We start from the raw sequence: 72,089 nt of genomic DNA, 5'->3' as shown, positions 1-72,089 counted from the left end.
AATTGCAAATCAAGTAACAATAAAATGGAGAAACCATTCTTCACTTATCTTTTCCATGTCTTAAACTAATCCATGATCCTACCATGAACCTCATGGTATCCATTTTACTTCATTCTTGGAAACATGACAAGGAGATCAACTCTAGAAATATATAATCCTCTCTACTACATACTAATATACATCAAACCTAAAGAAGTGAGAGTTCTATGTTACTTATTAGAGGATCAATGATAAACCATGAACTAAACCTTGAATATACATCCATGTATTCAAATCATCATCTCAGAGAAACCCTAGGATATTAGTGAAGACATTTCCTAGAGAGAGAACCCATTTATGTTAACCATAGATATTGGTGACCACATCATTATCTTTGGAGAATAACCTTAGGTTAGCATTGAAGTCCTTTCCAAATGAGAGAGTCCATTCATATCAATCCTAGCTTTACCTAATTAAGAATAAAGGACAACCTGTGAACTAAAAGTATTAGGAGATTAACCATTACATCTTGGAGTGGTGAGACAACCTAGTATCACATGGACATAATAACATATCCATGAATTGATAAAGTAAGGAGGAGATTAATTCAACCAAGATAGCCAAGTGGAGTTTAGAATAGATACCTATTGAGATATGGTGAGTACACCATAAACTCTAGGATAAACCATTCCTTTATAAGAAAGCCCCAAGCTATGGTGTTACACTTAAGTAGTTAAGAAAACAATTGAATATGAGGGAGATAACTATCCATACACTTGATGATTATATCATCATTGATTAAGTAGAACCTTAACATAATATCTCAGACATTCTCCTGGGATATAAACTTTAGAGGCAACCATAGTAGTCCCATTCAAGAAGGTAAATTAGAAGTATTATACCCTAGTTGATCAAGACAATGCTTGATCATGGAAGTGAGAAACCTATTTAATGAGAGATCCTTAGGAAGCCAAACCTTGATCATTATTAAATAAGTGATGATCATAAACCCTAAAAAACTTGAGGTATTGAGAATAAACCCTAATAGGATAAGTAGATCTCATTCACCACATGAAATCATAGGGAGGTAACTAGTAAGTAACCCTAGGCTTATATTCCAACTTTAACTTGTGATTCAATTGGTGATCATAAGTAGAATTCTACCATATCTACATTCCACATATTCTTCATTTAAGAAACATAAGAAAACCTTAGAGTAAAACTCTATACTTTATATGGTGAGAAACCATATATCCATATGACCAAAGTTAACTATAAAAAGAGCTATAACAACTTTAGTTACTTTAATGATAAATTGATGATATCAATAGAAGTTAATTGGTACAAGATAAAACCAATTCTCAAATCCTTAGTAATTAGGGAAGCACAGGAAATATTAAGCAAGTCACCACCTTATCATAGTTAGGGGAGATTAAACCCTAGCACATGCAATATGGTGTCATCCCATCTCTATAACCTAGAATTAAATCTCAACCCTAGTTTGGGTATCACTTGGGTGATCACCAATAAAACCTGAACCACAATCAAGATTCAACCCATGTGTCATCAGGTAAAAAGTAATTGAGCCTTAGTTTTACACATCAAATAAATCTTCTGCTTCAATTCTTTAAAATAAGAAAAACCTTGTGCTACACTATATGGTTAAAACCATATGTGTAGTGATCAACTATGTAACTTGGTAACCAAGAACAACCATGTGGAAACAATACCTACCCTAGATCCTTTCAATGATAATTATAGTGTTAATTTACAAGGGGGGTTGTAATGGAAATCATAAAACCTTAATAGCATTAATGCTCACATAAAATCATATGTGAACAACTAACCTCTCAAATAGAAACCAACTCCTAATAACTAACTCTGAAATACTTTGAGTTGAGATTATCAACACTATTAAACTCCAAATAGATTTGATTCATACAGAAAAAAGAAATTAAAATGAGAACACCAACTCATGTTTACTTACTATATTAAATAAGCCCACATATGTGAATTATTAAGCAAACATAAAATGCTTTCTTCAATTGGGTGAATGGTGTAATAACCATTGCACTATTCCTTGTATTATTCAATTAAGAAATACCTGCAACATAGGAAAGCAATTGAAATTGAATTATAAAACAGAAAATGAAAACAGAAAAAGAGAAAAAGAAGAAGGGCCTCACCTGGACCTTACCTGGCCGAGCAGCCCACTAGAAGCCCAGCAGCATCGGCCCAAACACCAGCCCAACAACAGCCCATACCCCTTCGTTGAAATATCAACGAGAGGGGGATCGTCCTCATCCTCTCCTTCGGCATGGAGGACAGCACGACAACGTGCTCTGCTTCTCCTCGCGCTGGCGTCCTCTCCTTCCTCGGCAGCATGGCGTGGCGACCTCCACAGCGCCGTATAAAAGCCCCGCACAGAACCAGCCTCGAGTTCTTCTTCTTCCCTGCTTAATTTCTCTCCCTTGCCGAAACCCTAACCTCCGGCCAACTCCAACCGCCGGCGATGGAGACCTCCCCAGGTCAAGCCGTGACCACCACTGTGACCACCGTCGTCGACTCGTTACTCCTGCACAAGGAATCGAATCGAGAAGCCCCCAGTCGCCGGTGGGAGCTCGTTCCCTTTCGCCGGTCACCGCCAGCAAACCGACGATCACCGTCGATTGAGACCACCTCCGGTCACGCCGTCAAGCTCAACACAACCACGGTGAGCTCACGCACCTCCTGGACTCCCTATTGCGTTAATTCATCGCCCGTAGCTTGCCTCTCGCCGTGTGACCGTGTCCGCCGCCACTCGGCCTCGCCGTCGACGCTTGCTCCGGCGACCAATTCGGGGCGGCGTTGGCACCTGCAGGTTCGCCTCAACGCGCTAAGTCTTGTGGTGTAGGTTGTTTGCCCGGGGAAGCACCGTACCGCCGGCGATCCTCGCCACTGGCCGCCGGCCAGAACCTCCCCTGGCCACCGTGGCGATTTTGACCACGGTCAAAGCCATGTGGCAGCCAACGTGGTCTAGGCCCACCTGCCAGTGACCCTGTGTAGCATGGGCGAGTGCGTTTAGCAGTTTCGTTTCATTTCAAATTTCAATAATACCTGCAACTCAAAATAAATCTAGAAAATTCATTATAATTCAGAAAAATATAAATAAGATATCAAAATTCTTAGAAAAGAAAACTCTATCCAATAAAATTATAATATGAAATTTTTAATTTTAATAAAAATTCAATTATTAATACTTGTTAATTAAGCCTTTAGTTTTAATTCCAAATTTAATTAAAATTCAATAATTAAGAAAAACTTCTAGAATTAATAAAAACCAGTAAGCAAATTAGGAAAATTTTAAAACTAATTTTCCTTTGCTTATAATTTCTTAAATCCTTAATAGGAGGATTTAAACCCTAAATTAATAATTAACTTAATTATTAATTCATTAAAAATAATAAAATGCCAAATTAAACATTAATTTTATTTCAAAGTTATTAATAACTTCAAGTTTAACAATGAAGTTATTAAGCCAAGAATTATAGGGTAAATAGGAAGACCTAGTTCCATTATAAATAAAGTGATAACCTCATCATTTATGGGTAATCCTAAAACCCTAATCCAAATTGGAACCCTAGTCCCATTATTACATGTGAACCCTAAATTACTTCTAACCTAAACCCTAGGTTAGAGCATGTGATCATGGTACATTCTTCAAAGCATAGAACCCTAGTAGCAAATAAATACCTGTCTTGGTCACATAAAATATAGAAGACCTACCACTAATATATGGGTATCCCATGTATTCATCATCATCAGACCTAAACAATCCAGTAGGGTCAACCAAGTGTAAACCCTAGATCCTATTACCAAAGCTATCATCCTTATTCATTCTTATTTAGCATCACACCATTGTGATGAACCCTAATAGCAACTATACCTACAATTTTACATTACAGAACCCTGTTCCACTAAACCCTACTAATGTTGGATACTTATACACCATCCTACTTAGGAGTCAATTATTCATTACTTAACAAAACCAATAGTAAAACCCAAACTACCTCAACCCTAATTGCTATACTTCTTATTATTTAAGAAGTATGTTCTTCAAAAGTTATTCCTTTGAAGTAAATAAAGAACCATCATCAACCCTGCTTATAAGGACCTATAAACCCTAGCCAACTATCACCAACAAGGTATGCCACCTTGATAGCAACTATTGATAATTAAGATGTTTAGACTTAATTCAACAATATAAGCCTAGTAACCGAGGTATCCACCTAGGTTGTGATCCATCAAATACTTACTCCAGAAACTAACTGAAACCATAGTCAACCATAGAACCCTCTCAACCTAATTATCATACTTGTTCTTTATTTAAGAACATGTTCTTCAAAAGTTATTCTTTTTAATTATATAATAAGTAATCATCAACCATGTATTATAGGACTTAAAATTGACAACTGCTCTTTACTTATTATACAGCTACTATTCCTGGTTGTGTATGATTATTACTATTCATTTTGCCACTTGCTTATAATTCTAAAACAACACAAACCTGAATAAGAACCTTGTTTGTGAATCACTCTAAAAGTGCAACACACCCTGAACTAATCATTACAACTCACTGATCCTAAATCATCGGGGTTAGGTCACGCTTAGAGCGATTGCATCTCATTCTTATGCATTATTGCATCCTTGCCAATCTTTTAAACATCGTCCTTACCGGACGATGATGCTATTTCAGAATTTGGAGTTATTGCGTATCGAAGACCTTGCCTGCATAATCTTGCAGTCAAGAAAGGCAAGTTCATCACTTGCTCATGTCATTTGAAGTATTTTTATCAAATTACTTGCAAAGTATTATGGTTATCACTATTGCATAAAAATCAAAACCACTACTTTCATAACTAAGAATATGACTATGTGGTGGGCAATGGAACCATGGATTGTGTTGATATGGTGGAGGTTCCATTGCAAGGGTTTATATCCATCTAGGATTAAACAACAAATGTCGCCAGTGATTCTTGTGCCGTAATACCCGTGTTAACCATAAGATCTGGAGTGGGACGGAGTAGTCAAAAGTGTTTCCACCTCTCGTACATCAACGAATGCGCTTACCGTAGACACTTGACCCAGGTTGGGCAAGCGGTGGGGTGGGGATCCCATTCTAATTCCCCACGGTAAGTGGTCTATGATGGGTTGCAGCTACCGGCGAAGGAGTTTGGTTAACGAGTCCCAAACTGTTGTCGTGGTCGGGGTCCATCCTTAAGTGGTATAAGAGGACCGATGAGGACCCAGGGTCGGGGTATGCAACAAACGGTGGGTGTGCGAGGTAGCGGAGGAACATGATTGGCTAGACCTTATACCGGGCCTCACACCATAGGAAGTGTGGACGGGGAAATTGCCCGGTTGGCACCAAGGTTAAGATCTCTTATGGGTAAAGCAACACACCTCTGCAGAGTGTAAAGAACCGTGACCTGTCACTCCCTGTTCCGGGATATGGAACTGCGAACGCGGCCGGAAAGGAGCTCCATGAAGTTCTAGTAAACCGGTGAAGGCTGACGGACATAGTTCTTCTGAATAAAAGCAACCTTTTGAAGAAATGATTATGAAAACCTGCATTGGTATTAGACTTTCTGGTCTAATGCCGTAGCTAGTGCATTAAACACCTCTTTCCTATAATGAACTTGTTGAGTACGCTCGTACTCATCCCACTCTTAAATCCCCTGCTTAGATATGGAGGCATCGAAGGAGGATCTACAGTGCAACTCGAAGAACGAGGAATCAACAACTACTTCAAGATACAGGACCCTGTCAGAGGAGTCAGATACCACATCCATCAAGGAGAAACCCTAGTTTAACCATAGAAGGGAACTAGCTTCCTAAACCTAGCTCCTAATTAGCTAGAATCTATTCTTAGCCTCTGTAGCTAGTTAAATACTCTACAAATAGAGTTCGTGATAAGATTAGACTACGAGTCGTTCTTCTGGAGTTTATTTGCAGTTTTACCTCATTGTAAAGTAGGAGGCTGTGATGATCTTATGTACGTAGTCGATGTTGTAATTCTATAGACATACCTTGGACCCGCATATGTTTCTGTTGTACCACTCTGAGCGATATAATACTAGTGGAACGGTGTTTCATTGGTGTTATATCAGACTTGCATACTACACCATGCAGTGGTATGCCGGGTCACCACAGTTGGTATCAGAGCAAATGCTTTGACCCTAGGATTAAAACCCTTTAAAGGAGACCTATAGGATTGGTAGTGTCTATAGGAAGTTGTCCTAGGTAAACCAAATACTTCTTATGACTTGAGATGGATATTCACTTGAGAATAATCCTGACACACTTGAGTCAACATTTCCTACCTAACTTATCAAGATAAAATAAAATTAGTCAGCTGATCCCAAGTAGATAGTATATCAATAAGTCCTTAAAACAATAGATGAGTAGATCACAGTTGGTATACAATACATGGTAGTCCAAAGAGAGGATACAACCATAAGGAAGATATCCTATTGGAAGAGGTGTACCAACACATGTTTTCGTTAAGTAGGAGTTATCCAGAACTGTAATAGGAGTAATATTAAGTGACAAAGATAATTAAGATATTCTAATAGAAAATGTAGACCAAGTTAAGTAATAGGGTAAGTAAAATTTATCTAAACTTGTGAAACAGTGGATAGTAAGTGATAACTATGAGTTATATGATGTAGTATAGACCATGATGAGTCAATCATGGGAAGTAAGGAAGAGTGATAGGAAAAATTATATGTCTACCTACATGGTAGAGTTGCTAATCATATATGATTCACCTGAGAATCATTATGTGATGGAATAGATCATCATAAATACTTAGAAGGAGAACAATAAGAAGTCAGGTCTTCAACAACAAAGCAAGATTTGTGTTCTAAAACCATGGGAACTGTGTCAAGTACATCAGAACCCTAGTTACATGGTAAGAACACATGGAAGTATAGGAACTACATTCCAATAGTATGTGTTTAGAGTAACCATATTAGAACTAGTGGTATCATACAAAATAGTTCTCAACAACACTTACATATGGTATAATACTTTGTTAGTACTTCCAAACAAATTTAGGTGAACCTTAACCATCCCAAACCACTTTGTTTCAAGATTATCTCATTGCAAATGTGCAATTAAGGTAAATGTTGATACAAATAGTAGAACCCCATATATTCGTACTAAGTATCACGATATAAACCTATATTATGTGGTGTTATATACTACACATCAGAGCCTGATGTTTAGAGATGTCTTACTCAACTATTATATTCAGGCTTATGATGGTGTGTATTATATGCACAAAGCTGAATCTTCTTGGATCTTATTGGATTTTCATTGTTTGACTAGATCCATACATGAAGTTTGACTTTGATATGCAAATGCATGTTGCAATATCAAGTTTTTACTTGATGCTATAGATCTAGAGGGTAATAGTATTCGTGTGAGGAAGCAACGAATTTTGGAAGATTCGGAAGACAAGATGAAGGTTCATCAGAGAAAGGAAGTAAAGTTGTGGGAAGTAACCACAATACTCAGAAGATAGTACCAATCAAAACTCATGCTTTACCTCAACATAGGAGTACTTTAGTACATGAGAAGCATGAAGGTAAGAAATATGGTGATTATGGTGAAGCTGAAGCAAATCCATAGTCAACATAGAAGAGGGAATGCATGGAAATCACTTAGAATACTATATTCATAGTGTCAGCTAGTAGTTTTCCTGCAAAATAAACCCTGAATGAAAGAAGGTGATATATGAAACCATAGCAGATATAAGAACACCATAGTTGATATTAGAAGACCACAATTGGTATAGGATCATTACTGCGAGATAAAGCAGGAGATGTCTCGTCCAGTTGATCAGAACCTATAATAGAATCCATTTTTAGATATCAAATAGCCACAGATGGTATAATAACCACAGCTGGTATCCGTTGGTATTACAAATAGTCTACGATTTAATTAGTTGTAACAAAAGTTTGTGAACAAATAAAAATCTTGTCAGCCAAATGTTAGATTTATAAACGTTTAGACAAAGGATTCACATTGGATGTCTACAATTGAGTGGACACACCACAAGGATTCTTCACAAGACCTTGGATGAATATAAACCATAAGCTACACCTAGACTATTATTCTAACCATCAATCCAATGGTTGGAATAAAAAGGAGTCAAAGAACATAAGTAAACTCTAAGCGGTAGAGTAAAGATTGAGTTGGATGTACAATGACTCAATACTTTATGTTAGATAGAAACAGAAGGTCTGAACTGAGAGGAAGTTCGATCTTATTTTCATAAGATTGTTGGACATTACTTTCAGAAGGATGTCAGACCAAAAGCCGAGGTTTATACTTCGAGGAAGTAAGAAGTGGACTGAAACTTGAGCGAGTAAGTAATATCTACTCAGAAGTACTTAAGCTCAAGTAAGTCAAAGATACAGAAGTTGGACGAAGGAAATATCAGAGACCAAATACAGCTCAAGAAGGCCAAAGACCAAAAGAGATTGACTATACCAAAACTTAAGTCCATTTGAATGATTCCTTTCATGGAACCTAAATAACCCAAAATAGTTATAGGTATCAACTATAAACCATGATTGGATGGACTAAATGAGTCTAATCCATTCTTAAGGAAATAAACCATCATTACCATTTCCATGTTAAGTACCTACCAAGTACCATTACTGAGGAAACAGATGTGTGCATTGCATTCATGCATAGAAAATCTGGGGAATTTTCGCGCTTTAAAGTAAAACAGTCACAGTAACTGAAGTTTCACTTGATCTTGGTGGAATTGAAGTGGCTCATCAAGTCAAGCGCTATAAACCTCAATGTGACTTTGCTAAAACCTTGTTTTGGGTAGAGGTAATTTGATCTAAGGGGTTAGATCAAATGGAACTAACAATCAATACATCAACACTTTACTCAATGATCAATTGCTTGATCTTATAAAAGATCATAATAAGGTAACCCTGTCATAACATATGAACATCAATTCAATTGCAAATCAAGTAACAATAAAATGGAGAAACCATTCTTCACTTATCTTTTCCATGTCTTAAACTAATCCATGATCCTACCATGAACCTCATGGTATCCATTTTACTTCATTCTTGGAAACATGACAAGGAGATCAACTCTAGAAATATATAATCCTCTCTACTACATATTAATATACATCAAACCTAAAGAAGTGAGAGTTCTATGTTACTTATTAGAGGATCAATGATAAACCATGAACTAAACCTTGAATATACATCCATGTATTCAAATCATCATCTCAGAGAAACCCTAGGATATTAGTGAAGACATTTCCTAGAGAGAGAACCCATTTATGTTAACCATAGATATTGGTGACCACATCATTATCTTTGGAGAATAACCTTAGGTTAGCATTGAAGTCCTTTCCAAATGAGAGAGTCCATTCATATCAATCCTAGCTTTACCTAATTAAGAATAAAGGACAACCTGTGAACTAAAAGTATTAGGAGATTAACCATTACATCTTGGAGTGGTGAGACAACCTAGTATCACATGGACATAATAACATATCCATGAATTGATAAAGTAAGGAGGAGATTAATTCAACCAAGATAGCCAAGTGGAGTTTAGAATAGATACCTATTGAGATATGGTGAGTACACCATAAACTCTAGGATAAACCATTCCTTTATAAGAAAGCCCCAAGCTATGGTGTTACACTTAAGTAGTTAAGAAAACAATTGAATATGAGGGAGATAACTATCCATACACTTGATGATTATATCATCATTGATTAAGTAGAACCTTAACATAATATCTCAGACATTCTCCTGGGATATAAACTTTAGAGGCAACCATAGTAGTCCCATTCAAGAAGGTAAATTAGAAGTATTATACCCTAGTTGATCAAGACAATGCTTGATCATGGAAGTGAGAAACCTATTTAATGAGAGATCCTTAGGAAGCCAAACCTTGATCATTATTAAATAAGTGATGATCATAAACCCTAAAAAACTTGAGGTATTGAGAATAAACCCTAATAGGATAAGTAGATCTCATTCACCACATGAAATCATAGGGAGGTAACTAGTAAGTAACCCTAGGCTTATATTCCAACTTTAACTTGTGATTCAATTGGTGATCATAAGTAGAATTCTACCATATCTACATTCCACATATTCTTCATTTAAGAAACATAAGAAAACCTTAGAGTAAAACTCTATACTTTATATGGTGAGAAACCATATATCCATATGACCAAAGTTAACTATAAAAAGAGCTATAACAACTTTAGTTACTTTAATGATAAATTGATGATATCAATAGAAGTTAATTGGTACAAGATAAAACCAATTCTCAAATCCTTAGTAATTAGGGAAGCACAGGAAATATTAAGCAAGTCACCACCTTATCATAGTTAGGGGAGATTAAACCCTAGCACATGCAATATGGTGTCATCCCATCTCTATAACCTAGAATTAAATCTCAACCCTAGTTTGGGTATCACTTGGGTGATCACCAATAAAACCTGAACCACAATCAAGATTCAACCCATGTGTCATCAGGTAAAAAGTAATTGAGCCTTAGTTTTACACATCAAATAAATCTTCTGCTTCAATTCTTTAAAATAAGAAAAACCTTGTGCTACACTATATGGTTAAAACCATATGTGTAGTGATCAACTATGTAACTTGGTAACCAAGAACAACCATGTGGAAACAATACCTACCCTAGATCCTTTCAATGATAATTATAGTGTTAATTTACAAGGGGGGTTGTAATGGAAATCATAAAACCTTAATAGCATTAATGCTCACATAAAATCATATGTGAACAACTAACCTCTCAAATAGAAACCAACTCCTAATAACTAACTCTGAAATACTTTGAGTTGAGATTATCAACTCTATTAAACTCCAAATAGATTTGATTCATACAGAAAAAGAAATTAAAATGAGAACACCAACTCATGTTTACTTACTATATTAAATAAGCCCACATATGTGAATTATTAAGCAAACATAAAATGCTTTCTTCAATTGGGTGAATGGTGTAATAACCATTGCACTATTCCTTGTATTATTCAATTAAGAAATACCTGCAACATAGGAAAGCAATTGAAATTGAATTATAAAACAGAAAATGAAAACAGAAAAAGAGAAAAAGAAGAAGGGCCTCACCTGGACCTTACCTGGCCGAGCAGCCCACTAGAAGCCCAAAGAGCATCGGCCCAAACACCAGCCCAACAACAGCCCATACCCCTTCGTTGAAATATCAATGAGAGGGGGATCGTCCTCATCCTCTCCTTCGGCATGGAGGACGGCACGACAACGTGCTCGCTTCTCCTCGCGCGGCGTCCTCTCCTTCCTCGGCGGCATGGCGTGGCGACCTCCACGAGCGCCGTATAAAAGCCCCGCCTGAGAACCAGCCTCGAGTTCTTCTTCTTCCCTGCTTAATTTCTCTCCCTTGCCGAAACCCTAACCTCCGGCCAACTCCAACCGCCGGCGATGGAGACCTCCCTGTGTCAAGCCGTGACCACCACCGTGACCACCGTCGTCGACTCGTTACTCCCGCACAAGGAATCGAATCGAGAAGCCCCCAGTCGCCGGTGGGAGCTCGTTCCCTTTCGCCGGTCACCGCCAGCAAACCGACGATCACCGTCGATTGAGACCACCTCCGGTCACGCCGTCAAGCTCAACACAACCACGGTGAGCTCACGCACCTCCTGGACTCCCTATTGCGTTAATTCATCGCCCGTAGCTTGCCTCTCGCCGTGTGACCGTGTCCGCCGCCACTCGGCCTCGCCGTCGACGCTTGCTCCGGCGACCAATTCGGGCGGCGTTGGCACTGCAGTTCGCCTCAACGCGCTAAGTCTTGTGGTGTAGGTTGTTTGCCCGGGGAAGCACCGTACCGCCGGCGATCTCGCCATCGGCCGCCGGCCGAACCTCCCCGGCCACCGTGGCGATTTTGACCACGGTCAAAGCCATGTGGCAGCCAACGTGGTCTAGGCCCACCTGCGGTGACCCCGTGTAGCGATGAGACTGAGTGCGTTTAGCAGTTTCGTTTCATTTCAAATTTCAATAATACCTGCAACTCAAAATAAATCTAGAAAATTCATTATAATTCAGAAAAATATAAATAAGATATCAAAATTCTTAGAAAAGAAAACTCTATCCAATAAAATTATAATATGAAATTTTTAATTTTAATAAAAATTCAATTATTAATACTTGTTAATTAAGCCTTTAGTTTTAATTCCAAATTTAATTAAAATTCAATAATTAAGAAAAACTTCTAGAATTAATAAAAACCAGTAAGCAAATTAGGAAAATTTTAAAACTAATTTTCCTTTGCTTATAATTTCTTAAATCCTTAATAGGAGGATTTAAACCCTAAATTAATAATTAACTTAATTATTAATTCATTAAAAATAATAAAATGCCAAATTAAACATTAATTTTATTTCAAAGTTATTAATAACTTCAAGTTTAACAATGAAGTTATTAAGCCAAGAATTATAGGGTAAATAGGAAGACCTAGTTCCATTATAAATAAAGTGATAACCTCATCATTTATGGGTAATCCTAAAACCCTAATCCAAATTGGAACCCTAGTCCCATTATTACATGTGAACCCTAAATTACTTCTAACCTAAACCCTAGGTTAGAGCATGTGATCATGGTACATTCTTCAAAGCATAGAACCCTAGTAGCAAATAAATACCTGTCTTGGTCACATAAAATATAGAAGACCTACCACTAATATATGGGTATCCCATGTATTCATCATCATCAGACCTAAACAATCCAAAGAGGGTCAACCAAGTGTAAACCCTAGATCCTATTACCAAAGCTATCATCCTTATTCATTAGTATTTAGCATCACACCATTGTGATGAACCCTAATAGCAACTATACCTACAATTTTACATTACATAACCCTGTTCCACTAAACCCTACTAATGTTGGATACTTATACACCATCCTACTTAGGAGTCAATTATTCATTACTTAACAAAACCAATAGTAAAACCCAAACTACCTCAACCCTAATTGCTATACTTCTTATTATTTAAGAAGTATGTTCTTCAAAAGTTATTCCTTTGAAGTAAATAAAGAACCATCATCAACCCCCGCTTATAAGGACCTATAAACCCTAGCCAACTATCACCAACAAGGTATGCCACCTTGATAGCAACTATTTATATTTAAGATGTTTAGACTTAATTCATCAATTTAAGCCTATTTTACGAGGTTTTCACCTTGGTTGTGATCCATCAAATACTTACTCCGTAAACTAACTGAAACCATAGTCAACCATAGAACCCTCTCAACCTAATTATCATACTTGTTCTTTATTTAAGAACGTGTTCTTCAAAAGTTATTGTTTTTAATTATATAATAAGAAATCATCAACCAAGTATTATAGGACTTAAAATTGACAAGCTGCTCTTTACTTATTATACTGACTACTATTCCTGGTTGTGTATGATTATTACTATTCATTTTGCCACTTGCTTATAATTCTAAAACAACACAAACCTGAATAAGAACCTTGTTTGTGAATCACTCTAAAAGTGCAACACACCCTGAACTAATCATTACAACTCACTGATCCTAAATCATCGGGGTTAGGTCACGCTTAGAGCGATTGCATCTCATTCTTATGCATTATTGCATCCTTGCCAATCTTTTAAACATCGTCCTTACCGACGATGATGCTATTTCAGAATTTGGAGTTATTGCGTATCGAAGACCTTGCCTGCATAATCTTGCAGTCAAGAAAGGCAAGTTCATCACTTGCTCATGTCATTTGAAGTATTTTTATCAAATTACTTGCAAAGTATTATGGTTATCACTATTGCATAAAAATCAAAACCACTACTTTCATAACTAAGAATATGACTATGTGGTGGGCAATGGAACCATGGATTGTGTTGATATGGTGGAGGTTCCATTGCAAGGGTTTATATCCATCTAGGATTAAACAACAAATGTCGATGATTCTTGTGCCGTAATACCCGTGTTACCCATAAGATCTGGAGTGGGACGGAGTAGTCAAAAGTGTTTCCACCTCTCGTACATCAACGGATGAGCTTACCGTAGACACTTGACCCAGGTTGGGCAAGCGGTGGGGTGGGGATCCCATTCTAATTCCCCACGGTAAGTGGTCTATGATGGGTTGCAGCTACCGGCGAAGGAGTTTGGTTAACGAGTCCCAAACTGTTGTCGTGGTCGGGGTCCATCCTTAAGTGGTATAAGAGGACCGACGAGGACCCAGGGTCGGGGTATGCAACAAAGGGTGGGTGTGCGAGGTAGCGGAGGAACATGATTGGCTAGACCTTATACCGGGCCTCACACCATAGGAAGTGTGGACGGGGAAATTGCCCGGTTGGCACCAAGGTTAAGATCTCTTATGGGTAAAGCAACACACCTCTGCAGAGTGTAAAGAACCGTGACTGTCACTCCCTCGTTCGGGATATGGAAATGCGAACGCGGCCGGAAAGGAGCTCCATGAAGTTCTAGTAAACCGGTGAAGGCTGACGGACATAGTTCTTCTGAATAAAAGCAACCTTTTGAAGAAATGATTATGAAAACCTGCATTGGTATTAGACTTTCTGGTCTAATGCCGTAGCTAGTGCATTAAACACCTCTTTCCTATAATGAACTTGTTGAGTACGCTCGTACTCATCCCACTCTTAAATCCCCTGCTTAGATATGGAGGCATCGAAGGAGGATCTACAGTGCAACTCGAAGAACGAGGAATCAACAACTACTTCAAGATACAGGACCCTGTCAGAGGAGTCAGATACCACATCCATCAAGGAGAAACCCTAGTTTAACCATAGAAGGGAACTAGCTTCCTAAACCTAGCTCCTAATTAGCTAGAATCTATTCTTAGCCTCTGTAGCTAGTTAAATACTCTACAAATAGAGTTCGTGATAAGATTAGACTACGAGTCGTTCTTCTGGAGTTTATTTGCAGTTTTACCTCATTGTAAAGTAGGAGGCTGTGATGATCTTATGTAACAGAGTCGATGTTGTAATTCTATAGACATACCTTGGACCCGCATATGTTTCTGTTGTACCACTCTGAGCGATATAATACTAGTGGAACGGTGTTTCATTGGTGTTATATCAGACTTGCATACTACACCATGCAGTGGTATGCCGGGTCACCACAATCACCTCCTCCTACTGATCACATGTCGCCACCATCACCCCATGGGTACGATGTCGACCACGACATCTGTAGTCCATCTCCATCTCCAGCGCCGCCGCCTCTGCCCACTAAGACTCGGAATGCACCCAGCCGGAAGCGTTTCAAGAGTCCTGTCCGCAAGATGTCGCCCCTCCCAAAAGTACCAAAGGTTCCTCCCCCCCGTCCTTACGATCGTACTGAGGAGGAAAATGATGCCATTGCTAAGAAATACAATTATGATTTTTTTCATAAGGAGAAACCTCCAGCGCCAGAGCCATACACAGAGAAGCAAAAAGAATATGCTGTTAGTTTTCTGAACACACCATCGCAGTATGACTTACACGAGAAGAAGGATGACTATACATGCCACCTTGCGAAGGTAATTGACGAGAAGAAGGATGAAAAGGCTAAGGAGAAGGATATTGCTGGCACGAGCAAATCATCAGCTAGAAGTGCAGCCGAGAAAAAGTCAAGTTCAACAAGTGCACCCCACAAGGCCAAGCAAACGACAAAAGGCAAAAAGAGAAAGGAAGTTCCCCTCCTCGGAGATCAGCCCAAACAATCGATCCCAGCACTCAAAGTGTTTAATGTTCCCAAGGTGTACCAGGAACATGGTGGTTTCGATATGGAAGAAGCTGCAAGCCTAGCAGCTGCCTGTTCAGTTACTGTGGAGGAATTGCTGCTTGCAGCAGATGCTGCACTACCCACTGCTGATATAGCTCCTAAATTTGTCTACGGGGCGGACTTGGTCAGCAAAGAGCAGCTGCATAAAATGCCAACACATATGCGGAATTTGCATCAATGGTACCTTGATGCATGCAAGGAGAACATAAGGTACATCGTGGCGAATATACCATTTGAATATTACTACCGAACGGAGGAGATCCATATTGAGATGAATGAACTCTGGCAGTTATTCAATTTAGAAGCCCTCGACAAATCTCTCATGAGTTGCTATTGCTTGTAAGTTGTTAACTACATATAAGTTCATTTTCATTCAGTTCATGTTCGTTTTCATTGCATATACTCATTATATCTTATGTGTTCTCTTATGCAGACTGAAGATCAGTGAATGCAAAAGTAATAATATTATCAATATTGGGTTTGTTGACCCAGATAAAGTACATGTTGAAATGGTAAAGCATAACGGCTCAGAAACGGGGGGAAACCTACTAAGGTTTTTGGGGGAGCAATATTTCTGTGATTCAATATTGTTTCCTTACAACTACGAGTGAGAGTCTTAATGATCTTTTATGCACATTCAATTTTTCTTACTCGATGTTAAGTGTAATTCCTGACGTATATACATAACATGTGCAGGTTCCACTGGATTCTACTAGACATTCAAGCTGATAAGAGAATAGTTGAAGTAAGAGACCCACTGAGTAGAGGCGTGGACGGGTTCTGCGACTTGCAGAAGTTGCTCCAAGTGTAATTTCCTTCATCGCCGCGCTATATCTTTCGTGAGATATCAATTAATTATCCATCCATTCAATCATTCTTTTGCCTGGCAGGGCTTGGATAGCTTTCAAGAAACATCATAAGGGTACCTGGGCAGAGAGGCTAACATTTACTCCTGTACCGTGCCCCCAACAGCCACAAGGGAAGAATCTATGTGGATACTACGTTTGCGAGTCCATTCGCATGTTAACCACTGAGAAGCAGAACAAAAATAAATTCAACGTAAGCAATACCATTCACAACTTTATTTATTATCGTCAATATTTCGTTATCAAGATTGATATAGTCATACTCATCTCATTTTCGTATATAGGTCGAATTCATGCGGGACAGACTCCAACCAAAGGAACACCTACTAGGAATTGCGGAGGAACTGGCGGGACTTTTGGTTAGAGAAGTATTAAACAACAAAAGCTTGTTTAGTCCAAATAGATGCTCTACCTCCAAATAGATGGTCGTTAGTACCGCTTATCGATCGTGAGCTCTATGTATATATATATGTAAGGGGAATCTACGAATATGTAAAGGGAATCGACTTTTTCTTCCAATATTTGTTTGATATATATATATATATCGACGCGGATTTTCTACCAAGGGTGATAGCTATGCATAGGTTAGCAGCCGTTGGATAGTGGGGCTCCAACTCTCTCCAGGTGCAGATCAAAAAAAGAGCCTGTCATCTCATGTAACACCGTTACGGAATTTGGTGTGTGAGTTGTCGTTTGAAAAAAATAACCGTGACCGATGATTGGTTGTCGTTTTGGTATCAAAGTTTGACCGTGAATATGGTTCTCGTTTTGGTAGAAGAAAATTTGAAAAAAATACAACCGTGACCGATACTTGGTTGTCGTTTTGGTATCAAAGTTTGACCGTGAATATGGTCCTCGTTTTGGTAGAAGAAAGTTTGAAAAAAGAACAACCGTAACCGATGCTTGGTTGTCGTTTTGGTATCAAAGTTTGGTTGTCGTTTTGGTATCAAAGTTTGGTTGTCGTTTTGGTATGGTTTTGGTATGAAAGTTCGACCGTAAAATGGTTGTCATTTTGGCATAATAGGAAGTTCAAAAAATAAAAATAAAATCAGTGACCTATGTTTAGTTGTGGTTTTGGTTTCAGATTTTGGACGTGATAAAGTTGTCAATTTTTAAATGGTCGTTTTGGTATCAAAATGGACTGGAATGTGCATCCATGTACCCGTGCTGCATAGCCGTGACCAATATACAAACAAAAAAAACTAAAAGTGCAACCAAGCCATGGTATGGCTGGTTTTGTTCCCTAGGTATTCACAAAATGTGGACGGCTATAGGCCTAGGAGGTAGACGTTGCACTCAGCACTCATCTGTCTGTTGTTGACGTCATTTATTGATCATAGAGATGACAAACTGCAATGCTGGCACGTATTAATATCACAGATGCCGTGACATAATTGTGGAGCGTTGGCGGCAAAAAGCATGATGAGACGGCAGCGCGGCCGCTCATGCCGTGCAGGTAGTGTATTAGTAAAAGAAAAATAATAAAATTCCCACGAGACGGTCGGCGCCAAAAGCTTGACTAGATGGAAACGATTTCCCATGTCATGTAAGAAGTGTAAAAAGAAATGGAAAAAATCATCCACCTAGTAGCTGCCTTGTCGCATTGTTTAATTTCTCCGACCCGCGGATGATTTTACATTTTCAAACGATTGATGCACATGTGTGGTTCAGTTGAGAAAATTTCGGATCATCAAATTATTTGAGTTGTAGTATATTTTCAAACGATTGCGATGCACATGCGCTGAACATTAATATCAGATCCCATGTTCATAAAATAAAAGGTAAAAATTCATCCACAAAACATCAAGTACAACCTCAAAGCTTATGTCCATCTAAGATCACAAAAAATAGCCAGCAACAGGTGGATCCAGTCATCCAGACAAACAACATTCTTTTGGATCTCTCTAATACAACATGAACCCCAGCAGGAACATTCTTTTGAAATATCAGAAAGAAAATATAAGATGAGAAGAAAAATCTGCAACATGTGGATCTAGACCACGAGCTGGCAAAGGATATAAAGCAAATCCAGTTCAGAAAAAATAAACGCGCTCCTTCTTGCCGTCGCTGCTGCCCAGACGCTGGTGCTCATCACGTAGGCTGCCCGCTCGAGTTCCCCATGAACTCGATGTCAATCACGTCGTGGGTACTGCTCTCCCCGGACATCAGCTGAGCACATCCAACGACATTGAGCATGTACGTCTTCCCGGGCTTGACCCTCAGTGTGAACGCCCTCCTTCTTCCCGGCGCAGCCGCCGTAGAGCGGGCTGGGGAGGCCACTGCCGTTGAACATGTGTGTGTATAGGAGGCCAACTTATTTGCCTCTTAAAATTCAAAACCTCGACCGAATGGGAAACAACGGATATTTTCTCTTTGCTAGTTGAACGCTGAGTAATAGAAATCGACCATACCATGGCAAGCTTGTTGTTTTGCCACGGACCGTACCGTTGCTCCGTGGTAAATTTGGTTCGGAATGTGTATCTTTTTTTGGTTGTCATTTTGGAACAAAAATGCAGTAGATATCTTCCATGGTTAGGTGTATAGGTGCTTTCCTTCCCACGCATTGTCTTGGATGTATTTATTTTATTAGGCTTCTTTACAAATTGGTTGTTGTTTTAGTATCAAAAGAGAAGTAGAATTGATGTCGGCAGCCTATGGAATTTATGGCATGGTCTCACTAAAAAATAATTTGCAACCATGAAACGATGTGGATGGAAGTGATTTGAATATAACGGAGCAGCATGCCGTGCATGTATAATGGACTAACACCGTGTGCTCTCTTTGTGCTCCCTATAGATGATCTAATGGTTGGATTGATATGCATAGCTATGCCCCATGGTAGCCCACTATTTCCCATATATATATACATATATATATATATATATAATGAATGAACGTGTACCACCTCTAGTAGCGTACAAATATATGCAACTTTTATTTTCAAATGAAAAAAATGAAATAACAGGCGGTCGGTGGCGGGGGCGGGGGGGTTGCTGCACCCCTCAAACCCTAAAGCAGCAGCGTTGTGCGCGCGCCACGTAGAGGGCCTTTTGTCGCGGGTGGTAATACCGCCCGCGACAAAAGGGCCTGTCCCCTGCGCGCCCCGCACCTGCCACGTGGTGGACTATATGTCGCGGGTGGTAAGCGACCCGCGACAAAAGGTGGACCTTTTATCGCGTCTCTTTTGTCGCGGATGGCCACCCGCGACAAAAGGCCCTTACCACCCGGAACAAAAGCCATGTTTTCCACTAGTGCGTAAAAGGCCTCGTAATTAAAGGCTACCTCCACGACATGCCCAACCAAACGAATTGAGGACATTATTTCAGACTAGGACAAAACCCGTGCTTCGCTATGGCCTAACCATAGACCTGAATATACGGAAAATAATTTTGCATCTTAAAGTTTCACACAAAAAATCATAGACAAGAGTACCACCATAGTTCACCGAACTGAACTGAACTTGTTGACCTTGCCCGATTCTTTAGGAGGATAGATCATGGTAATTATATCTAATATTTTCTTTATCATAAAAATGTTGCTTCACACACCACGGACAAAACAAATATCACTTGTGACAATTGCACATGTTCAAAATTTTGAAATCATAAATTTATCTTAATTATGCAATAATTCATGACAAATCATATGGGACAATGTTACCTAGACTGACAGATTAGACTCGCGGATGGTTATGATCCTTGGATGGTTATGATCCAGTACTACGCAAAATCTAAAGAATTACGCCACAAAATCTTAAGAACTCCCTCGACCAATTAATCCGAACAGACCGTAGTCAACTCAGGCTAGCAGAACAAAAAGGTAATAGAAAAAAATTATGCAGCACGTTCCATTGAGCAATACAAACAAAGAACCGACAAGGCAGGAATCTCATCTCTAACTCTCTATTTAATCATTCTCTTAGGCTAGTAGGAGTTCAACTTAGAGCTTTGCCTAGCTTGGTCGCTTGTCGTATGCTATTTTGCTTGAAGTAGAGATGTCATCATCGGCTCTTACTGCACTGTTGCTCTTTAATCCTGCTTGTGAAATTCTGCACCTGTCAACTCACCGGGAAGACCCAGATCATTCAGTACAGTAACATCTTCTGGTTATCTTTAGATACTGCAGGATGGCACGCTTCAAAACTATTTACTTTTCCTTCCTATAGGATGCTGACATTGAGATTTAACTGAGGGAGGCAACACAAACGTACAGACATACTAACGAGCACAAGCCACACAATGAAGCCCAACTTCATTTAGCACATCACAGCCACGCTACGGCCCATCTTTCTTGCCTCCTCAGGCCCTCAGGCCCAGGAATGCTCAGCCACTCGTCTTCCTCCTCTATCCTCTCTGGTCGTTCCAGAGTCCAGACCTAGCTAGCGCCGCCGCACATAATGCACGTCGGCACTGCCGCTCCCGATTCCACATCTTCCTTTGACTATTTCGGCAATCCTCCTCCTGAGCTCGCGCCCTGACGGCCCTGGTACCGTTAAACCAATCAATTGTGCTATACTTATTGTTGATTCACTTCGCTGAAATTTCATGCCAGTTAGAACGTATATAAGCCGTCGGTATTCATTGTAAGAGACCGATGTGGTACTATTCAAATATGATTCAATCGGTTGACTGCAAGTTCTTCGATGATTTCTGTTCCAATGAAATTGGCTTGCGGCCCATTGATTGATGCACATACGGGCCAAGAACGACCAGCGCGGTTCGGGAGGGAGGAATAGCTCGGGATATTTTATAATATGCCATGCTTTACTTCGTTCCTCTACTATTTGCCACACTTTATTTTACCATTTACTATTTGCCACACATTAGATTTATTTCTTGATAATTTGACCTGTTTAGTCTTATACAAAACTATTCTTTTTTTAAACAAGAAAATACATAGTCAAATACATTGCTTGTACCGCTGTGGCTGAAACTTAACTGGTTGGATCGAATCAAAATGAACCAACCGGATCAAGTCCCCACTTCAGCGTGAAGCCAATGCAATTTCCCACTTGCGTTATACGCGTCCATAGGGTCTAGAACGGAGTAGCTCGATTGATTCAGCACACACAGACGAGGGAGCGGCAGGATCCGCGCCGGCCGGCCGGCCGTCCACCATGCCCATGCTCGTTCGTACATGTGGCTAGCCAAGCCACGGCGAGCTAGCCCAGGGCAGGCGCGAGCCAAGGCAGGGGATGCAGCGGAGCTCCTCGACGAGTGGTCCTGGGCTGGCGGGGACGAGCAAGATGCCGCCACGGTGGCGGTCGGCGGCGGTGACGACTGGTGGCGGAGCTCGCTGCAGCGCTGGAATGGCGGCGGGGGAGGGGGGGATGCGTTGAGGCAGAGCTCGCGGTCGCTTGCCTGGAGGCGCTTTTCTCCGATCATGCCTGGTCCTTCCGACTTCCGTGGTGGCCGGTGGGCGGCAGCGCTCGCGCCCTAGCTTCCGTGTTTCTCGTCCACTGCGTAAGGGTAATGAGAGGTGATGGATTTGATTGATCTGTTTGGATGAACGATTCTTTAACTTTCAGCCAGAGCGGTACAAGTATTGTACTCCCTCCGTTCTTTTTTAATTGACTCAGATTTAGTACAACTTTATACTAAATTTGAGTCAATTAAAAAGGAACGGAGGGAGTATTTGACTACGTATTTTAGTGTGAAAAAAATGAATAGTTCTGTGAAATACTAAACAGGGCAAATTATCAAGGAATAAATCTAATGTGTGGCAAATAATAAATGTCAAAGTAAAGTGTGGCAAATAGTAGAGGAACGAAGTAAACCGTGGCATATTATAAAATCTCCCGAATAGCTCAGGGATAGAAAAAGAACGAGCGAACCGTTACATGGCAACTGATGTATTATGTATTTTGGTGGGAGGGCAAAATCGTCCAAAAGAAAATTTGGTCGAAAATTTTAGCAGAAACCTTAGCTCCTTTATTATTAGGTATAGATATAAACGTTAAACTTTGGGATGTATGTAGTATTACTTATCTTCTCTTTCCAACTATCATTAGCAGTTTAGAAATAGTACATCAGCAACAAATCGACTTTGCCACACCTCTCATGCGGTGGCCTCATGTTTTCTCTGGATTTTAATCGGTCAATTATCTATGTTCATAAAAGGATCAGCACTCCTGCTTACACATGAGCAAAAGAAAGGTAGTGAATACTGAACTTTGACATTGTTGTTTTTCGTGAAACTTGTCCAGGGATACAGAAATTGACGCATGGACATCGTTCTTCCCTTAAATCCTTGTGTGCCTTTGTGTTTTTCTCCTTGTTCAAGTGGCGAATTGGGCATTGAAATACCTTGGGGCGTCGGGGCTTCTAACTGAGCTAGGCCTAGGTGTAGTGTTAAAAATAGCTAGCAGTCTCTTTTGTGTATGACTGCTCTCATAGTGTATCAACCGCTAATTCCAGTCTCTCCATGTGAATTCTCCACCTCTGGCAATGAAATAGGATTAGCAGCAGTTTCATATGGTGGTCGCAGATGTGTACCTTGGGCCCGGAAAAGGTTACACCAGCTGGAGTAGAAAAGTTCTTCCACATCAGTATCTGACACCCCGGTGCCCAGGTTCTCCAGATCAGTCTCCAAGCATTGCAGCTCTTGGATCCTTGGAACATGCTCAAGTAGCAAGTCTTGGCAGAATATGTTCCGCTAGCATTCCAACGCCAAATCATTTGATCTGGTTGGTTGGTGGGTGTGAATTGCTCCACCTTCCTCCAAAGCAGCAACTATTGGCCGAGCTCATGGATGCCAATGACGCCCTGGATATCACGAGCCCAGCAGTGCGCGAGTAGTATGTCGGCGATCGACGTTCCCTTCCGGCGTCTCTTGGGGATGCAGGCATATAGTTCCGGTGCGATTTGACTGATGGAGCGGCCGTCAATCCAGCGGTCCTCCCAGAACCTGCCGGTCTGCCCGTCGCCGGCAATCATGTAGGTGGAGGCGAAGAACAAGCAGCGCTCCTGCTGGGTGAATTGCAAGTCTAGGTCGCTCCAGGCTCTGTCTTGGTCGGTTCTACTGAGCCACAGCCAACGTTGCTTTTGAGCCCTATTGCTTCATAACACTGCCATGGATCTTATAAATAGTCTATGTCATAACAATGGGCGCGGCGTGCTGCCGCGCCATACCTTGCTAGTTATCTATATATGCCAGCCCCCCTACAGAAGTTGTATACGTAGTAGAGTATCGCTGCTCAAAATCATGGACTTTCCATACTCTCTTTCGGTTCCATATGAACTACTCCGCATTCTCAAATTCCCGGTTTTCTCACTCGCCACTCGGCGGAGCTCGTGCTATTGCGAGCTTTGTGGGACCTCACGCGACCAACGCCGGTATCCGCGCGCCAATCCATGTCTATCTGAAAGGCCGCCGCTCCCCGCGAGCCTCAAATCCTCTCCAGTTTGGTAATTTTCTCAACTTCCCGGGCGAGAGCGGCTATCTTCCTCCTTCCTGAGCTCAGGAGTTAATTCCGTCCTGATCATGGTGATGCATCTTTTTCTCTTAAGCGGCATATTGAAATCCACAAAATTTACGTATATAAACCGTCAAGACTTCATGTAAAGCGGCGAGGTGGGACTAATCGAGGACCAAGGACGGATTTCCTTTGGCTGGTTTTTCGTTGTATTGCTACTTTTTCCTGACAAACCAAGTACAGAACAAAGCCGGCCCACATGGAACTATGCAAGAGAGCCCAGCCTGAGCGACGCTCACCATGGGGCAAAGTCCACATCAACCGATCGAAAATTGCCCGATGCGCAGCTACAGCTCGCGCTAGTTACAAAACATTCACATAATACGGCGGAAGTACATCATCAGAACAGAAAACGGACACCTTTACCAGAAAACAAACATCAAAAGAGGAAAACACAGGTTGGGACAATATGCACGAATCAAAGGGGAAAATCAAGAAATCAAGACTCGCCCACGCCGCCGGCTGCTGCCTGGTGGTATCCTCCATCCTCTCCTCTAGCGCTGCTAGCTCGCCTGCTGGCCACGGGCATCATGCATAAGAGCATGTCTAGTAGAGCCCCTAAACCCTCAAACCTCTATAGCAGTTTTACAGGTTGGAAATAGCCATTTTTGTGCACTTTTACAGGTTGAAAAACAGGGGTAAAGAGTAGAACCCCTAAACCCCTAAAGAATGCAGTTTGAGGGTTCTAGTCTTTGGCTCAACCCCAACCTCTAAAACTGTCATATGCCATATCACAGTTTTCATCACATATCATCATTTCACATATCACAAATATCATCACATTTCACATAAAACAATAATCATTCTAGTTATTATTACAACACCAAATAGTACATTTGAGCACATAAAACAATAATCATTCAAATTGTTACAACAATGTTGGACCATACAACAATAATTGTTCGAATCAAATAGAACAAAGGTAAATAATGCGCCACGGCGCTGCCCATCCAACTGCCACTGGTGCTCGACTAGATCATCACGGAGACGACCATGAGTGGCTGCATCTTCAATCTCACGATGTGCTTGAAGAAAAGCTTCTACACGAGAAGGGTTTCTTTCCGGTTGCACACGTGTGCCAACATTGTCATAGAAACAAGGCAAGTTTAACCCCCTCTCATCTTCTAGGATCATGTTGTGTAGAATCACACAACACTTCATGATGTCCACCAAGGTTTTCTTGTCCCAAAACCGAGCCGGACCCCGAACTATGGCAAACCTTGCTTGCAAGACACCAAAAGCTCTCTCTATATCCTTGCGGGCTGCCTCTTGTGCCCTTGTGAAATGAGCCTCTTTTCTGGACAAGGGCACCCCATTTTTCTCCTTGATGTACTTCACAAGAGTTGCCCATTCGGGATAAATGCCATCGGTGAGATAGTATCCCATTGAGTAGTCATTGCCATTGACTGTGTAGTTGCAAGTTGGAGCATCTCCAGAAATTAATCTTTTAAACAAAGGAGATCTATTGAGCACATTTATATCATTGAGTGTTCCCGGCAACCCAAAGAATGCATGCCAAATCCATGTGTCCTCCGATGCCACGGCCTCAAGCACAATGATAGCATCACGGCTTTTACCGCAATACATTCCATGCCATGCCTTTGGGCAATTTTTCCATGTCCAATGCATGCAATCAAGGCTACCTAGCATCCCCGGCCATCCCCTTTTTTCATTGGTTTCCATCAATCTTTTTGTATCTTCCTCGTTTGGTGCTCGAAGGTATGTCTCACCATACAACCGGATAACTAACTTAGCAAATCTACGGACGGATTCCGTGGTTGTATCTTGCCCAATGCGAAGATACTCGTCCGTGTAGTCCGCAGGTACACCATAGGCCAGTACCCGCATTGCCGCCAATATCTTTTGGTATGCACTAAACCCCATGATACCGGCGGCGGATCTACGACGCATGAAATATGTGGAGGCTGCCTCACAGTCGGTGACAATCTTCACAAATAGACTACGGCGCATTCGGTACCTTCTGCGGAAGAGGCGAGGAGGGTATGTAGGTACCTCGGCGAAGTAGTCTTCCATCAAATGCTCGTGTCCGAGAGCGCGGTTCCGGTAGATGGTGGTTCGCCCCATCGTCGACCCTCTCCTCTGATCCATCAGCTTCGCACGGTCTTCAAACGATTGGACCTCGACGAGGAGGCTCATCATCTCGACATCATCGTCTTGCAACAACTCATCAATGTCGGAATCGTCGGATGTCGACCAATCCGACGAATCCGACATCGAGTCCGTGACAACGTCGTTGTTCATCTCCATCTGCAAAAAAATCAACCGTCAATTAGTGCTACAAAATGAAACAAAAGAAATGAAACAAAAGAAGAAGAAAAAGAACATACCTTGACCGGGGCGGCGGCGGCTAGGAGCCGATGCGGAGGAGGCCGGGGCGCGGCGGGGCAGGCGGAGGAGGCCGGGACGCGGCGGTAGGCGGAGGAGGCCGGGACGCGGCGGCAGCGGAGGAGGCCGGGACGCGGCGGCGGCGGGAGGCGGCAGGAGGGCCGAGTGGGAGGAGGTCGGGGCGGGAGGAGGGCAGCGGCAGGAGGGCCGAGCGGGAGGAGGGCCGAGCGGGAGGAGAGGCGGGGCGGGAGGAGGGCGGGGCGCGGGGGGGCAGGCGGAGGAGGGCCGAGCGGAGGAGGCCGGGACGCGGCGGAGCGGAGGAGGCCGGGACGCGGCGGAGGCGGGCGGAGGAGGCGGGCGCGGCGGAGGCGGGCGCGGCGGGCCGGGAGGCGGCGGCGGCGGCGGGATCGGGGAGGAAGAGGGAGGAAGAGGGGAACGAGCTGAATGTTCCCTCCCGCGCGTGTCCGAGACGGCGACTGGGCGGGGACGGGTTGGATTGCCCAACCCTCGTTTCTACAGGCCAAGAAGGGATTCCCAGGTCCGACCTGGGAAATTTTTTACAGTTTTACAGTTTTAGGGGCTCTAGTCTTTGCGATTTTTTCGTCAAAAACTATAAAAAAGCGGTTATTTTTACAGCTTTAGGGGTTTGGGGCTCTACTAGACATGCTCTAACAACCGCAAACTCCTCTGCCTTGCCTCTTTCCCGTGGAAGCCAGCCACACATGGGACGCTCTCATCTCATCCAAGCTCACGCCGCAGTCGCGCCTCTGTCCAGGGCTCCTTTATTATTAGGTATAGAAGAAACATGAAAATAACTTGGGTTGTTGCTAGAGGAGGAGAGTAGGCTGAACGTTACCTTCACAGGAAATGTATCCCATGGAAATTTCGCCATGAGCAGCTCAGGGACGTGGCCAAGAAATCGTCGACGCTGAGTCCTGCCCCATCCGAGCTCGTCCTCAACTTCACCTCATATTCTCTTGCCCCTCCTAGCTGCAAAGTCGTAATTAGTTTAAGATAATAGAATCAGGACATGATTTGTCCTGGCAGAAGCCATGGACGGCACGGGGGAGCATTCCTCGCCTGTTGTTCTTGTAGGAAGAAGAGGAGGAGCGGCGCACGGGATAAGAAGAGGCAGCAACCTACCTCAGATCGAGGGCTCCTCCTGAGCGCCCCGTCCTGACGGCTGCAACCTTACCTCATGCCTGCGAAGGGAAGAGGCGCGACGATGGCAGCAGCTCGGGGTCGGGGGGAAGGAGATGCGGCGCCGGCAAGCTGGAGATCGTGGCGGCGGCTTGGGGAGGAGAGGAGAGGAGGAGGAGCGGGGGAGGAGCAGATATTTTGTCTGACTCGCGTGTAAAGAAGCTACTTCCTCCGTTTGAAAATGTAAGATATTTTAGGTATTCACAAAGTAGAATAGATACAACCTAAAGTGAGTGAACCTAGGGGAGTGGTGTTTTGGCTCCTGGGTGCATATGCTCCCTTTTGTTTGAACTACAACTTTGATACATTTTGAAATGTTTCGGTACTAAAAATAGACTAGATACAAACTAAAGTGGGTGAAGCAAAGAAAGTGCTTCAACATCTCACATTTCGAAACGGAGGGAGTAGATTTTTACCCGAGATCGTTCGGGTTCAGTCACCAACAAAGAAAAGTGCCGCAGACGTGGAGGAATTGGTGGCTGAATCGCTGGTCCCGCATGCATCTGGTCCCAGGTGTCATGGACATATCCAGAAAAGTCATGGGTGAAAACAGAAACTACCACATCTAACGGTTGCCGTGAAAAGTGGGCTCGCAAATTTATTGTAGCTCTCCAATTGGACGAACCAGATTGATGTGCCCCATTGAGCCCCTTGGCTGGCCGAGTAGGGCAGAGCTCCTTAGAGATAGAATAGATAGATTAGCAAATCCGTTTTTTCATTTGAGGGAAGTCTGGACTCCTTTAGTATCACCTCGATCTCTAAGATGAAAAGACAGATTGCTTGCGGGAGGTACGAACAGATTGTGGTATTTTTGTTTTTATCCTAGCGCCCGGTCGTTTTTTGGTTTTTTTTTCCTTTACGTAACGAAGGCAGGGAGCAATGGAGCATCGAAGGGACAACCGGAAAGCCGGTTTTTGTTATCGATCGGTGGACGACCGGACAGCCGGTTTTTGTTATCGATTGGAGGATGAAGGGAGCACCGATGAATTGGTTTGTTTTTACGTACCAGGATCTTTTTACTTACGGACACCATCGATTGAGACTTTATTTGTAGAAGAAAATAGATATATAGAGAAGAGAAGTTTTTTTTCCAAGCAATCCCCACGAGGAGATCAAATTTTTATTATCAGGGGATAACGAAAATACATCGTCAACCGTTGTTATCGATTTTTATTTTTACAACACAAAAGCATCGACCTGAACCAAACTAGCATAACGGTTTTAACTAAGGAGCCACCAACGCACGCTCACGGAGGGAGCAGATGCCAACAGCACAAAAAACGCAAGACTGTGATCAAAAGCACGACATCCAAATCTGGAACACAACTAAGCATTTTTGCACAGCAACAAGGGGAATTTTTATATCTCAGATTTGCATGTCATCATCAGCAGCAGCATCATCCTGTGCATCAGTCTCCATTGCAGCTCCCCCTGCTCGATCAACAGCTGGGCGCATTTCCACTACCATTATTCACTCCAGCACCCAGGGCCAGATTGAGCAGAGCATCCGCGTCTTGCTGGAGCTGTGCAGCGTCGAACTTAGAGTGGGTACCTGCCCAATATTTCATAAAGGAAGTAGCAAGATATATTAGATAACCAGATTTTTTTTTAGGAATTTTCGCTCAAAACATGAACTGTTACGCGTTTTCCAAATCGCCCAGCAAATAGCTGCCATGCCGGCGATCTGGATATTGCGACTTACACTGGAAAACTATGGCATCCACCAGAAGAATTGGGCAAAGGATCCAGGACGGGTGAAAGCACCCACAGCCATCCCCACCAAGCTCCAAACATATTTAGTTGCAGAGCAAGAGAAGAAAAGATGCATAATGGTTTCATTTGTAGGGAAAAATTGACAGAGAGGATCTCTCCAATTTCTTTTCAACAAGTTATCCTTAGTAGCTATTGCATTATGCCAAATCAACCAAAGCTAGATTTTGATTTTCAGAGGGATTTTACTTTTCCACAGATGCTTGAAGGACCTATCCAAACCATTTCTGCACAGCTGTTTATACAGGCTTTTGACAGTAAACTGTCTGTTCTTAGTCCACTTCCATCTTGATTTATCTATTCCATCAGAAAGTGCTCTTTGGTTCAAAATATTCACAAGCCCACATCACTGCAACTGTAAATCAGCAGATAGCCATCTTCTGAAAGAAAGTCTCCAACCCATATGAGCAGCAGCCACAGATATTTTCTATTCATTGCAGATGTCATAGATTTCAGGGAATTTATCCTTGAGGGGTGTATGTCCACACCAAGCATCACCCCAGAAGCTGGTTCTACATCCATTCCCCATAGCCATCCTTCTGCCACACAGATATATTTCTCTAACATGAAGCATATCAGACCATAGAGGAGAATCACCACTCCTGTGTCTGGCCCACTGGATTCCTGCTTCTCCTAAATATTTCCTCCTCATGAACTGCTGCCAAGGCCCATCTTCATTTTCCAGTTTTCACCACCACTTGCACATCAAACTTATGTTGAATTTGTACAAGTCCTTGACCCCCAAACCCCCTTTGCACTTAGACTTACAAATACATCCCCATTTAACAAAATGGTACTTTATTTTATTGTCATCTCCAGCCTAGAAGAAAGCTCTAATGGGTTTTGATATTGCTTCAACAGTTGTCTTATGCAGCAATCTCATGGACATTTGATACACTGCAATGTTGAATAGGCAAGCATTAATTTTAATCAGTCTTCCACCAATGGACATGACCTCACCCATCCATCCACCCATGCTTTTCTTACTTTCTCCTCAAGGAAATGCATTTCTGCTACTGATAATCTTATGGCACGGACAGGAGTACCCAGATAATTAATAGGCCAGGTCCCTTTTTGACAGTTAAACAACTCCATATACTCATTCAGTTTCTCTGAATCATCCAGCACCAACATTGTCTCACTCTTCTCAAAATTAATTTTCAAACCAGACATAGTTTCAAAAATGTACATGAGTAGTTTTAAATTTCGTGCTCCCTCCATGTCATCCTGCAGTAATAGAATTGTGTCATCTGCATATTGCAGGATAGCCACACCATGATCCACCAAATTGTCTGCCAAACCTTTAATCAGATAATTTCTCTGGTATGATTAAATTAGTAGAGATTTTAATTAAAGTGCTTCCGTGGAAAGTATTTAGGACACTTTCTAGAAAGTGCCCCGGGCACAAGTACCCTTAAGTTGTAGTAGTAGTGATGCGCGGCATCGAGAAGAGCGGCATAGTCACCGGAGACTTTTGGAGAATCTCCTTGAGGTACTTGTCCATGCGCGGGGTCGCGAAGAGACGTGTAGACCCGGCATCACCGCCCCTCACCGCGAAACGCTGCCGGCCGTGCGAAGTCTCCGACACCAACGCGTAGACGTGGCCATGCCACTTGTATTGGGTAGAGAATAGCTGGAGGAGCTGGTGCAGCTCGGCCAGGAGAAAAGGGTTGGAGTACTGGTCCGCCTCCACCAGGTTCAGGGCATCCATTAGCTTCCACTCGGCCTCCTTGAGGTTGTCGCAGTCCGCCAACATTCTCGCCGCCCTGATCATTTCCGCTGCCTGTAGACGGATCTCTTCTGTCCGCACCTCCTCCGGCCCATCCTTCCGAACCGCCACGCCAGTTCGCAACACCGTTAGAGTCGCAACAAACTCCCTCCCGGACCCGGAAGAGCTGCATCAAATTAACCCAGCCGATTAAATCGATGATGCATCCATCATCCATGTGTATGTCCTGGCCTCTGCAAAAAGGTACCTGCTGTATGAGTATGTGACCTTGAGGATGTCCGCGCTGCGCTCACTCTCGACTGCGGGGAGAGAGAGGTAGACGATGACCTTGCGCACTTCCTTGTTGTAGAGGTGGCCGAAGGCGACGGTCATCGAGCCAGGGTCATCGGAGTGCTGCGTCTGCAGGTAGCTCCCGGTGGTAATTTTCTGTATTGTCGTCGACTCGTCTCCGACGCGTGATGCCGTGACCGTGAGATAGAGGTCCTGAGCCGCGATAGTAAGCAGGCCGGCGAGGCACTGGGAGAAGGCTATGGTCACGGCGCCATCCATGCGATCGTCGACGAAGGAGAATATCCCTCCCATGCTCTTGGCCGCCACCGTGTTGAGCAGCTCAGAGTCCGCTTGCCTGCCGAAAGCAAACGTGTAAACGGGCACCTTCCCAACAGGGACCACAGCAGCGTCCGTGTTTGAGTTCTGCTGGCCGTCGGACATGAGCATGACGCCGGCGACGCGGCCGTCGCTGACCTTGCGGTCGGTGAGCACCTTCAGCCCAGTCCGAAGACCGGCTTCGATGTTTGTGCTGCCACGGGCCATAAGCCTATCCACCATCCCCTGCAGCTCAAGTTTTGATGTCTGGGTCACCTGCCGCAGGGGGCACTCCCTCGTGGCATCACTGTTGAAGGTGACGATGGACAGCCGGTCCACAGGGCAAAGCTTCCTTACCACAAACTGCATAGCGGTCTTCGTCTGGCGGATTTTATGGCCCGACATGCTGCCACTCACGTCCAGAACGACCACAAGGTCCAGGCCCGGCCGATCAATGCTGGACTGGTCGCCGGTGAGCTCCAGCATCACCTTCTGATCGTTCTCCTCGAGTGGCGCCTCCTTGTTGTTCTTCATCACCAACTGCACTGCAAAATTCAGAAAATAATGCATGTTAGTTTCTTTTTTCTTATTAGGATTACATTAATGCACTGCTAATTAACATACATATCAAGCTGTTAGATTGTATAGCTACGTATAGCTTCTGTATATCCATATGTACTTATATTGTGCCCTATACACACTATATATATAATCCTTCCGTTTTTATTTAGTCTACAACTCTACATTAAAGAATAAATAAGACGAACGCAAGAGGAAAAGGTATCGCTCCGCGTCGTCCCCCGCGGGCGACCGGGGCGAACCCTAGCCCCAACCGCGCCGCCACCCCTCCTCCTCCCCTCCTCCCCCGCCGCCGCCGGCGAGCGCCGCCGGGCAAAGCCCACGCGGTGCCGGCGGCGGTGGGTTCTCTCTCACCCGCGCGCGAGGGAGTCTACGCGGGGCAGGCTCGGCTGGCAGCGGTGCTCCTCGGGGCTTCAAGAGCGCGGTCCGGCGGTGGTGGCAGGGCGTGACGGCGGCGGTCCCAGGCGGAGGCGGTGGCGGGCGCGGTGCGCGGCCATGGGCGGCAGCGGAGGGCGACGGCGGAGATGGCCTGCTGGCGGCGCGGCCCGGATTGGGGCCAGCTGGGCTCCGATCTGGGCTCCGCGGGCCTTGTCCAGGGACAGGAGGTCTCGAGACGGCCAGCCGGCGGGACGGTCCCCTTGTTGCACTGCTGCTCGTGCTAGGTCTGGGCCAGGCGGGCCCAGATCCGGCGGCCCTGGTAGCGTGGCGTCCGACCCCTCTCTCGTCCGGGAAGGTCGTTGGGATGCCTTGCTGCCATTCAAAGGCGCGATCTTGGATGCCGACAAAGTGACCGGCTCGATCGGCGGCGTGGCGGTGTCGGTAACGGCGCGGTGATGTCCCCGGGCGTTGCGGCGAGGGTGCTTCTTTGCGGCGGTGTGCGGCCTTGGCCATGGCTGTCTTGCGGGAAGTGAGGTCGCGGGAACACTGCGCATGGTAACTGGCTAACACATTGCGGTTAGGTTGGGGGCGACTTGGCTAGGTTTGGGATGGAGCTGCAGATATGGCTTAGGCGGCATGGGTGTAGCAGCGTGGCGGCACAACTAATGGGACTTGATCGAGACCTAGCAGGCGGCTGGGCATGATCTTGGCCTAATTGGTAGTGCTACTGCGTCCGGACGACGGTCACCTCGCGTGGCGGAGGGCGGATCCCCTTCCCTATCTGCCGTTGGCCTGTTGGCTGTTGGCTATGTGTCGGCCTGCCCTGTCCAATCCGCCGGCCTTGCGGTGTTGTGGCTAGGCCATGGGCTCGAGTTCGTGGGATGCCGGGGCGGCGGCCCTGGAAGGTGGACTGCGCGGTTGGCTCTACGGCGGGCAACGTTGCGGTGGTGGTGGTCTCACTCTTCGGCCATGAGGATGGCGTGGAGCGGACGGTGGGAGATCCTGGTGTTGGCGGTACTTCGGCTGTGGCAGCTCCCAGATCGTGGTTTGGGAACCTTCCTAGGGGGCAGCGGGCGGCTGAGTTCTCGGGCGTGGTGTGAGGCTACTTTCAGGCGAAAGCTCAGCGCCGAGGCGCCAACGACGGCGATGCTCGCGGGTGTCGTAACCCTCTTGGGGGCGTCGTTGTGGGTACCCTCCCCGCGGTACGGCTCCGGGTGAAAACCCTAGACCTCACGGTCTCGACGACGGCGGCGTAATGCGTCGTTACCCCCTTGGGGGCGTCGTTGTGGAGCCCCGACTCGACTCGGTCTGTTCCAATGTCGTCGCTAGTTTTGGTTTTCCTTGTTCTTTTTTGTTTATCCTTTGATCTGCTTTGTAAGAGGTTCTCCTCTCCACCATGTATCGGTTCGGCCGTTGCGGCTTTATTTATAAAGCGGGGCGAATGCCTATTTCGAGAGAAAGAATAAATAAGACAAACTAGTACTGCATTTATTATTACTACTTACATACTAGTATATGTAAACAACCAATCTAAGCTACATTGAAAATAGCAACATCCAATAAAGAGAGCAAAACCATTTCATTTTTAGTGTTGGTGTTAACTAAAATCTAGAATGTAGAGTATTTCAGAACAAATTTTAGGACTAGAATGTAGACTATTTTAGAAAAAAGGTTCAATCCATAAAGGCTCGAGAAGAAGAACTTGTTGTTTAGATTCATCAGTAATATCTTCGGCAGCTTCCTGGAGCGTAGCCCCTGAGTCAGTAGCCGATATTTCTGGAGGTGTCGAAGTTTTTTCTTTAATAGATCTTTGAGTAATTACTTCATAGAAGACTCCATCTGGAATAGAGGAGCATGTAGAGCCGATATTAGCCAAAGCGTCGGCTTCCTCGTTGCTAGCTCTGCCGATATGTTTTAACCTGCGGCCTTCAAATTTAGCTTCTATTGATTGGTACAACTGGTGATAAGCAATCATATTGTCGCTAATAGCGTCGCATAAATTCACCGACTGCTAAACCACGAGATTTGAATCTCCATAGATATCCAAAAGAGTAGCTGCACATGCTTTGGCCATACGCATACCGTGTAGTAATGCTTTGTATTCTGCTTCATTATTTGTTGGTAACGAGAAATTCATCCTTAGAACATATCTCATTTTGTATCCTTGCGGTGAGATTAACACTACTCCGGCCCCTGCGTTTGTGATTCATTTAGATCCGTCAAAATACATCGTCCATGAACCCGACATGTCGGGTGCTGCCGGAATTTGTGACTGGATCCAATCGACTAAGAAATTAGGAAGGACCTGGGACTTGATAGCTGTTCGGTTAACATAAGAAATGTCATGTGGTGCTAACTCGATAGCCCATTGAGATATTCTGCCTGTGGCATCCGGGTTGGTGAGTATGTTCTTCAATGGAGCCTCGGTGACAACGATGATCGGATGTTCCGTGAAGTAATGTTGTAACTTTCACGTTGTCCACCACACGGCATATGCCATCTTCTGGTGATGAGGATACCGTTGTTTTGCTGGTGTAAGTACTTCGCTAAGGTAGTAGATGGGGCGTTGCACGCCATGGAATTTCCCTTTTTCTGCGCGTTCGACAATAAGCACAGTGTTGACGACTTGAATAGTTGCGACTATATAGAGCAGCATTGGCTCCCTGTCCTGGGGAGTCATGAGGACCAGAGAGGTTGACAAAACCTTCTTCAAGTTATCGAAAGCATCCTGTGCCTCTGCTGTCCACTCAAACTTTTCAGATTTTTTCATCAGCTGATAGAATGGCAAGGCCTTTTCTCCCAATTTTGCAATAAATCTACTAAGGGCTACTAGTCGTCGTGCCAATTGCTGCACCTGTTGTAGACTCCTGGGTGGCTCCATGTCAAGGATAGCTTTAATCTTCAAAGGGTTAGCTTCGATTCCTCTGGCTGGAATAAAGTACCCAATTACTTGGCCTCTTGGTACCCCGAAGAAGCATTTCTTCGGATTCAGCTTAATTTTGTATCTATCGAGATTGTCGAAGTTTCTCTCAAATCATCGATGAGCGTAGCCGCATTTCTGGTTTTGACGATGATGTCGTCGATATAAACCTCAATATTTCGGCCAATTGCTCTCCAAAGTAGGCTTGCATGCACTGCTGATAGGTTGCACCTGCATTTTTTAATCCAAAGGTCATGACGTTGTAGCAGTAAACACCATGCGGAGTTATGAATGCAGTTAACTCCTGGTCTTCTTTTTTGAGCTTGATCCGATTATATCATGAGTAAGCATCGAGGAAGGAGAGGCAATCACAACCTGCTGTGGAGTCGACTATTTGATCGATGCGAGGTAACGAGAAATGATCCTCGGGGCAATGCTTGTTGAGGCTTGTGAAGTCGATACACATACGAAGAACTGTCGTATATTTCTTTGGCACCATGACTAGGTTAGCTACCCATTCAGCTTCCTTGAGCTCTCGAATAAAACCAGCTTTGCGGAGCCAATTAACTTTTTCACCAATAGCTTTTCATTTTGGTTTTGAGAAACGATGCAACGTCTGCTGTACAGGTTTGGCTTTGGGGTCAACATTGAGGGCGTGCTCAGCGAGTTCCCTGGGAATACCTGGCATGTCGGATGATTCCCATGCAAATATTTTCCAGCGCTCACGGAGGAACTCGATGAGTGCGCTTTCCTATGCGACAGTAAGGTCTGCCGAAGTGTTGATCATTTTCTTCGGATCAGATGGGTGCACTTGATGCTTCTTTGCTTCCTTGGCAACGTCAAACTCGTCGGATTTTGTGTTCCGATTGTCGACAGGTGGCTGTGTATGATCAATAATTACGTCGAGTGCATTAAGTTCTTATCTGACTCCGAACTTGGAGGCAATCTGCTGGAAATCTATGTCATAGTTATCAGAATGAGAAGAACTCCCGTGAACAGTTATTGTTGTCCCATTATTGCTTGGCATCTTCAGCTTCAAATATGCGTAATGAGGAACTGCCATGAACTTGGCGAACGCTGGCCTACCGAGGATGGCGTGGTACTGTGATTCCCAATCTACCACCTCGAACTCGAATTTCTCCTTCCTGAAGTTGCTGGGTGTGCCGAAAACAACATCCAATGAAATTTTACCAAGGGGATAAGCGGGTCGTGTTGGGATGATTCCATGGAAACTAGTTTCAGATTCTTTTAACATATCAACTGACAATCCCATTGCCTTCATTGTACTTGCAAACAAAAGGTTTAGACCACTTCGTCCATCCATGAACACTTTGCTCATATTGTATCCTCAAATCTGTGCTTCAAAGACTAGGGCAGCGTGACCAGGCCTTGGAACGGCTATCGTATGATCTGCTCTGCTGAACAGGATGTTTTGATCTGACCAATCGATATAATCGTGTACCGCTGCTATAGCCACTTCTACAAATTTTATCTCCCATGAAAACTTCTTGGCTTCTCTCTTGGAAAAGCTAGTCTTCTGAATCATGTTCACTTGCCCTCGAGATGCAGGGTAAACTTCGGTTGGTATGTAGATGTCTTCGTCTGGCACATATCGATGTTACTGAGAGTAATTGTAAGCTACTGCTCTTCCTTCCGCCGAACGAGTTTTTGCTTCCGCATCAAACCATAGCTCTTCACACAACTTCTGAATGTCGAGGAACTGCTGACATTCTTTGAGTAAATGCGTGGCCTTCTCGATGTTATCCTTTGGGTCGACATAAGGGTGCAATTAACATGGTGTGACAAGCTACTCTGCGGCTGATAAATAAGGTGTACGGCTGCGATTCTTGCTTGATTGTGTGCTATACCCTTTATCACAGTGGCGGAGGCGACTCGCAGCTCGTTCCTCTTCCTCGCGACGAAGATCCCTTCGCCTCTTCCATTGCTCCTCTCTTCTACCGAAAATCCTTCGGCTGCCCCCGTTGCTGTTCCCAGGCAGGTCCACTAAGGCTATCGGTGGGACGATGGTTTCTGGAGCTGAAGTCCATAAGCTTGATGCAACTGAATTTGGAAGTCGAAGGAATCCTCCGGAATCGACGATGAAGTGGACACCGCCGAAGGTTGCATCCATATTGCTATGCAGCTCCGAAGGGATCGAACGCGATGCTTCAGTGCGTGGAGTGAACTCGAAGGAACCACAACGAACTGAATTTCTTGGGCTTGCAGGTGTTGGTGAAGTCAGCACGAACGCTGCTGATGTGACCGGAGCTACCGATGGCATGCCTTGTACCGACAGGATTGCCACAGACGGGTTGACGAGGGTGCTCCTCGGCAATGCCCACCTTTTGGGTTGACGGAATCCTGCAGGCTGACACGAGACATCGTATACCAAACAAACGGGGAGAGAGATTTACCCAGGTTCGGGGCCCTCGATGAGGTAAAACCCTTACTTCCTGCTTGTCTGATCTTGATTATCGAAATTATCGGGTTACAATGGGGTAGCCGAAGGCTATTACTAAGATCTCGTCGAGAGACTAAGGTTTCTAATGTCCTAGCTCTAGACTTGAGGTGGATCTGGCTGTGGTGATTGTCTGTCCCTCGGCAGACCCTCTCCTGGCCCTTATATTGTAGGCCAGGTCCCGAGAGTTCTGTCCGGGTTCGACTGTGTTACAAAGAGTTCTATATCTAAACTTTCATTGTTCTTCGTCTTCTTGCCTTGTTCATCACGTATTCTTCCTTGGAACCGACGTATCGGCCCACCTTGGCTGGTGGATGATCTTCATGAGCCCCTGGTTGGGCCGTAGGAGGTAACATAACATTGGTTACCTGAAGGATAATGCCCACATCACTCACGCAAGATTTAAATCTGCCAAGGATCAAAGTGGCTTCTGATTGTCAACTTGTGATCAAAGCCATCCAAGACAGCAGCCTAGGAGTTATAGTACCACTATTCGGGAAATAAAGCTGATCGCAGAGAGGTTGGTTGATGCGAAGTTCGTGCATGAATATAGATCATCCAACAACAAGGAGGCCCACAACTTAGCAAAACTAGCTCTTTAATAATCCACTGGTTGTTACGTTTGGTTTGTAAATCCGACTGATGGCGTTTGTATTCCACATACTATAAGTCAATAAAAAGGTCAGATGATTCGATAAAAATCATAAGTATTGTAGTTTGGTTGTTAAATTTTATAGTTTTCTCGTCCATCACTAGTTAACTATTGAAAAAATATCCGTCAAAAGAGAAACTATTGAAATTTTTAACCCCTCAAAATCTGCAAACTTGCATATAGGAAAATCAGCTGCAACATGAGTGCACAGGTTGTGGGTTATTGGACCTGAAGTTGGAGGAGCAGTAATAATTGGCTCATCATCATTGAAGCCCACGGTAGAATCTGCAAATTTTAAACCAAACACTTTAATCAAAGAATCCTGTTGAAATAAATATCCTCCGTTGAACCGACATAAAATGTTGTAGTTTTAGAAGACAAAGACATGTATATATATATATGTATATATATATGGAAAATAGTGGGCTACCATGGGTGGTAGCTGTGCACCTTCATCCATCCATTTATCTGCCCTATAGAGAATTTTCCACCGTAGATGTACTTCACACCGTTAGTCCTTCCCGTTAGCCTCTTTTCTCCATCTAATAACAAACCCACCCGACACCTCGTTTTTTAAAAAAGAAACACCCACACGGTCCACTCGATCCCCATTCCCCACCACCGTTACCAGTCCTCCTTGACATCCCGACGACGGCAAGCCCCCCGTGCAGCCGCGCTGCACCACCCATGCTCCGCCCAACCAGCCTCAGCGCGACGCTCCATTTCCTGGCTCCAGGCCGCACCGGACAAGCGCCGTGCTACCTTGCCAAGGAGCAGGTGACGGTGGAGGCCGCTGCGGCGGAGATGTGGTTCCTCACAGCCACACGCGCCGGTCAGGCCACTTCATCCCTGCGAGTCAGACGGTGGCGGTGGGGCTGCGGGATCCAAAGTTTCTAGCCCGGCCGCTCAGCCCCGTTTCAGCCCCTGCACGAAACCCCCAGTCGGCCGACCGGTTCCATCCTGATCCATCCTCGCGCGAGACTCCTTGCAGTTTTTTCGATCTAAATTTGCTTCACCTGGTTTTTTCCGATCTGGCTTTTTTCTTCACCATTTGATGCAATCGGGGTCGATGTTGATTTTTGTGGACATGGTGTGTTCCAAGTCTAGATCCCGTGGAAAGTCATGTTAATTCTCGCTGTATTCTTCGATCCAGATCTTTTTTTCATCCACGTTTACTTTACAGAAATCATGGGAAGTTGCTTCGCAGGTGGTGGCGACCGAGCTGCCAGTGGGGTTCTCCTGGCTAGATCTGGCCGCCGTGCTCGGTTCCGTGTTTGGTTGCTCCGGCTGCACGGCGGCGGCGGGCCGCCAGGGGATGGTTCGGCGCCAGCGGCTGGCTGTTTTCAGTTTTCTGCTGTTTCAACCATCGTGTGTTCTTTTTGTACGCCAGCGCCAGGAGATGGATTTGTTCCTCACGCCGCTTCCTTTTGCTATCCATCCATGGCGTTTAACCTTTCTTCTCTCCTCTGTGAGTGTTATTGTTTTCTCCGGATGAAGTCGCCCAGCTCATCCTTTTTTTCGAACTCTTTGTTGGACTTCTGGTTTGGTTCTTTGAGCTGGAAAATTAAGATGATATTGTTTGGTGCATGGCATGAACTATGAAGAACTATGGACAAACTTCACCGGCTCGTTCAGGGAATTGGGTCAATGTTGATTATGTGTAAACTTTACAATGAAAAAGTTGTGTTATTTATCTCGTAATTTTGTTCCACCCATTCCATGTACGTTAGTTTTTTACAGAAAGTTTTCAGTCCAAGTTTTTCTACAGAATGGTTTGACTTTCTTGTCGATTCTTTGAATAGTAGTACTGCATTGAGTGCGTTTTTAATTTGCAAGGAAGTGTTCCCAGATTTGTGATTCAATTTTTTTATAAGCTATAATTCTCCAGATTAGATTTTTTTTTCATATTATTTTTTGTTCAGCAGGTGCCGTTGCGAGGAAGGAGAATTAGGGGAGTAGGCAAGCCCGAGGAATTTTTTTCTATGTAGATCCCATGTTCATTTAACTAAAGGGTGATCTTTATGAGTAAATTTTATGGGAAAAGTTGTGTTAATTTATCTTGTAATGTTTTCCGATCTGGATCCCATGTACATCATACAAAGGTTTTTCCAGTGCTAAGCTAGTTAATGGTGTATTGAACCGGACTTAATTACACCGAGGGATGTTTTGCACTCCGAGCTGCACCTACACGTGCCCATCAGAAATAATATAATCTTGCAAGGACATGCCCAATGTCGCATGCCACAGAGAGCACATAAAAGATTCGGACGGACGGGTAACGGGGACTCACGGAAAGCACGAATCATCACAGATGATCCAACGGCCAGTAGCACGTGCGTAGCTATCACCCCGGCTAGAAAATCCGCGATATATATAGGTAAATTAGCTGGTTCATGTGCTATGCACCTATAATTAGTTAACACATGCTTACCTGAACTTGTGTATAGTTTGTTGAAATCCTGCTTTTTTCGGAAGCCGGCGACCTACAAGCAAAAAATCTTACGGGTAAGTATACTTCTTGTTTCGAAAATTGACCCCCCCCCCCCCCCCCCCCCATACACACACCCAATCAGCTAAAGGTTCAAAAACGTTAGTCCTACTAAATAGAGCAACCTTCCATTTTAAGAAGTACCTTTGACCACATTGTATTCATTTCTATATACGTGATTATAAAAACAGTGATAAAAATCATTGTTGGAGTATAATTACTAGACCTCTCTTTCTCAATCCAGACTTTCGGGTGAACTTGGTGGTGCATCATTTCAATACAATATCAGTGCCTTCGCGCCTTGAGTTCAAGATCTAGCCAAAGCAAATTAAAATTAAAATATTGTGGCCCAATTTCGGTTCAGGTTTAGACCTAGGGGAGACAAACATGAGGGAGGGGTGTTGAAGTATACATGAAAATCCTAATTTTCCCCATAAGTTTGATCTTTATGTTCTAATTGTTGGTTTATAAAACTTAATATGGTATACAAAAAGGGGTATTGGGTTCAAGTCTCGGCTTTTGCAATTTATTAACTATTGTTTGCCGTTTTTATCATGTGTTGAGTTACACATGAGAGGAGTGTTAAAGTCTTTGGATTGTCATCCTTCGCCATCAGTTCGAACTGATGGGTGAAATGGTTAGATGCACTCAGCTTGCTACACAGGTTCAAGGTTAAACACAATAAATAATTGTAATTTGTCCCCGTTTTCGGTGCCCATGTCATGGCTCAAAAGGACCATATACATGAGGGGCAATGTTGGAGTACAATGATCCACCCTCTCGCTCAATTATGATTATGGGTAAATTGGTCAGTGCGCAAATTCAATAGCTAGCGAGTGGGGTGGCTATAATGATTGCCGCTCTCTCTCTATTTCTCTATTCAACTTTGAGTTAACTGGTCAGTGCATCAATACAATAGTCATCTCGAGTGATTTCTTGAGTCGTTTGTGCATAAGTGTCTATGACGTGAGACGAGGAATTCTCACCTTCATATGATACATAGGTCTAATTCATGTGGAAAACTATCTATGACGACTATTTAGGATTTAAGAAATGGCGATCGAGACCCTAACCATTGTCGGCATGGCTCCAGCCAAAGTGTTATCCCACACACATCCAACTCAGAGGACAAGGGGAAAGGGCCATGGTGATTCCCTTGTCAAGATGCAAGTGATGCCCGTGAGACTAGGTCCTACTCCATACTAAGAGATTACCGGAACCTTCAGCAACCGACAACCGCTACAACCCAAGGAGGTTTGCGTACGGGCCTTGGACATTCGCTTGTGTATAACACATGATGCTACCTAAGGAGGTTTGCGTATTCAAGAAGAATGCGGGTGTCAATCCAAACTTACAATCGATAACATAAAAGGGTTCTTGCAGCTAATCTGGAGAGCATCTTGTGCTAAATGGTGGTCTTCACCAATCATGGCATGTGTGCGAGAAGAGGAGAATGATCGAGGGTAGTCTGTTGGGATCATAGGATGGAAGGGGCCGGAAATGCATCTATGGCAACTAGTGGATTTCATGATTAATGTAAGAATAATTAAATAAATAAGTATTAAGTTTTAAAAATGTTTAGTCACATATTATCGATAGTTGGAACTCTAATGACAACTTATAAAAACATTCGAGGGATACAAGTAATAATAAATATATTTTTGTTCAGTTTTGCTATTTCTCATCGAACTGAGACTTATTTAGTGTTCGGTCACCTTCATAGCCCTTAGACTACTCATAGTGGGAGTAACATAGGCAGTAATATCACACACCCAAGACATTTTGGTGACATGACATGACAACAAATAAAGAAAGAAAGAGAGAGTGAGGTGGTAACTAGCTATGTTGCTATAACATCACACTTCCCAAAACAAGATGAGTCTACAAACTAATAAATATGATCTTGTACGATACCCCACATGTTAGGTAGTAACATAGATTAGTAACATGCATATTACTAGTCTATGTTACTCACCACAACGACTAATCTCAAGGTAGTAATATAAACTAATAACATATGTATGTTACTAGTCTAAGTTACTCGCCACTATGACCAGCCTTAGATTTGCTTCTTGATTAGTGTCTTATGAGTTGCAAGTTGTTTGCAACTGAGATTTTTAAGTTGTAAGTAGGTTGCAAACTTGCAACTAAAAAAAAAATGTTCACGTGGTACTATTTTTTTTTCTCTTAGTGGCCCTATCCTCTATGAGTTGCAAGTTGTAACAGCTGTGTTTTTTGAGTTGCAAGTGGCTCACAGTGACAAAAAATTGGTCGCCTAGTACAAATAAAATGTAGTAACCAATGAGTTGCAAGTGGATTACAACTGGATTTTTTTCTTTGAGTTGCAAGTAGGTTACAACAGGCAAAAAAATGGTTCACACAGAAAAAAGAAATTTAAATGTACAAAACAATTACTCACGTAGTGCAACACGATGATGACGACATTCGACCGAGAATTAAGATAGTTATCGGTAGAGCGAAAGCTAGAGAGTGATTTTTTGGTGATCGTGGATCATCTTAAGTCATAGGAAATTACTACCAAGAGGGGAGCTTGACCTAATTGAGGAAGGAGAATTAACGCTACGTGCTCAACAGGAAGCCGTGAAAACTCATTAATAATACTTTCACCGCCTCAAATATATATACCATCTGATAACACCAGAATAACTAGTTAGCGGCTACCCACAGGAACAAGGCAGAACTTATACTCACTCCGGGAAATGCACTTTGGCTCATAGGAGCATTTGGTTTCATTGTGTGAATCCACATTTTAAAGTGTCAAAAATTTCCAAACTAAATTTTTACATGTACATCTATATATTTTATGTTGGTACGTAAATTTTTAAAAGAAGAAAATAATTCTGTGGCTCCTGTAAAAAAGACAAATTTTAATGTTATAACATGACTACGTACAGCATATTTTTTGTCTTTTTTGTACACACCACAAAAAATGTTGTTTTTCTACAAAAACTTGTGTACGAACATAGAATGTCACGATGTATACCAAAAAGATTATGAATTTTTTTTTTGACATTTTTAAAATTAATTTTTAATTATTTTATATAATGGAAGCATTTGCTCCTATGAGCCAAAACACCACCTCCCTCCGACTCACTCCTTCCTAAAATATGTTACATATATATCTAACCAAAGTCTACAGTTTGACCAACTATATAGCAAAATATATGAACTTTATAATTTGAAACTGATTATTAGAATCGTGGTCAAATATGTTTTCATGCTGTATATATTTCATATTATAGATGTTGATAACTTTTACCATATTTCTGATCAAACTTCATAACATTTGACTTTAACTAAAAAATATCCGTAATATATTTTGGGATGGAAGGAGTATGCACAGCCACAATTTTGGCATGGATACATGCAATAACTATGTAACAAAATGATAATTATGCATCTACAAAAGCATAACTCGGGGTAGGTTTTCTTTCTAGTAACATTCGAAACAAACGTCGATCTACATGTGGAAAGGGAACCACACGGGAAGAAGTAGTGTGACAAATATAGATACCTGGCTGGTAGACGAACTTTTGGCGTTATCTATCTTATCCAGTTCATCGACAATCTGGTTTATTGTAGGCCTCTTCACTCGGTCAGACTCCACACATTTTAATGCTATTTCAATGCATATCTTAACTTCCTGTGATATATCTGCCGACATTGTTGCTTGAAGCCTTTTTCTCCATTTTTCATGTACCTGCAGAGTCGTAACACAACACGGATAGGCGGCATCCATCCATGTAACAGAGAGGTTAGTCATAAAGCCTAATAGTATTTGTGACAGAAGAAGCTCCTAATAATGATGCTCCCTCCATCCTAAAATATAAGGCAACCACATAGTTCAAGTAAGAACTTTGACTAACAATTTAACCAACGAAATATGAGTTATATATGTCACCAAAAGTATATCATTGAATTCATATTTAAAAGATGCGTCCAACAATATATTTTTGGTGTCATATAACTTATATTTTATTGATCAAATTATTTGTCAATGTTTTGGCTATAAATATGAAGTGGCCTTACATATAGAAACATAGGGAGTACTTGGCAAGAAATTTATTTTCCGTACAAGCTCAATAAATTGATCGGAAGGCGTATCTACAGACACAGAGTGGCCACTCTTTCCTGCCATTATTTGTAGGATTATAACACCTAAACTGAATACATCAAATTTTGGTGTTATTTCTTGTTTATCAATGTACTCCGGTGGCATGTATCCACTGCATGATAGCATAAAAGACAATTAATTTTCAAGTTGACAAAATAAATTTATATTGTCTTGAGGTATGAACTTACGGTGTTCCTATAAATGTTTGCGTGACACAGGTTTGTGTTGAAACAAGAAGTCTCGACAAACCAAAATCTCCAATTTTCGGTATCATATCCTCGTCCAGCAATATATTTGCCGGTTTTAAATCCAGATGGTACATAGGATTTTTGGAGCCCGTATGAAGGTGCTTTAGACCGTCACAGATTCCTTTTATTACTCCGTAAGATATGGACCAATCAAGTCTGCAAGGTTCATCTGTGTAAAAAAACAAAAATAAGTGTACATTAACAACGCCAATTTTAGCATCATTTTTTTCTAGATGCAAAAAAGATCATCTAGGTATAGCGTCACCATACCGGAAAGATGCTGCTCAAGGCTTCCACCCTGTAAGTATTCTAAGCAGAGAACTCTTTCGTCATATCCAGCAAAAACAAGTTTTCCATTGTACTCAGCAACTCTATTTCGTGTTTCGTAGCAGTAACCAAGTAACTGTACAATATTTTGATGTTGTACGCCCATAAGGTTCATAACCTCATTCTTGAATTGGTCGTCGCCAAGTCCTGGCTGGTACCCAAGTTTTTTAACAGCAAACTCATCCCCATTGTCGAGTACCCCCTGTAAAAAATCTCCTACTTGTGATTATGTGATATGGTAAATGGATTCTAGGTTGTTGCTACTGCAGCGGTACTATATGTCAAAAAAATTAAAGATGGACCAACCGACAAGTGATAATTGTACCTTATAAACTGTTCCAAACCCACCACGACCAATTATGCGGTTCTTAGAGAAATTATTTGTGATGTGCTGCAAAAAATGAAGTGAAAACTCCTTTGCCGTCTTAGTTGTGTGATGTAAGTTGTTCTCCATGGTATTGTATATCTCCTGCTAGGGTGTGAGAATCTTTGACGCCCCAACTATCTAATATAAGATGAAAATCATTTCACATAGTTAAGTTAGAACATATATGCTGTGCAAGAAAAAATATACATTCTGCCATATCTTAAAAACACTTTTTACTCCACTAGCACAGGGGTCCTCGCAAATGCGAGGGCATCACTTTTAGTACTTGGAAATTGTTTAGTATTTATATTTATTTTTTATGTACACTTTTCACCCCATTTACCACCTTCATCATTGAAAAGTACACGATTTTCGGGTATGCATATATTCCCAAATGCTTAACTTTTGAAATTATGTACATGATCTTATTGTGAAGAAAAAAATTATGATTCAATTTTTATGGCTACAATTTATTATTTTACCATGAAACATTTAAACTTATTCATAATTTATGTATATTTTGTCAGACGGCCGGAGATATTTCCCTGATGTATCATGATAGGGTAGTCAATTAATCTATAAATGTAAATCTTCTTGTAGAAGGAAGAAAAAATCTGGTGTTGATATAATATATATATTGACTTTTTGAGAAACGTTTGAATCGCTGACACACTTCTTTGAGAAACATTTGAATTTCTGACTCGCTGAGATTTATCTTTTACAGCTATTTTAGATTTGTCTTTTTTCTTACAAAAAGATATTATGCACATCATCATGAGACATTTCTTCGTGGCACGTAAACTTAAATCCACAAATACACGAGTTCATTCAGCCAGAGTCCTCTAATCTGAGCCGTACTAAAAAAGATGACTCTGAGCTAAAAGAAAATTTCAGAAATTCACCAAACAAACGTATGTGCCGTTTGCCTTTTTTTTTCCTTTCCCAGATTGTTCTTGGAGTTGTTTGAACCCACGTGTGAGTTGTTTTCCTGGAAACTTGTTGGATTGGCTATTGAGAACACATACACATTACTTCTTTTTTCTTTGGCACACAATCAGGTTTTAACACGGACTATGCTTTTATAACTAACATGACTTTGACTTATTAGCTTATCATCTATTGTCACCCAGAATTTTTTCATTCTTTGACAGCGGGGAATTAGCAAAACATGTATACTTATTATCTTATCATCTATTGTCTATTTTCTTTACCGCCCGGGAAGACAAAAAAATAGTCCTAGTGCTTCCTAATCCATTGTTTTAAAATCTGTTCTACACCTCATGTAACTTTGATAGTAATCTTGACCTGCACATCGGATATTTTTCATTCGCGTATATGGTTTATGATGTTTGCTCTTGCCTGCAATTTTGATCATGCACTTTGATCGTGCACATATAAAAACACTGTGCAGCTTCCAATCTTCCAGTTCTATTTAAATCCTAATATAACAGAGTTCTCGTCTTTGTTTCCATTTTTTCACGTGTTGTACTAAATGTGACATAGGGACCATGCGTACGTGAATCTGGAATTAGATTCATATGTGCATATATAAATGGTACCACATGTTGTACCAAGTGTGACAATGGAACCATGAGAACATAATTTGGTTTTTCTGGATTAATGTGGTGTGCCACGACAGGATCAAAAGTACATGCTAGTTACGTACGTGAATAGAACTACTCCTACATAAATTTCAACTATGAATTTTGTTTCAATGTCCGTGATCCATGGACTCTATGGGTTCCTGGAAACGTGATGGGATTGGCTAGAGTAGTCGTTGATTTTTTTATGACACGTAAATAGATTTGTGACACGGGCTTTAACTCGCAGTGGTACATGTTACGTAAATTTTTTAAATCTTGGCCATTAAATTATAGATCTAACAACTAATATAATTCCAATGATGTGGATTAACGTGGTGGCTCTATTAGTCATCCGTATTTTGCTTTTAATATATAATAGATTTATGCAGAAATATGCGCGTATTAGGTTTTTCTAAAGTCAAACCGTGTCAACTTTAACCATATTTATACAAAATAATATCAAATCAATACTACTAGGATGAGCCATATTCTGGAAGGCTGCTTGATTTTGCATAGGAGATAAAGGGTATTGCATAAGTCCATAGGTTCCTTGTGGCTGCACAGATGAACAGACTAAGTATTATATACCACAAGAATGAATATTCAGGGGTGCTAAACTCAGGTCATAAGGCATCTTTTCAAATTAAAGAAATATCACCAGTCCATTAGCATGCCATTGATTCTTTTTTGCTTCACAGCACTAGCACGACCATGGAGAGAGACTTGGCCTGCGTGCCCCACGGGATCTCCCCAAATCCCATCCTAATTGATGTGAACCGACCAATAGTATAGTTGCATAGGATGGACAATAGTTCAACTACGAGAATTGTTGTTCTGCTGTGTGTGTACGCTGAATTTGGTGATCATGGAAAACTGTGCCATCCAATTAGAGATGAACTGAAAATAGTTGGTAGAGATTGCTTCAATTTCAAAGATTTCGGTGAAAATCTTGATACGCACAGATTTCCTGGATCCAAAAGTTGAATAATAGAGATAGAAAAACTGCTGAAAGTCGGACGTATGATGGTCATCCCAAGAAAAAGTCAAACATTTCATTTTAGGCTACGTGGTGTGTTCTAGCAAATGTGATACGAAATTGTAATGGTACGGAGCAAAGAAACAATTCGGTGATGTGTTTTAGCAAAGATAAAAAAAATAACGGTGCCCTCTAACAAATTTCCCCTATTCTAAATAAACATGATCAAAGTTACATTTGACTTTCGCGGAAACCAATACGCATTATATTATGGCAATAAGGGAGTATCTCACTATACCTTGAAAACTAGTCCTGTTGTGCATAGTTCCATCACTTACTCAGAACACTTAGTCGACTGGTGTCTTCTTTTTTTTTTGCTAAAAAAGGCCTAATAACCGGGCCTTAATTTCCATATAAAAACTTACACAATATTATTGCCCTGAACAAAAGTGCACAAGACTTGTAGAAAAGCAAGAACCGGAATAAGCAGAAATGAAAATATAAAACTATAATTAGCAGTTTAGCATCTTTAATTTGCATTATAAGAACACAATCATTCCACATGTCAAGAGGCATCAAAGGCTAGTCACAGTAGGCAGTGTCATATCCGATACGTAGTAGTAGTATAGTACTCACTCCAATACGAATTAGACAGGTCAAACCCAGCTGATTTAAGCAACACTTGCCAGTTGTCACTTATTACGCATATGGTGGAGCCGTGTAGGCTTAAATTGGAGTCTTCCCTTTAGGCTGCTACTAGTATATGCTAGCTCATGTTTTTGGCTCTGTTAGAGCATCTCTAATGAAGGATAAAAATTTAGAGGACAAAACAACGGACTAAAATAGATGAGAAAAAAATTTAGTCCTCTAAATGGTGGCCCACAGAACCAATGCACCAAAATTAGCACAAAATGTGGACAAATTTCACAGGATTTCATACGATTTCAACATAGTTCTTAGGATTTAACTAAAACATAAACGAAATTTAACCTAAACATACTTCAAACTTAAATTAAAACTTAAACTATGATAAACTAGCCTCTAAATGCCCGGCATCATCGCCATTTCCGTCGAGGTCGCCGTCGTCATTGTGCATCCTCACGTAAGCGTCACGTACGCCGCCGCCTCCTCCGCCACGCGTTTGGGGTTGAGCCGCCGAAGATTAGCCATGTACTCCTCGCTGGCGCGCTCGGCCTCCAGGCGTTCCCACGCTTCGCGGCCGTCCGTCGCGAGCTCGGCCACGTGACCATGGCTAGGCGGCGCGAAGAGCTCCGGCATGGGCATTGCACAACCGAGCGGGAAGTTGAGCTCCCCACAGCCGTGGAGGCGGACATTCTCATTGTCGTGCCTCCACGCCGCCTGCGCCGCCAACTGGAAGGTGCCGAGCCAGATGCGCCAGTCGGGATTCCGGTCAGTGATCTCGGACACGCAAGTGCCCTAGTCACGCTGTCGCACGTCGTGGTAACGGGTACACAGTGGGGGGAGGGAGGTCTGTGGGGGTGGCACATCGGTGATGCGGGCCGGCCGACTGCGACTAGTGCTGCAGATGTGCTGTGTGGAGCGGCGGTGGGAAGATCCAACCATCTCCGGCGCGGATGCGGTGGTGGTTGGGTATATATATTTGGTGGTGGGCGAAGCTAATACGGCGGGCGGCAGGACAATGGGGAAAGTTTCTATCACCGGTCAGCGGCCGCTCAAATATTGGAGAGATGAGGAAATTTTTTGTCACCGGCCTCTTATGTATATAGTTCTCTAAGCCATTTTAGTGTTTTGGCTCGGGTCGTTTTAGCAGTTAGAGGAGAGAAAAATACTTCTCTATGTATTTTTAGGGGTTTAGTTAGAGATGCTCTTAGCATCCCCACTAAAAGACGCGTCGGAGGGTCTTTGTGAGGGTTTTGGGAGCAGACACACAACTAGTCAACTACTAATTGGAAGAGGGGGAGATTGCGGTTTCGATTTGAATTTGGGGATTGTGAGGCATGCCCAATGCACTGCCCTAAAGGTACTGTTTCACACCTTTAGCTAGGTTCGGGTGGTTCAAAATAGATTTGGATGAGGAGGCAGACTCCTCTTCAAAAATGGAATCTTAAGCCTTAAAAACATGATTTTTTAGAGAGAGAAAGAGATACATAGTGTCATATTTGTAGGGTCTCTTTTATTTTTTTTCTAACTAATGTTATAGTTTTCATTGGAGAGATAAAATTCGCCATGTTGTTTCTAAAAACTTTTTTTACATGAATCTAGTTGTGTATGCTACCATTGCTCATGCCCGTATGAAAATAGTTCAGTCCGATGAAAAAAGTTGGACAATCTATGGCAACACATGGACACAAGAACTATAAAGACCAGAACAGCAGAAAAAAAGTTGTGAAGATCGAAAGTTAAAGGTGTCGATTGCATTTATATGCGATTAAAGTGTTGGCGTAGTGCGAGTACAAAGAGCTTAGTAGGGTGGAGCAAGATGAAATTTATAAAAGGAGGGAAACAAAGGAAAATTTTGAAGAGCTTCTGGCTGCCAGCTTCTCATGTAATGGTCTGAACACAAATTGAGGCAAAAGAAGATGCTCAATTAGTAGGTAGAGGCCAGAGTTTGCACATACCTTGTGGACAACCTGGAGATCGATCGAAGACCCTGCTGAAGTCCGGAAGGTGGAAGAAGCAGCTAGGTAGCAACGCACACAGTGGGATCTAGGAAGAGAGAGAGCTAGATGTAGCGGCTTGCTGCTCGTCGACGGGAAAAATCGTATATATCCCGCTAGATCCCATCCAGCTCGCAGCTCGAAGCAGTTAATAATTTAGTATACAGTGTACAGTGCCAATACTATTTGAAATTACTGACCGGGCCTGCTGCTAGGTGCAGTTAATTCAATACGGTGACAAACAATCAACCAGCTGCCTAGGTAAATGTGCTCTAGGTAAATACTATACTGCGGAGTTCGATGCGTTCTTCACCGCAAACACTGTAGGTAAGAGCATCTCCAACCGTTAGCGCTCTCCATAGCTAAATTTGACGCTAAATAGCGTTGGATTAGATGAAAATTTTGATCGGGAGTGCCGAAGTTTTAGTTGTCTCCCCGGTCCACGTCCGGTGATTGGCGTTTTTCAGAAATAAACATTACTGTTCGACGAATTTGACAAATTTTGCCAATATTTAGCTTATTTTTACAAATAAACGTTACCGTTTAACAAAACAAGCAAATAATTTGACAAATTTTTCAAACAAATCAAATAAAAACTAGTTGGTGTTGCCTCGAAGCATCCATATATGCTTAGAGGTGGACATAAAGCTCAAGGCTCGAGGCTCGGCTCGGGCTCGAGAAGGCTTGGCTCGGACTCGATCCGGCTCGATGGTCGGACAAGCCAAACCTAAATCTTCAGATCAAGGCTCAAGGCTCGATAAGCCGGCTCGACGAAGCTTGGAAGCCGGCTCGAAGGCTCGATGTATACAAAAATTATCATGATCTTTGCTAAAACTATAACATTTCACAATTATAAACAACAATTCAGCATGAATACATTCATTCAGTTATGACTTTTTAAATCTCATGTCGAATCTGCACCACACGAATAAAAGAAAATTATCATTCACTATATTTTTGTATTAAATTTTCTGTTGTATAAATAGTTTTAGCAATTAAAGAGACCAAAAAGGTATTAATTAAGATATGAGTACATGATTTTTAATAAACCAACCTAAACATTTCTTAAGATATGGGTGCAAAGATTACCTTGACCAAAGGACACCTTTTTTGCAAATTAAAATGGTCATAGAATAACCCTAACAGCCATCCTTTTATTTCTATTAGCTTGCTGAGCATAGGGATGGCACCCGCAGGGTATGGGTACGGGTAGAGCCATCCCATACCCGTCCCCGTCACCTTCAATTTTACCCATCACCCGTACCCATACCCGCCAACGGGTGCAAGTTTTTCCCATACCCATCACCCAGCGGGGTAAATGGGTACCCGCGGGTAAAAATACCCGTGCTTATAACACATCAAATTGATCAAAAAATATGACATGAGGTGAAACAATCCTAAATAGGGGACTAATCCTGACTAACCTACCAGCAATTGTGAGACCAGAAAGTTTGAGGTTCAACCTAGCTATGCAAAGGTGTGATTAGGGGGGGATTAAGTACTTTAGAATATTACAACGGCCTACTTGTCAAATATAGATGGGTACATGGGTACGTGGGTATGGGTTCTACGATCCCATACCCGTACCCGCCTTACCCGATGGGTATGATATTTTCACATTTACAAACCCATGGGTAATATTTTGTCTCATACCCGTACTCCTATTGGGTTTTTACCCGGTGGGTACGCGGGTCATGGGTACCCATTGCCATCCCTAGCTGAGCATGTTAGGTAAGCTAATACTTATGCTTCAACAATTGAACGGAAGATCTTAAAAATTTCACAATGCACAACTATGAAATGTATGACAGTCCAGACTTTAAATAAATTTTTTTAGACAAACCAAAGTTTATATTTTATACATCACGGCACCTAGTTTGGCTGTATCTCAATCGGACTGCAACTAACGCTGCACTAGACTCGATCTGGAAGCAAAACAAAAAAAAAAAACCTTGGTGCCTAGCAGAGCTGCCGCCACACACGCCATCGGCATGATAAATGTAAGAGCATCTCCAGCCGTCTCCCCGACGAGGTCCGTAGTACGTCTTTTTGTCATTTGGATGGACGAAAACAGCTCAGTCGCGCCCCCGGCTCCTCGATTTCGTCTGGATTAGACCTTCCGGAGAGCCCAGACCATCCCCGCCCACCCCCCCCCCCCCCCCCCCGGGGAGCGTTCGGGGACTCCGGACGAGAGGAAAGCGGGAACGGACCCGGAGAGAACATATGAACCCCACCACTTTGTCAACGCAAATCCCTCCTCCCCTCCCTTTGCCCTCTCGTCGTCGGCACCACCCCTCGCCAATCCGCCGGCGGGTTGCCCCAACTCCGCCGTTCCTCCACCCAGCAGCATATATTCCGCCGCCCATCGTACCCTCTGCCTATTTTCCGCCGTCTGGCAGATCCCTCGCGTCGCTCCTCGTCGACACGCCCGGCAGGTGTTCGTCCAACTGCCTGGTCGGACATGGACTCCGACGAGGAGGAGGAGCAGATGTTCGCCGAGCTTCTTGAAGAAGAAACGGCTGCCGCCGCCCAAGACGAGGAGCACCTGCTCATCATCGCTTGCATGTCCGGCTTGTACGCCGAGTCTATCATTGGTCGCCGTTGTGGGTCGGCACCAGGTCGCCGGAAGTGCAAGCCGAGGCAGCGAATGGAGGGGTACTGCATGCTCTACGCCGACCACTTCGTCGATGATTCATTGCACGGTGAGGCTGTTTTCAGGCGTCGTTTCAGGATGAGCCGGAAGCTCTTCCTGAAAATTGTGTATGCCCTTCGAGACTACCACTCTTATTTCAGATGCAAGTTGGATTGCACCGGTATGGCAGGGTTTTCCGCCCTCCAAAAGTGCATGGTGGCTATGCGGATGCTGGCATATGGAGCTCCTGATGATTCTACAGATGACTATCTTCGGATGGTGGTGTCCTCCGCCCTTGATTGTTTCTCCCAGTTTTGCAAGGCGGTGATAGCAGTGTTCGGGGACTTCTACTTGAGATCACCGACTATCGAAGACACTGCTAAGATTCTCGCTGTCAACGAAGCTCGAGGATTTTCAGTGATGCTTGAAAGCATTGACTGCATGCATTGGAAATGGAAGAACTGTCTGTTTGCCTGGCAGGGAATGTACAAGGGTCACAAAAAAGGCTGCACTGTGATACTTGAGGCAGTGGCTACCCATGATCTCTGGATTTGGCACTCCTTTGGTATGCGGGGATCCAACAACGACATCAACGTTTTGCAGTGCTCGCCGGTCTTCTCCATGCTTGTTGAGGGTCATGCTCCCCCGGTTAACTTTGTGATCAATGGCCGACAGTACAACAAGGGATACTATCTTGCAGACGGTATCTATTCAAAGTGGGCAATATTTGTGAAGACTATCTCAAACCCCGGCCTTCCGAACGAGCAGCAGTTTGCCAAGGAACAAGAAGCTTGCCGAAAGAATGTCGAGCGTGCATTTGGTGTCCTGCAGCAGAGATTTGTTGTAGTCCGGTTCCCCGCTTTAATTTGGTCAAAAGATCAGCTGTGGGAGGTGATGAACTGTTGTGTGTGCTTACACAACATGATTATCGAGGATGACCGGAAGCATCCGGTCACTCTCAGCGAACAAGCTGCACCATATGATAGAGAGGGTCCTCTTGCACAGCCTAACCACCAGGTGCTGGCATTGTGGGCTGCGTTCATCGCTGTGTGTCAGGAGATTCGAGACTCCACAATGCATCAACAGCTGCAGGATGATCTGGTGGAGCACTTATGGACGCTTCAAGGCAACACCAACTAGTTTCCATTTGATTTGTTTGAAAACTTGTCTTGTTTTGTTAAACTATAATGTTTATTTGTAAAAATAAGCTAAATGTTGGCAAAAGTGGTCAAATTCGCCGAATTATGCACGAAATTTGTCATCCAGGGACGTTTTTCTCTAAAAAAAACGGCGAACCCCGGGTGTGCCTACCGGGGAGACGGCTGGAACTTCGGCGCTCCCCGGGCCAAAGTTTCGTCCAATCCGGTGATAAATAGCGCCGGATTTCGTCCCGGGGAGCCCCAACGGCTGGGGATGCTCTAACATACTGGTGCTGATGAGCTCCTAGCGGAGGTGCCTCCCGTGCACTGGTGAGGCACCACCACCTCAGTACCTCACTTGCACCTACGCCAGCGCCTGCAGGAACGGGACGAGCGGCGGCCTTGCTTGCTAGCGGGAGAGGCCACAACCTGAGATGGGGGCACCCGGCGTTGGAGGTGGAGGCTGACGGGGTGGCATCGCCGGCGTGGCTCTTCAGGGCATCTCCAGCGGCGCGACGCATTTTTATATCCGTTTGCGTCTGGCACGAACAAAAAAACGTCCATATGTCCGTATGCGTCTGCCCCTTCTCAAGCGGCAGGGACGCATTTTTTTTACCGCAAGGGCCTGCCATGCATGATTAGAGAGGAGAGAGAGGGAAAGATTCCATTTGTGTGGCTAGGAATGGCCAGCACATGGGTCCTCCCTGCATTAAAGGAGGAGAGAGAGCAGGCCACGCAGCCCAAACGGACGCAAACGGAGCGCGCATTCTTGGCGCATATTTGGTCCACATTTGCGTCAGGAAGGACACTGCTGACGTTTTGCGTCTAGCCGCTGGAGCGCGTTTTTTTGTCCGTGCAGACGCAAACGGACGAAAAACATCCGTTTGCATCGCCCCGTTGGATATGCCCTTACCACTACTAGAAAAGTTCAAACAGACAACGTCCCAAAATCGTCCACTAAGGTCCATTTTTCGTCGCCTATGGGCCTAACCCGACGATATGGGTTCTGTGGTCCAAATTGCGTCAGGCAAAGTCCTACCACATTTTTTGTCGGTCCGTCGCGTTCGGGCGCCCTTCCGCCACGGAAAATCGGACCGCTGCAGATGTGTTTTCGGGAGCCCGTTGACTGCTGACGTCATGCAAACTGACACGTGGCAGACGCCGTTAACTGGCAGTTAACGGCGTTAACCGGCTGAAACACCGTGTTAGATGGTAGGCCCACACGAGGCCTGCCACGCCTTAAGCGGGTCGGCCCATTTAGTTTGCGGGCCGGGCCAGCTGACTTAGTTTGACCGGTCAACTATATAGCTGGGCTGGTCCATTAGGTACGTGGGCTGGGCCTAACCTCTAAGGTTGACTCACTACTAGGAAAAGGCCTAGCCGTAAGATTGACATAAGTGGCGCACCATGATGCCTGTGCGCCACTACTACTTAGCAGTGGCGCACCACAAAACAGTGGGCCACTGTTACAAATGTAGTAGTGGCGCACCTTGTTTGTGGTGCGCCATTACTAAATCCTGGCAGGAGGCCAGCTCCTACCCCAACCTAATAGTGGCGCACGCCGGTGAGGTGCGCCAGTGCTACTTTCACTACTAGGAAAAGGCCTAGCCGTAAGATGGGTGTTAGTGGCGCACCAGGAGGGCAGTGCGCCACTACTACTTAGCAGTGGCGCACCAAAAAGTGGTGGGCCACTATAAAAAATATAGTAGTGGCGCACCTCTCCTGTGGTGCGCCACCACTAAGTTTGACCATGGGTTTGACCCAGCCTTATACATAGCAATGGCGCACCGTGCAGAGGTGCGCCACAGCTATTTTTTGTAGCAGTGGCGCACCTCTACATGGTGCGCCATTTCTATGTAAAGGGGAGGATGGACATGTTTGGGCATCACTTAGTAGTGGCACACCATGCTTGGTGCGCCACTGCTAAGTGGTGCCCAAACATTTCCACCCCTCGTGGATCGCCTTTTCGAGTTTGGAAAAAATAAAAGAAATAGATAGAAAATTTAAAAAATAAAATCCTTCGAGATGACCATATGTTATGCCATCTAGTTTTAATGAAAATTTAAAACCATGAATTTCGATATATTATGCAAAATGGCGTTTTTTTTGGTAAAACGGCATTTCTGGTTGCATAGGACCTCCGATGAAAAACTTTTTTATATCAAAAAGTATCTCCGCGAAATTTCCTATTCGAATTCAACGGCCTATGGCCGTTTGGAGAAAAAATGGATTCGTCAAATTCAAAACAGAAACAGGACTTTTTTCAGGTTTTAGATTTTGGCCAAAAAATAGAAAAAATTTAGCGGTGGCGCACCCATGCCTTGGTGCGCCACTACTAAGCTTCCCGCCCACGAATTTCAAAATGGGATTTAAAATGGGAGGAGCTGGTCACTTACCCCTCCTCCCTCCTCCCTCCTCCTCCACACACTCTCCTGCTCTCATTCTCCTCTCCTCCTCCAGCTCTCCTCCTTTCATCCTTTTCTTCTACTTCTCCTTTCACTCCGGCGACCTCCTCCACTATGTCGACCTCCAGTGACCTTACTTTCCGGCGAGTGATACGTCTCCGACGTATCGATAATTTCTTATGTTCCATGCCACATTATTGATGATATCTACATGTTTTATGCACACTTTATGTCATTTTTATGCGTTTTCCGGAACTAACCTATTGACGAGATGCCGAAGGGCCAGTTCCTGTTTTCTGCTGTTTTTGGTTTCAGAAATCCTAGTAAGGAAATATTCTCGGAATCGGACGAAATCAACGCCTAGCATCCTATTTTTCCATGAAGCTTCCAGAACACCCGAGAGTCGCCAGAGGGGAGGCCTGGTGGGCCCAGGAGGGTGGCCGGCGCGGCCCAGGCCCTGGCCGCGCCGCCTTACCCCCTCGCCGCCTCTTCGACCCTCTGACGCCGCCTCTTCGCCTATATAAAGGTCCTCGACCTAAAACCTCGATACGAAAAAAGCCACGGTACGAGAAACCTTCCAGAGCCGCCGCCATCGCAAAGCCAAGATCTGGGGGACAGGAGTCTCTATTCCGGCACGCTGCCGGGACAGGGAAGTGCCCCCGGAAGGCTTCTCCATCGACACCACCGCCATCTTCATCACCGCTGCTGTCTCCCATGAGGAGGGAGTAGTTCTCCATCGAGGCTCGGGGCTGTACCGATAGCTATGTGGTTAATCTCTCTCCTATGTACTTCAATACAATGATCTCATGAGCTGCCTTACATGATTGAGATTCATATGAGTTTTGTATCACTATTCATCTATGTGCTACTCTAGTTATGTTATTAAAGTAGTCTATTCCTCCTGCACGGTGTAATGGTGACAGTGTGTGCATCGTGTAGTACTTGGCGTAGGCTATGATTGTGATCTCTTGTAGATTATGAAGTTAACTATTGCTATGATAGTATTGATGTGATCTATGCCTCCTTTCGTAGCGTGAAGGTGACAGTGTGCATGCTATGTTAGTACTTGGTTTGGTTATGTTGATCTGTTGTGCACTCTAAGGTTATTTAAATATGAACTTCGAATATTGTGGAGCTTGTTAACTCCGGCATTGAGGGTTCGTGTAATCCTACACAGTTACTGGTGTTCATCATCCAACAAGAGGGTGTAGAGTCTAGCATCTATCTATTTATTCTGTTATGTGATCAATGTTGAGAGTGTCCACTAGTGAAAGTATGATCCCTAGGCCTTGTTCCTAAATACTGCTATCGCTGCTTGTTTACTGTTCTACTGCATTTGTACTGTCCGCAATATTACCACCATCCATCACACGCCAGTCCTGGACAGCAAAGCACTTTTCTGGTGCCGTTGCTACTGCTCATATTTATTCATACCACCTGTATTTCACTATCTCTTCGCCGAACTAGTGCACCTATTAGGTGTGTTGGGGACACAAGAGACTTCTTGCTTTGTGGTTGCAGGGTTGCATGAGAGGGATATCTTTGACCTCTTCCTCCCTGAGTTCGATAAACCTTGGGTGATCCACTTAAGGGAAACTTGCTGCTGTTCTACAAACCTCTGCTCTTGGAGGCCCAACACTGTCTACAAGAATAGAAGCTCCCGTAGACATCAAGCAATTTTCTGGCGCCGTTGCCGGGGAGGAAAGGTAAACGGCACTCACACACTGGCAACCCCGGCAACTAGCCAATTTTCTGGCGCCGTTGCCGGGGAGGAAAGGTAAAAGGCACTCATACTCCGGTTCCAGGTAACAGTACTTTTCTGGCGCCGTTGTGTTTGTGCTCGAAGCTATTTCCTTTAGATCCTGCAATTGCATCTTTTTGTTTCTTGTTTACACTAGTTAGGCATAATGGAAAACAACAAAAATATGAGAGATCTTTATGAACTTTATCTTGAATTAGGACATGATGTGTTTGAAGAGAGAATTAAAAAACCCATGGAACTTTATATGCATGCTAATGGGAATGTTATTAATATGAAGGCTTTGAACACTATTGTTGCTAATGCTATGGAAAATTCTAAGCTTGGGGAAGCTGGCTTTGATGAGCATGATATTTTTAGTCCCCCAAGCATTGAGGAGAAAATTTACTTTGATGATACTTTGCCTCCTATTTATGATGATTATAATGATAGTAGTCTTTTGGTGCCACCTACTATGGAGAGTGAATTTGATTATGATTACAATATGCCTCCTATATTCGATGATAGCTACTTTGTTGAATTTGCTCCCGCTATTACTAATAAAATTGACTATGCTTATGTGGAGAGTAATAATTTTATGCATGAGACTCATGATAAGAATGCTTTATGTGATAGTTATATTGTTGAGTTTGCTTATGATACTACTGAAAGTTATTATGAGAGAGGAAAATATGGGTGTAGAAATTTTCATGTCACTAAAACACCTCTCTATATGCTAAAAATCTTGAAGTTGCGCTTGTCTAGTTTTCCTATGCTTATTGCATTATGCCTACATAACTTGTTTATTTACAAGATTCCTTTGCATAGGAAGCATGTTAGACTTAAATGTGTTTTGAATTTGCCTCTTGATGCTCTCTTTTGCTTCAACTACTATTTCTTGCGAGTGCATCATTAAAACTGCTGAGCCCATCTTAATGGCTATAAAGAAAGAACTTCTTGGGAGATAACCCATGTGTTTATTTTGCTACAGTAAATTTGTTTTATATTTGTGTCTTGGAAGTTATTACTACTGTAGCAACCTCTCCTTATCTTATTTTGTTGCATTGTTGTGCCAAGTAAAGTCGTTGATGGTAAGGTTCATACTAGATTTGGATTACTGCGCAGAAACAGATTTCTTTGCCGTCACGAATCTGGGCAAAATTCTCTGTAGGTAACTCAGAAAATTATGCCAATTTACATGAGTGATCCTCAGATATGTACGCAACTTTCATTCAATTTGAGAATTTTCATTTGAGCAAGTATGGTGCCTCAATAAAATTCGTCTTTACGGACTGTTCAGTTTTGACAGATTCTGCCTTTTATTTCGCATTGCCTCTTTTGCTATGTGGGATGGATTTCTTTGTTCCATTGACTTCCAGTAGCTTTGAGCAATGTCCAGAAGTGTTAAGAATGATTGTGTCACCTCTGAACATGTGAGTTTTTGATTATGCACTAACCCTCTAATGAGTTTGTTTCGAGTTTGGTGTGAAGGAAGTTTGAAGGGTCAAGAGAGGAGGATGATATACTACGATCAAGAAGAGTGAAAAGTCTAAGCTTGGGGATGCCCCGGTGGTTCACCCCTGCATATATCAAGAAGACTCAAGCGTCTAAGCTTGGGGATGCCCAAGGCATCCCCTTCTTCATCGACAAATTATCAGGTTCCTCCCTTGAAACTATATTTTTATTCGGTCACATCTTATGTACTTTACTTGGAGCGTCTGTTTATTTTTGTTTTTGTTTGAATAAATGCTTGTGTGGGAGAGAGACACGCTCCGCTGGTTCATATGAACACATGTGTTCTTAGCTTTTAATGTTCATGGCGAAGGTTGAAACTGCTTCGTTAAATTGTTATATGGTTGGAAACGGAAAATGCTACATGTAGTAATTGGTAGAATGTCTTGAATAACTTGATACTTGGCAATTGTTGTGCTCATGTTTAAGCTCTTGCATCATATACTTTGCACCTATTAATGAAGAAATACATAGAGCTTGCTAAAATTTGGTTTGCATAATTGGTCTCTCTAAGGTCTAGATAATTTCTAGTAAAGAGTTTGAACAACAAGGAAGACGGTGTAGAGTCTTATAATGTTTACAATATGTCTTTTATGTGAGTTTTGCTGCACCGATTCATCCATGTGTTTGTTTCAAATAACCTTGCTAGCCTAAATCTTGTATCGAGAGGGAATACTTCTCATGCATCCAAAATCCTTGAGCCAACCACTATGCCATTTGTGTCCACCATACCTACCTACTACATGGTATTTCTCTGCCATTCCAAGTAAATTGCTTCATGTGCTACCTTTAAATCTTCAAAATGCTTCTCAATTTGTGTTAATGTTTTATAGCTCATGAGGAAGTATGTGGTGTTTATCTTTCAACCTTGTCATTTACTCTTGACAGACTTTCATAATGGACTAGTGGCACATCCGTTTATCCAATAATTTTGCAAAAAGAGCTGGCAATGGGGTTCCCAGTCCCGATTAATCAAACTTCATTAATAATTCTCTTCACATGTTTTGCTCTGATTCATCAGTAAGCAACTTAATTTTGCAAATAGACACTCCTCCATGGTATGAGATTGATGGTAGGCACCCGAGGATTCGGTTAGCCATGGCTTGTGTAAGCAAAGGTTGGGGGGAGTGTCACCCATAATAAAAACTAAAGTACATGTGTAAACAAAAGAGAAGAGGGATGATCTACCTTGCTGGTAGAGATAACGTCCTTCATGGGAGCCGCTCTTGAAAGTATGGTTGGCGAGGTAGTTAGAGTGCCCACTACCATTCGTTGACAACAACAAACACCTCTCAAAATTTTACTTTTATGCTCTCTATATGATTTCAAAACTTGAAAAGCTCTAGCACATGATTTAATCCCTGCTTCCCTCTGCGAAGGACCATTCTTTTACTTTTATGTTGAGTCAGTTCACCTATCTCTCTCCACCTCAAGAAGCAAACACTTGTGTGAACTGTGCATTGATTCCTACATACTTGCATATTGCATTTGTTATATTACTTTACATTGACAATATCCATGAGATATACATGTTATAAGTTGAAAGCAACCGCTGAAACTTAATCTTCCTTTGTGTTGCTTCAATACCTCTACTTTGATTTATTGCTTTATGAGTTAACTCTTATGCAAGACTTATTGATGCTTGTCTTGAAGTACTATTCATGAAAAGTCTTTGCTTTATGATTCATTTGTTTACTCATGTCATTTACCATTATTTGGATCGCTGCATTCATTACATATGCTTAGAATAGTATGATCGAGGTTATGATGGCATGTCACTCCAGAAATTATCTTTGTTTATCGTTTACCTGCTCGGGACGAGCAGGAACTAAGCTTGGGGATGCTGATACGTCTCCGACGTATCGATAATTTCTTATGTTCCATGCCACATTATTGATGATATCTACATGTTTTATGCACACTTTATGTCATTTTTATGCGTTTTCTGGAACTAACCTATTGATGAGATGCCGAAGGGCGAGTTCCTGTTTTCTGCTGTTTTTGGTTTCAGAAATCCTAGTAAGGAAATATTCTCGGAATCGGACGAAATCAACGCCTAGCATCCTATTTTTCCACGAAGCTTCCAGAACACCCGAGAGTCGCCAGAGGGGAGGCCTGGTGGGCCCAGGAGGGTGGCCGGCGCGGCCCAGGCCCTGGCCGCGCCGCCTTACCCCCTCGCCGCCTCTTCGACTGTAACATCCCAAAAATTTCAAAATAAAACAAATGAACTTCCCTAGTTCCAAATTTTGGAACCAACAAAAACTTTTATTCAATTGAGTTTGATCCATAGTAATCTTGCTTAATTCTTGTGCTATTGCCATGATTGCTTGTTATAGTACTTTGAACAATATTAAACCCTAAACCTCACCCCTCTTTTCATCACCCTAGTTAAAATAAAATAAAAGGAAATTAAAAAAGAAACAGGTATATGTGCCTATGGCTATTTTTACAAATCTTTACCCTAGACCTTTCTACTTTGTTTAGAGGTTTGGAAAACCTTCATAAACCTTGTCTAGTACTTCTCAAACCATTTCCAAGTTGAAACCAAAGAAAATAAAAAGAAATTAAAAATGCCATAGAGGCATATGAGAGTAAAATGCAAATTTGTGAAATTGAGGATCTTGACCCTAGGACTTGTTGTGAATGGTGGGATTACTCCTATATACCATTTCAACACTCCACAACCCCAATTGGGTCAAGCCAAGTCAAATTAAAAATCAAATGCAACCTATGCATAGAGGCATATGTGGCACTTAGCCATTTTTCCCAAATCTGGTTCTAAGCATCTAGACCTTACCCAAATGGTGTGAAACGATCTTTAAACCTAATCTCACATCACATGGACCCTAGACCTTGCTCAAATAAAGCCAAGAAAAATAAAATAAGAATTCAAGAAATTTGGATTTTCACCTCTTATGTGTTTATGGCCATTTTTGCAAATCTTTGAGCAAGACCATTTGAATTGGTTTCAATGGTTGAAAAATGTTTCTAAACTAATAAGAATCACATTAGAGTCAAGAAAAGTCAAATCAAATGGAGGGAAACCAAATAGTGAGAAAATCCCAATTTCACTCACATACATATAAGTCCAATTTTGCAAATCTTCACCAAAGGCCACCATTGCTTGATCTATGGTTTGTAAAACTCTTATATATGATAAACAAACACACTTGCATCAAAGAAACCAAAATCAAATCAAAGCAAAACTCAAAACTATCACACATATGATAATGGTCATATGTCACATTTATAATTTCTTCCCCACTTTGCACCCACCCATCTTTTGTTTCTGCAACCAAACTTGGTCAACCATTGCCATGTCATCCAAGACCAAGTGATGGTGAACAACTTTCATGTTGACCATTAGTACTGATGTTGACCAGGTTGACCAGTAGAGAGGTGACAAGTGAAGACTTTGAAACTATGTGAAGATCAACCCCATTTTGAAATCTCACAAACCTTAACCAAATCCACCACCACCACCACCATTCTTTCTCTTTAATTATATGAATGAAGTGCACCAAAAATAATTTCAAAATTTAAAAAGAATTTTCATGCGGCCATTTATACAAACACCTTGCAGGCATAGTTTCAGAATTGCAACACACCCTTTTAACCTCTGGTCCAAAGCCTAAACCACTTTAACTTGGTGATCATCACACCCTGGTACCTTCCCTGCATCGAACCAAACCCTTTTGCTCTGATTAAAGTGAGGCAATGATCAAGTTTTCCTCCATGCCAAGCTCTCATGCCGGCCACCATGCAAAACCCTACCCTGGACCTCATCCCTCCCTCCAACCTTGCCATCTAGAATCCCTAGACTATACTGAGCATGATAGACATCATCTTGAGTCCAGGAGAGCATGCCAGTACCCTAACCCCAACGTGATCACCACGTCTGGACGCGCCAGAGCGTGCACTGGCACGTTACTGGACGCGCCAGTACACCACCTCGACCGAGCGCCCTCGTCCTTCCCTTCCCCTCCTTTTGCGCGTGCACACTCCACGCCAGGCCAGGACCTCGCCAGACACCGCCATTGGCCGTCACCTGCGCCGTAGACGAGGACATGATCAAAGCTCTGCCGCCACAGTACTGAGAACACTCGAGCGTTGCTAGCACGCTCCCGTCCTCCCTCTGCCATTACTTCATGCGCATTAGCTCCGCCTAGTCATCGCCTACCTCGCGCGCCCCCTAGCTTGCCCCTTCGCGCCCTGGACAGCCCTCGCCGTCGATGACCTCTCACAACACCCGCCGGTCACCACCTCACCTATAAATAGAGACCTCCCGCGGCCAACTCATCCACACCAAACTTGCTCCACTCCCTCTTCTTGACCTCCTCAACACCAGCCCCCCTTCGATTAAGCCACAGACAGCCCCAATCGCTCCGTCGATCGCCGGAATCCGCCGCAGATCAACACGACGAATTCGACCACCATTGGAGCTGCAACTGGTACCAGGCGACTCCCCTTCGTCGACAACGCCGCCTAGCACCAGCGCCGCCCCTCGCCGGAGCTTCCTCACGCCGTCGACCCCCAGCCTCCGCCGCTCCAGCACGCCCCTCTCGACGACGAAGACGACGCAGCTGAGCCGTCAGATCTCCATCTAATCGCACGGCCCAGGTTAGAACTTACCGTTTCGGTAAAACAGAGACACTGACTAGCGGGACCCTCTGTCAGTTGGCCCGTGGCGCGCTGAAGCAGCCATCGGGCTGGCCTGCTGCGTTTTAAACCTTGCGGCCCATTAGTTTTCCCGCCTAAGCCCATTTCCCCTTTTCAAATTAATTCGCTTCAGAGAATTTTCAATACTGGACCCTTGCTATATTCTGAATATTTTCAAATCTAAAAAACCAAATCTGGTGATTCAAAATTCTGTAGAAAGCTTATGAAATTTGCTAACTAATCCCACTGGTCTCAACCCCATATGTTGTGTAGATTTTGAATAGAAAAAATAACAAAACAGATACTTTTCAGCATTCAAATAAACCTTAAAAATCGACCAATGTGAATTTTGAAGTGAATCCAACTGCAATAATTCACATTTCACAAACCCTAATTTACTATGTAAAAATATGATATAGTTTTTGTACATGATCATGGCCTAGAAGCAAAATATTGGCTAAGTAGTCAATACTAGTCCTTTCAAACTTTTTCAAATTTTAGAAATTTAAATCTATGAGGTGTACCACCTCATTTAAATCATTTTCTCAAGTTATATGAAGTAATGTGATGACCTATACTGCATAGGTTCATATTTTCTCACTTGTGGAATTTAAATCAAAATAGTACCTAAATTTAAAATGGTTACTTAAATCACATGAGATGATAAATCTCATTTAAATTATTTTTCTCAAATCATAAGTGTGAAGTGTTGACCTTGGTCAACATGTGATCATACCTGGTTATTTGAGAAGATTAAATCTTAAGAAGATTCAATGAAAGGAATTTATTTCTCACAAATTAAAGAGAAACCCTAATCCATATTTCAATGAGAGGAAATTATTTCTCCTAATACTAAATAAGGAAACCCTAGCATAATTTGTGAATTAATGTTAAGTAGTGATGCTAGATAATTTTGTGTGAGCCACTAAGGCTAATTAAGAGTACTTAAGAATTGTTTGGTGATTGTATCCTCGTATTCATTTATAGACGCTAGTACCGGAGACTATCAAGAGGAGGAGGTATTCTACCAAGAGGAAGAGCCAGAAAACTTTGATCACCTCACCAATCAAGGCAAGCTAGACTAATGCAAGCTATTTTGTTTGCAAGCTATTACCAATGCAAGATAGATTAGTGCAAAGCTCTACAAGAGCAAGGCACCATTACATTTTACTTTATGATCCTATCCCACGTTTTTACTTTACAAGTTTTCTTGTATTTTATTTACCAAAGTTACTTTTTGGTTTTATGATTCTTTGGTTTAGTTATGGAGTAGTTCAAGAGTATCATACTTAGCCTAGGAGCAAGGCAAACTACTTAGCACCCCTTCATATTTAGTGGCTAGTGCTAAGGATTAAAAGTGACTACTCTAGTTGGGAACTTGTGAATTGAAATGACTTTGAAAACCTTGGAATGAAGAGTCATTCTATTGAAAGCTTTTGAAGGTGAATGTGACTTGTGAATGATTTGGTGAAACTTACCAAAATCTGATGGTTGGGTTCGGATGCGATACCATTCCAATTTTACAAGTACCCCCACAATACCTGAATCTGGGTAAGGCTTAGCTGGAAACTTATATATTTTAGTATGGGTTCCCTCTGAACAAGCGTCATAGGGGTTATGCCGAGGCTGCCTCCATTGAAAGCGAAATGACGTGAAATGAGGTGAATGTCCGGCCCAAGCCCTGTGCAGTTCCCAGGCTGACTGTCTGTCTTCACTGGGAGGCCAAGCTCATGGGGAGAGGTGCCTATACTAGGGTATGTAAATGAAAGGTTAGGATTGGTAGTTCGCGTACTGCGTACGATAAATCAGGGCCAGTTACCCCTGACGAACTATTGCAATTGTTGTGGCACAAGTGTACAACCTCTGCAGAGTTAAACCTATTCGAATAGCCGCGTCCGCGGTTATGGACAGTTGGAAAGGCCATACTGTTCCGTCATCAGAAATTTTATAAAAATATGAATGGTGAATTGTGACTTGAATTGAAAGGTGACTTTGATTTTGAATCACACCTGAGTTGTGGGAATGACACTAATGTTCCCACTTGAGTTAGGCAAATGAAGAGGTTTTAGTTTATTAAAGTGCTTATGAAATAAAACTGGCTTTATGCAAATGAAACTAGAGCTTAGAACCCCCTTACTATAGTTGATAGAATTTACATTAGTATTAGTTTGCGAGTACTTTAAAGTACTCATGGCTGTGTCCCTGGCTATTCAAATGGCCAGACTATGAAGACGAGTATCAGAACCCGGAAGAAGGACCACAGGACGTCTACGACAACTAGGATCACTCCTGACGTCAACAGTTGCCTGTGGAATAAATGGACCAAGACCGCTACTACTTCGCTTCCGCTATGTGATTTGTATTTGGATCTCTAGATCCCCTATGTTGTAATGAGACTAGATCATGTGATCCTTTATTTGTAAGACGACTATGGTATGTAATGAATGATGTGTTGTGGTATCAATCTATTATGTCTCGCAAAAACAATATTCCTGGGATTGCGAGGAATGGCATAAGAGGCATCTGGAATTAAAAATCCGGGTGTTGACAAGTTGGTATCAGAGCCATTGTTTGACCTTAGGAGACCCTAGTTAGAATGGACGTCTGCAAAACTTAGTTTCAAAACCAAAGAAGTGAATATTTGCGAAAAACTTATTCTCACTCTTATCCTGGAGATCTTCTTCAAAATGAGAAATTCATGCCCTCCTTTTTATTGCCATTTCTACATAAAATTTTGCACACTGGAATACTTCTCTAATTTACTCCTCTTTGTTCATAGATGGAATACAAATGGGAGTGCTATCAGCTTGGTCACGGAGGAGAACTGCGGTTCGAAAAGGATTTGAAGCAACTAGTGGAATATCTAGGACACCCGTACCCCGAGTTCTTCGGAATACCCCTCAACAACCACTCCGGAGAACCCCCTCGGTGGGAAGTTTCTACTGATCTACGAAGAAAGCTTGGAGCCCCGGTATGGGAAACCATCTGGTTTTCTGTAACGGGAAACACTTGGAAGGAAGGACTAGTCAGAGCTATGCAAGAAGCAATTTTCCGTCTGTGTGGACAAAATGAGAACAAGATCAAGAACACTCGCTTCATCTACTACCCAAGACATGACTCCATGGGAAGATCGATGATCATGCCACCCCACCCGGAGATGAACCACTACGTAGCACATCAGGACTTCAGGATGTACAAAACCCGCAGGGATTTGGACAATGCCCTCGCCTCTCGCCAAGCACAACACCCGTGAAGACGAAGAATCCACCCTGAAGAGTAGTATCATTAAAAGCACTTTAGTAGGTGTGAGTTGTATCAGGATCCCCCTTGTATCGTAGAGCGATGAATGGTTCTTCAAACCACCGGTGTGTTAGATTTGTAATATGTGATGCTTGGTATGAATGAAAAAGTGTTGTCGGTGTTACCCCTGCAACACTACTCAAATTTTTAAGTTGTGAACTTTTTAAAACATTACCAAAACAAAACATAGAAATTTCCCTCTTACCTTATCATCTACCTCAATGTTCAGATGGCCCCACCAACCCGCAACGCCACCCAGGATGCCATGATGCAACTGCTGCAGACGATGATGGCAGACCGAGAAGCCGAGAGAGCTGAACGTCAAGCCAACATTGCCGCACTGCAACAGATAGCTCAGAACAATCACGGCCATGGAAACCACGACCACCCTGGGTCAAAGCTGAAGAATTTTCAGAACACCAACCCACCGATGTTCAACAAGACTGAAGAGCCCCTTGATGCTGATGACTGGCTCCAGACGATGGAGAACAACCTTGAAGTTGCGGGAGTTGAAGCCGCAGAAAAAGTACTGTTCGCCACCCACTACCTGTCAGGACCTGCCAGAGCCTGGTGGACGAGTGCCCGTGCAATGAATGCGGGACAGATGATGACCTGGGAAGACTTCAAGCTGAAGTTCAGCAAATACCACGTGCCCCAAGGACTGATCAAGAAGATGAGAGACGAGTTCCGTGAACTCAAGCAAGGAAGAATGTCCGTGGTAGAATACCGCGACAAGTTTCTCACTCTGTCAAGGTACGCCCCGGATGAGACCGACACCAATGAGAAGAGAAAGGAAAGATTTCTGAACGGACTACACGACGAGATGCAAACTGTGTTGGTGAACATTCCGTTCGCTGACTTGGAAGCCCTCGTGGACTCAGCCATACAGATGGAAGGAAAGCTGCATCAGGCCAACGAGAATCGCAAGAGAAGAATGATGAACCAGAGTGGACCACACCATAACCAGAAGTACCGCAACAACTCCTCCGGAGGATTCACCCCAAGAAACAACAAGCCAACTGCTCAGAGTTATCGCCCCAACTACCCCAACTACAACGGAGGACCCCCGAAGACCGGAGGCAACAACAACAACAGCCACAACAACAACAACCACCACAACAACAACAACAACAATGGAAACAACAACAACACAAATACTGCCCCGAGAACTGGAAGCAATACCACCCCCGTCACCCCGAAGGACAAGTCCACTGTGAACTGCTATGAATGTGGAGTTGTGGGTCACTACTCCAATGAGTGCCCCAAGAAGCTTGCCAAGATTGCCGCCAATACCGCTGCACCTGCTCAGCAACAGCGTCGCTTCGCAGGTAGAAGGAACCAGAACAACAACAACGGCCGCCTCTACCACATGAATGCCACTGAAGCTCAGGAAACACCCTAGGCCATGCCAAGTATGTCTTCCTGTTAATCAAAATACTCAATCTCTCTTAGGAACCTAACTTTTCTTAAAATCTCGGGACGAGATTTGTTTAAGGGGGAAGGGTTTGTAACATCCCAAAAATTTCAAAATAAAACAAATGAACTTCCCTAGTTCCAAATTTTGGAACCAACAAAAACTTTTATTCAATTGAGTTTGATCCATAGTAATCTTGCTTAATTCTTGTGCTATTGCCATGATTGCTTGTTATAGTACTTTGAACAATATTAAACCCTAAACCTCACCCCTCTTTTCATCACCCTAGTTAAAATAAAATAAAAGGAAATTAAATAAGAAACAGGTATATGTGCCTATGGCTATTTTTACAAATCTTTACCCTAGACCTTTCTACTTTGTTTAGAGGTTTGAAAAACCTTCATAAACCTTGTCTAGTACTTCTCAAACCATTTCCAAGTTGAAACCAAAGAAATTAAAAAGAAATTAAAAATGCCATAGAGGCATATGAGAGTAAAATGCAAATTTGTGAAATTGAGGATCTTGACCCTAGGACTTGTTGTGAATGGTGGGATTACTCCTATATACCATTTCAACACTCCACAACCCCAATTGGGTCAAGCCAAGTCAAATTAAAAATCAAATGCAACCTATGCATAGAGGCATATGTGGCACTTAGCTATTTTTCCGAAATCTGGTTCTAAGCATCTAGACCTTACCCAAATGGTGTGAAACCATCTTTAAACCTAATCTCACATCACATGGACCCTAGACCTTGCTCAAATAAAGCCAAGAAAAATAAAATAAGAATTCAAGAAATTTGGATTTTCACCTCTTATGTGTTTATGGCCATTTTTGCAAATCTTTGAGCAAGACCATTTGAATTGGTTTCAATGGTTGAAAAATGTTTCTAAACTAATAAGAATCACATTAGAGTCAAGAAAAGTCAAATCAAATGGAGGGAAACCAAATAGTGAGAAAATCCCAATTTCACTCACATACACATAAGTCCAATTTTGCAAATCTTCACCAAAGGCCACCATTGCTTGATCTATGGTTTGTAAAACTCTTATATATGATAAACAAACACACTTGCATCAAAGAAACCAAAATCAAATCAAAGCAAAACTCAAAACTATCACACATATGATAATGGTCATATGTCACATTTATAATTTCTTCCCCACTTTGCACCCACCCATCTTTTGTTTCTGCAACCAAACTTGGTCAACCATTGCCATGTCATCCAAGACCAAGTGATGGTGAACAACTTTCATGTTGACCATTAGTACTGATGTTGACCAGGTTGACCAGTAGAGAGGTGACAAGTGAAGACTTTGAAACTATGTGAAGATCAACCCCATTTTGAAATCTCACAAACCTTAACCAAATCCACCACCACCACCACCATTCTTTCTCTTTAATTATATGAATGAAGTGCACCAAAAATAATTTCAAAATTTAAAAAGAATTTTCATGCGGCCATTTATACAAACACCTTGCAGGCATAGTTTCAGAATTGCAACACACCCTTTTAACCTCTGGTCCAAAGCCTAAACCACTTTAACTTGGTGATCATCACACCCTGGTACCTTCCCTGCATCGAACCAAACCCTTTTGCTCTGATTAAAGTGAGGCAATGATCAAGTTTTCCTCCATGCCAAGCTCTCATGTCGGCCACCATGCAAAACCCTACCCTGGACCTCATCCCTCCCTCCAACCTTGCCATCTAGAATCCCTAGACTGTACTGAGCATGATAGACATCATCTTGAGTCCAGGAG

At 43.1% G+C, this 72,089-nt stretch overlaps 1 protein-coding gene across 3 annotated transcripts; it reads right to left on the bottom strand.

Annotated features, from left to right (window-relative positions):
- Nucleotides 1–30,428: 30,428 nt before the first annotated feature.
- LOC127333583 (uncharacterized) lies at nucleotides 30,429–51,671 on the bottom strand. 3 transcript variants are annotated; one of them, XM_051359960.2, is made up of 10 exons: nucleotides 51,491–51,669; nucleotides 46,290–46,469; nucleotides 45,908–46,166; nucleotides 45,578–45,806; nucleotides 45,351–45,501; nucleotides 44,790–44,975; nucleotides 41,198–41,249; nucleotides 38,995–39,051; nucleotides 31,442–32,324; nucleotides 30,433–31,360 (listed from the first exon to the last, which is right to left on the bottom strand). In XM_051359960.2, exons 2-10 carry the CDS (start codon nucleotides 46,416–46,418, stop codon nucleotides 30,880–30,882), a joined length of 2,427 nt encoding a protein of 808 aa, XP_051215920.1. In that variant the 5' UTR covers nucleotides 46,419–46,469; nucleotides 51,491–51,669; the 3' UTR covers nucleotides 30,433–30,879. The 3 variants fall into 3 exon arrangements, with proteins under 3 accessions (XP_071682297.1, XP_071682296.1, XP_051215920.1); XM_071826196.1 differs by lacking the exons at nucleotides 45,351–45,501; nucleotides 45,578–45,806; nucleotides 45,908–46,166; nucleotides 46,290–46,469 and having other exon boundaries at nucleotides 30,429–31,360; nucleotides 51,491–51,671; XM_071826195.1 differs by lacking the exons at nucleotides 45,578–45,806; nucleotides 45,908–46,166; nucleotides 46,290–46,469; nucleotides 51,491–51,669 and having other exon boundaries at nucleotides 30,429–31,360; nucleotides 45,305–45,439.
- Between the last annotated feature and the right edge of the window lie 20,418 nt (nucleotides 51,672–72,089).

The sequence above is a fragment of the Lolium perenne genome, chromosome 2 (assembly GCF_019359855.2).
Source record: "Lolium perenne isolate Kyuss_39 chromosome 2, Kyuss_2.0, whole genome shotgun sequence".
Classification (NCBI taxonomy): domain Eukaryota; kingdom Viridiplantae; phylum Streptophyta; class Magnoliopsida; order Poales; family Poaceae; genus Lolium; species Lolium perenne.
The sequence above is the reverse complement of the archived record's forward strand: the minus strand, read 5'-3'. Positions and strand labels throughout refer to the sequence as shown.

Excerpts from the sequence above, each read along its gene's own strand:
- LOC127333583 (XM_051359960.2), bottom strand. The coding sequence starts at position 46,418 with ATGGAGAACAACTTACATCACACAACTAAGACGGCAAAGGAGTTTTCA. Across the intron at positions 39,052-41,197 it reads CAAACTATACACAAGTTCAG|ATTCTACCGTGGGCTTCAAT; the intron begins GTAAGCATGTGT and ends TAAAATTTGCAG. Across the intron at positions 31,361-31,441 it reads GTCACATACTCATACAGCAG|CTCTTCCGGGTCCGGGAGGG; the intron begins GTACCTTTTTGC and ends AATTTGATGCAG.